The sequence below is a fragment of the Ostrea edulis genome, chromosome 6 (genome assembly GCF_947568905.1).
Source record: "Ostrea edulis chromosome 6, xbOstEdul1.1, whole genome shotgun sequence".
NCBI lineage: Eukaryota > Metazoa > Mollusca > Bivalvia > Ostreida > Ostreidae > Ostrea > Ostrea edulis.
The window spans coordinates 12,343,127-12,415,215 of NC_079169.1; the positions used below are offsets into that span (position 1 = coordinate 12,343,127).

The following is a 72,089-nucleotide window of genomic DNA, read 5'->3' on the forward strand; positions in this document are numbered from 1 at the left end:
AAGAACTAGTGTAACCGAGTTCCATATTTTGGGCTGTGTCAACAATGAATCTGACTTAAACACAGTTTTGGAGGCACACAAACGGTCATCACTATGTTCCTTTGTTACCTGGTAAAACTTGATTTAATGTTGGAATAGCATATTTCATTGATGAATTTTACTATTATTTTATGATATGATAATTTCATTTTATTGAGTAAATCAAGGTAAATTTTGTCTCTTCTTGAAAGCTTGTTTTCTCTATGAAAATGAATACCCAGTTGTTGTTTGAAGGTCAGATGATAAGAAGAAAAAGGAGAGGAAGACAAGAAGAATAGTCTGGCAGCACGAAGATGTAAACACAGGAGATAGTATATGTCCATTTACTGCTGACAGAAGTGTTGTTCTCACATGTCAATTTGGAAAAGGAAGGAAATCAAATGCAACTCTTCCTAGGGTAGATTCGCAGGTGAATATTATACAATTATTGCTGTTTGTGAGGTCAGTACAGTGATTCAGCCACCTGAGGAGTGCAATATTCACCAAGCCTGAAGGACGACGTGCATATATTGCACTTTGAAGATGGCTACAATTGTCGTACTGACTGTAAAAACAGCAATGATTGTTTTATTGTATTGATAATATAATATCTCATTTTTTATCTGTGTTCTTTGGCTATTTATTTCATTTATTATCAGTATAAAACAGCTAATTGAAATTTTTTCATAGGTAAAATTTTGAAATGTATATAAGGTTTTCATATTGTAGAATTCAGACCATGTCTATCAAAGAAGAAAAAAAGATTCTTAATACAGAACTAAAAAAAAGTTTGCTGTGATGCAAAACTTCATATCAGATACATAACCAGGTAAAATTTATCATGGACATTTCATATTAATTAATTCAGATGTCCAAAACTATACATCTTTTCATAAGGAATCTCATGCACAATGCATGGAATTTCATGTCAACTTATTTAGAAGGAACACGCAGTATTGCTTGAAATAGGATTCCTGACACAATGCATGGAATCTCATGTCAACTTATCCAGGAGGAGCATGCTGTATTGACTGATATGAGATTCCTTACACAATGCAAGAAATTTAATAGGATGATGTTATTTTCCTTTGCCCACTCAGTAAGTCTTATGGATATGTGACCCATGTGTCCATCATAAAGAACAAACACTGGAGACTTTTCATCATGATGAGGTAAGTATTTGAATAAATGATCCTTGATATAGGACGTAAAGATATACGTGTTGGACCATCCAGAATCACTCATGGTACCTGTTGTGCCCGGACTTGCACCATCAAGAAGACCATCTACAAATCGTTTTCCTGGAAAAAGAAAGTATGGTGGGACTTGTTGCCCAAGAGCATTCCCAGCACCAATGATGGTAATGGTCTGAGACTTCCCAGATGTAACAGCTTGTGTTTTGTATGATGACCCAGACACTATTTTAGGGGGTTTGTGGTCTGTAGACAAGCCTTTCTCATCAATGTTATAAATCACATGTGGTCTCTCTTTAAAGTTATGTTGTGACATGATGTTATCCAGTTCTTTGAAGTAATTATCTATAACATATCTTGTTGCACACTTTGCCCTGGTTGCTTCTAAACTCCTTGGTTTCCTAATCTTCAAATCTGGTCATCTCTGAAGAAAATTATATAACCATTTCAAGCTAAATGGCTTTTCTCTTTGGCGCAATCCAAGATGAATAGCATAATATGAAGCAAGATGTATGGTCTCCACTCTAGAGTAGCCATATCCCAGATCTGTCATTGCATTAAAGAAAAAGGCAACCATAACCACATAGTTGCTTTTATGAATAAAGTATTACTTACTGATATCGTAATTGACAATCTTTAACAACAAAAATCCTTGCTTAACAATTAAATCAATATTAATCTATCATGTATTTTAAATTACCCGCCGCTAAGAAAGTGGTCATTGAAGTTTAATTTATGACGTCACACCGTCTATTCCGATTTATATCAGCAGCAGCACTGTAAAAATGACAAGTCACGAACAGTTAAGTTTGGAGCCGTATATATTTGTGCCCGTTCTTTCGCAAGAAGAAATTGAGAAAAGAAGACGTTCAGTCGAGTCGCAGACAAGGCAGACGGTAAACGTTCTTTATACAAAGGTCTTGAACCTGAACTTGTCATTACGCAAATGATGGATCCACAGTCTTTTCAAATGTCTTGGATGAGTCTGGAATTTCGAAATAAAAAAAACAACCTTCTTTTCACATCTACCCTTCGCATTAGTGTAATTAACTGCTTGCCAGGAAGACATCAACCTATTTATTCAAAAGACCTACCACATGCACATCTTTGCTGATCTCACAGGTGTTTCGGTTCAGGACCCCCCCCCCTTCCGAATAAGCTACATGAGTTGAATTAATTAATTTTTTTGTTGAAAATATTTCTCATGCATGTCAGCAACGTCTTGCATACCCATAATTAAAGTCCAAAATACATGTAATTCAAAATAAGCCCTTTAACACAAATGCCCTCACTGGTTATTATAAGTTCTGTTATAATAACCAGTGAGGGTATTTTTTTTAAAAGGGCTTATTTTGAATTATTTTGGACTTTATGGGTATGCAAGACGTTGTTGACATGCATTAGAAATATTTTCAAGAAAAAAATAATCAAATCACCTCATGTAGCTTATTCGGAGGGGGGATCCTGAACCCAAGCACCTGTGGATGATCTTAGAATCTCATCAAAACCGGAGCAGACGGTGTGACGTCAAAATTATTGATTTTTGTGGTCTTGAATACAAAAGAGTTACACATCATGGCAGCCTCTATAGATCGCGGGAATTTCAATTTTTGATGTTTTCAAATTAGTACTGAAGCTTATCTAGGCGATATATCAACAGAATTGTACGACAAATCTTTATCATATGATTAATCCTATCATTTATCATGTAAAAATATTTTGAGTTGCCTTTCCCTTTAATATGCTGTGAAAGTAAAGCCTCTTGTTCCTGGGAATATAACGGAGAAGGTCCAGATTTCACGGTGTCGACATCAATGCGCCCTTTAATTCTGTCTTTAAGAGTAGTGATTGGAGCTCCATAGGATGTTGCTGCTCTTTGGACAGGTATCCCTTGTTCCAAAACTGCATTAAAAGCCTCATTTAAAACTTCTGGGTCATAATGAGACCGATAAGGCCCTTTCTTCTTTATTTGTGTCTATAATAAGCAAAAAAAAAAAAAAAAAAAAACATTTGGTTGCATAATACACAAAAATATTGTTATGGTAAAAACAGATAAAATCTGCAATATTTGTTTTAGAAGTCCCTTATCGACTTCCGTACCTTTTTTCTCGGGAAGCGTCATTGGAGACTCTTGTCACGTGATGTTTATAGCTTTTCGTAGTAAGATGTACAGACGGTAGTAAAACAATATTTTATTTAAATTTTTATATGCATTGCACATGCATGAAAATTAGGGAATGGTGGAAAGAGGAAATTTTTAACTAAAAAAAGACATGCAGATAATAAATCGAAGGTACTTACCGCACGGATCATCATTTTCACCCAAAACTCGATGTGACAACTCGAAACGTGTGTCTGCGTCAACACAAAACCTCGTGACCTCTGAACTCACGTGCACACCCGATTAAACTCGGAAATACTTAGACCGTCGAAATTAGGTAAGCGTCGAAAACTGGTGACGTCGGGATATGTAAAATTCGCATTTATTGAAATCCCTGTAACATCAATTATTTCTAAGTAGACCGTCTCAGTTTAAAAAATTGACCATATATGAAATTCATACTTTAGATATTAAACCCAGTTGTTTTATATTTTGATCATTAGTGGGAACGCATAACTTTGTGAGAAATCAAAATCTTTCAACAGTACTGAGATAAAAAGAAAATTATATAAAATATTAATATTGCCATATTAAATGCAATCCTTTCCTTTTCATCTAACTACAATAACAAAAATGATAGCGATATAAAGTTTGCCAATTATCAAATTGCTGGTCCAACTTTCAAGCGCTGATAATCAAAGTTAATCTTCATCTACGAGGTATATTGATGCACAGGTTTATATGTTGCTTCACGGTTAGGGAAAGTTTTGCAAATTTTGATCTATAGATGGAGCTTTCGGTCGTAGCAGTGCGAGTTCGTCACCATACATGTGCCAACACCTGCTGTGACGCAGGGCCTCCGTGTCCAAATAACCGTGACGTTCGCCTCCAATGCCAGGCGCTTGGCGAAGGAACAGTCTATACTTACATATATATGCTACCATTTTAGGTTTGACACGAACGGGACCTCCCGATCATTTGTATTTTTGAAACGGGAATTTGATATACATCATTAGATTTGTTTTTAACATGACGGTTCAACTATCGAATCGCAGTGTGAGGAAATAAATGTTCTGAAATTAACGTAAACGTTTACCAAAATGTACATGACTTAGTAGGATTTCCCCTGTAATTGAATCAAACTAATGACTGTTGTAAACGTCGTAAACTCATCGTAAATTTAAACAGAGACGTGCGTGTATTCCATTTAGTCGCGTACCTGCCCCAGAAACGTGTATGGGTTAGTTATTTCAAAGGCATTTGATTTTTGTTTTAAAAAATGGTCATATGAGAAAGAAAAATATTGAAAAAGAGTTCCCATATAGACATTTTATTTCGAACCTGTTATTGATCGGGTATTTTATGACCGCGTCTTTTAGGGGCAAGCTCAGATAATATAAATTTTAAGATTTGGATGGAACATGCTTGATTTTTATATGTTGTTAATCTTGTCGATAAAGATTTATGTTGATATTGCACCAGGTTATCAGCGCATTCTCACCGCTTCCTGGTGTGTGTTCTTACCTGCTGACTTCTTAACGCCATTAAATATTACCTCAAACTTAGTTCTGAAATGACAAATGTATTCTATCATCAAAATTATAAACGTATTGATTTGTTAGTACTTAGTACTAAAATACGTAATGTATTATACAATGTATGTAATCTAATCCACGTGTTTTACATTGCGACTCGGATGTGAGACAAATATTGAAACAAAGCTGGAATTTTGAATATATGTATAATGTGCATAATGTGCCTGTTAGTTTGTATAAAAAATGAAAGCGTTATTAGACAGTTAAACAAAATCTACAAAATAAAACGACTTTTGTTATTAACATAAAAAAGAATGAATTATGAGAAATTAAAAATCAAAACTGGCAATATATTAGTACATAGTTTGAGGTGGGCTATTTATTGGTACTTTGATGAACGATGTGGGGTACACAATGGTGAATAGTCCTAAAACAAGAGACCTATGAGTGTGAAAGGTCACCTGAATGTCACTCAACAAAACGTCAAGATATACATGTTTTGATACAAAGGGTGTATGTTTTTATTTTTCAAACTCCCCGCATGCGGAAGGCCGAGGTGCGACAGACATAAGTCATTTAAACATGTAGTGACAGTTTCATCGTCAAACGCTCGGCATCAGGTGTGAATTTCACGGGTCCTCGGAGATGACCTTAAAAACGGATGTTTCGTGTCACAGTAGGTGTGGCACTCTAAAGAACCCTCACTGCTCAATGACCGTAAGCGCCGAGTAAAGGTCTAAATTTGAAGCTCTTCACCGGTCTTGGTGACGTCTCCATATGAGTGAAAAAATTCTCGAGAGAGACGTTAAACAAGATACAATCAATCATTTAAACTCCGGGACACTAAGAGCCTCAGTGTGTACATCTAAATGACGTGAAAGGAAGTGATGTTAATTTCCTGTCTTCTCTTTTGAAACTCGTGCAAAGATATTCCATTTGTTTCAGTACATCGTGCATCGACATTGCGCACCCATGCAGAACTCCCGGTACTTTCCCTAACGTGAAGAGATAGCTATCGTTTTACCCGACAGTGCACGAATGCGTTTTTATGTATAAAATAATAATAATAAAAAAAAACCAACAACTGAAAACGAGAAATGCTACAAAAGAAGAAATATTTGAGAAATATAGTTTTAATTGGTATGAAAAAAAAATCGTTAAGCCTTTGACTATCTTCATGTTTACTTTGGTATGATTCCATAATTCTTCGGAACTGAAATACTTATCTCAATAATGACATAAGATATTTCTTATCTACTTTGACTTTATTGGTCGGGTGTTTTCTCAAGATCTCAGTATAGTTGATAAATAGCAGGTATCCTAGGACTGGCGCAATCAATCTGAAAGCTTCGATCAGTGAGGAAAGGTAATTTTACTAGTCACTTTTTAAAATTATAATTTTTTACGTTCACGATAATATACGCTATTTATTTATCTAGTTTATAAAACTCGTATTTAGAAATTGAATCTAATCATCTTACATGTAATTCATTAAAACGTTTGATTAACGATACAACATTACTTCAACCAGACACACCTTTCAGGCCGGCAACTTTTGAACCCCCCCCCCTCTCTCTCTCTCTCTCTCTCTCTCTCTCTCTCTCTCTCTCTCTGTATGTGTGCCTTTGTTATATTGAATACTACTGAAAGTAAAGCATCATGACAGTAAATTCACAACCACTTTATATAAACGATATAAGCTATAATACCACCTTCACACTCACGGATTTTTCTTACGAGTCCTTACGGATCTCCGACTCGTAGTCAATCGCAAACATTCGTAAATCACTCGTCGGTAACCGTTAATAACCCGTTACAACTCGCAAGGATCCGTGAAAGTAGGGGAACATTTTCACGATTGTCCACGGATTTCATTTTCCATAAATAACCCGTAAACAACTTGTAACAATCCGTAAGTATCGTAAACTGGTCGCAAGAACACGTAAACTGTTCGTAAGAATCCGTAAAACACTCGTAAAAAGTTTTTTTTTTGTTTTTGTTTTTGTTTTTTTGTTTTTTGTTTTGTTTTTTTTTATACGAATTTTTGTTATCAAGACATCAAAGAAGTTACACATCTTGCATACAATATACATACATGCTGTTACAAGTAATGTCAGTTGTCGAATGATGATACAAAGCCAATTGCGAACACTTTTGAGTCAAAAACGTAAACAATCGTAACTAACTCTTAACTATTCGTAACAGCACGTTATCAACACGGTAGCAGGTTGTGAATTACACGTAAAGCTAAATCGTACATTTCCGTAATATACTCGTAACAATCCCTAAAAAGCTCGTAAAATATCGTAAATTGCTCGTATTTATCCGTGTTCACTCGGAACAAATCGTAAATGTGTGCCGTAAATGCATCGCAAGAACTCGTAATAAACCGTAAATGGCTCGTAAATACTCTTAAAACGTTCTTTAAAGTGTCTAAATCGTAACAATCCGTGTACTTTTACGGATTTGTGGAATGCATAAGGATCCGTAAAAAATCCGTGAATGTGAAGGTACCATTACTGTATTTACATATGTAGTATACGGAAAGTAAAGCGTCTTAGAACATCTACATGTATATATGATAATCAACGAATTTTGAGGAATATCATTTCATTTGGACGCGGGGCTGAATTTGGCTCCACATTTACCATTATCATCGAGCCGATGCTTTATTTGACATAATCATGACTTAGCACATATTTTGTATTGAAAATCAATGAGAATAATTATGATTTGTTTTATTAACTAAAAGAATATCTGTTAACCAATAACTTATATTGAATACGGATAACTCCGTTTACCTGATCAAGATATTGGGCTCACGGCGAGTGTGACCGGTCGACAGGGGATGCTTACTCTTCCTAGGCACCTGACCCCCACGTCTGGTATATCCAGGGGTCTGTGTTTGCCCAACTCTCTATTTTGTATTGCTTATAGGAGTTATGAGATTGGTCACTGTTCCTTATCTTCGCCTTTCATGTGGTGATGTATTCTGTACAATTAGCAATTTATCGGATCAGTTGAATGTTCATAAAATGAATCTGAGAATCTAATGATTCACAAAATTTTAAAACAAAATGAAAAGCATTTTGACCAAAACTAAAATGTAGACATGTTGATTGTATGTAATTTGGACTTAACATTCTCATCCATCCAAAAAAACAAAAACAAAACAAAACAAAAAAAACACCACAACAAAAAAAAACCCAAAACAAAACACGCAGTTTCAAGCGAACTCTATATTTGCAATATTTTTTTCCGAACTTTTCAGCAGTTCTTTATGATAAACCCATGACTATTTCGGATACCTGTAAAATGCGAAACGAAATTGAAACGAAACTTAAACGAAATATACCTAAACGAAAGGAAATATACCGAAACGAAACCCACCGAAACCTTCCGAAACGAAATGAAATAGAAACGAAACGAAATCTAACGAAAGAAAAGGAAAAATATTATATAACCGTACTCATTTTGATAATTATGATAATTTTAGATAAAATGGTAGTCTGGGCTCTTGTGAAAGTTACCACTTATAAATGAAATTCGCCCCCCCCCCCCTTTTGATGTAGTCTATAGGATTAACGGATGTGCTCCATCGGTTAGCATTAATGTTTAAAGAAGCCGATGTTTGAGGGAAAGTAGAAAGCATGAGCACGTGCAAAGTATAAGTTTTAAACGTTGGAAGAAAAACAGGAACACAAAGTCAATATCCGAATTTGATTAAATTATACCATGTTCAATTAGTTTCGGATCCAGAAATTTCAGGGGTTTACAGGTCGGAAGTCTGCGGGAATGCACCAAACGAGGGGAGGGGGTGGGGTTCGCCGGCGTTAGATCCACCTTTGGACAAACATGCATGTTTCAACTTTACTTAATTATTACAAATCAATTTTGTATGCCTAGATATCTTGCAATATAGATTTTAAAGTAATTTATTTCAGATGTAATCGGTTTGAGATGGAACGATGAAAATGACGTCTGTAAAAGCAAATGTGCCTTTTGGTGAGAAGATGGCGGTGTCTACGGTCTTGCTTTTGTTGCTGTATGTTTGGACACTTGGGGTACAGAAAGTAAATGGTCAACGACTCTATTCAACTCCTACATCTATATCAACAGCAAATGTTGCCCGTAAGTTATATACTAGTGTAACGTGCCCGCTTAGTCACATAATTTTGCTTGGGTCTTGAGCCCCCGCAGCTACCTTTCTGAGGTATTTAATTGAAATTGAACTTAATATTAATTCAAAATATTCAAATATTCTTCAATATTAATCTTAATAATAAACGATCCCCATTCAAGCCTCGACCTCAACCATGGTCACTTCGAAGCATCCTCATAGAGTCCCGATGCATACCAAAGCTTGAAGTGACCAACACAAGCAGGCGCTGTCCTGTCACTGATCAGTGACAAGCGACCAGTTACTTCTATTTTACAGAACAACAATTATCTTTTAATGCACTATTCAGTAAACCACAGATCAATAGTGACTTAATATGAAAAGTGCTTGTCCTCATATTTTATATGTTGTATTCTTAATCTCAGCCTCTTGTCGTCGACTCGTCAACTCAATTGCTTTACTACCGGCGGCTGTTTATCTAGTATTTGAGTCACGTGATACACGTTCAACATTCACGGGAGTTTGCAACTTCGAATGTCTTGAAAGAACTCCTCAATATTTTCCATTAATTAACCATTGCCGTTACACTTGTTTCAAAATTATTCTATTTAACCTATGCTGTTGCAGAGTACTTTTTCATTTGAGATCGTATATTAGTGTCTGCTTTTGTCACATTTTGTTCAATATTCGTATAAAACATTGAAATGTTATTTTTAAGATACCGGTATCATCATATTCATGCAATTCTGTAATGCTGACAAAGAATGGCTTACTTGATGTACAGTTTTGTGATAAGAGGAAGTTTGAGAGAAACTTATATGCATCTTATATAAATATTTGTGTGTATTTTTATTTTAGGTTGTCCCGAAATGATACTTTCACCGAGCCTAATTGAAACAGATTTTGGGAAGAGAGCTGTGTTTACTGCGTTTTTAGAACCAAAACTGGATCCTCCCCTTGACGCTCGATGGCAAAGAATTAAGAATGACCGCAATGAAGATATTAATAGATATGATGTAAAATATGAGGAGACTCAACATCTTCCTTCTCCAAAACTTGCCATTAATGACGTCACCTTTGATGACGTTGGATATTATCAACTGCAAGTCAGGATTTCTGGAGGCTGGTGTACTAGTAGTAGTAGAGTTCACTTACGTAAAGTATGGGGAAGTAAGTCTCTCTCTTTCATTTTTCTCTCTCCCCTCTCTCTCTATCTTGATCAGTTTATTCTTTTAAACAGTTTAGTTTAGCTGTTGACAAACTTTAATGATGTATTTATTTCTAAACAATGGAAGTTCATCAAATGAATAGTAATTACTTTTAGTGCAGCATTTTACGTATTTCTTTCTTATTTTCAGTTTTACAGTATGGTGTGAAATGTAATTTTGATGGCGAATGTGATGAAAAACGAAAGAATTTACAATGCTCAAACAGCAAATGCCTGTGTCAGTCTTCCTATTATCACCAGAATCAGATGTGTTTTGCTAGTACGTAATATTCTTCTAACAAAAAGTACATTCTTCAAGTCATTATTCATCCAAGCAGCTATTAATTGCCTTAAAGTAGTACTCTGGAAGTTACAGTAAAAGTATACATAAATATCAAGCGAATTCTTATAAATTGAAAATAATTACTGTAAATGTTTTGCGCAAGTACCTAATATCGCGAATGACTCGTAGATTATGGGAGTGATCTGCTGCTCCAGAGTTTTTACATGAATGTTACATATAGCTATATAAGAATAAAAGCGAGTAATTTTATTTTGCGAATGGTGTTTCTCGCGAAATTACGCGACAATGAATTCCTTGAGTATATTTAGAGATCTAAAGTAATTTTTTACACAATAATTTAATTTATCTTGAACTGTACATGTGTACTTGTTGACAGAAATATTAGACACTGTACCTTCTAAGTTTAACTATTCAAATCACTGTACATGTGAAATGTTACTATATTAAAACACAGTATTCCATAAAAGTTGAAAAATAAGTATGTATATCATCGTTATTCTTAAAAATCATATATGTAATTTCTAACGCACAAATTGTTAATTGTTTTAGGGTGATGATAATGACACTCCGATGATTGCGTTTTTGTTTGTTATTTAAAACGCGTTGTTGAATATACAATTACATATAAAAATGCTTTTAACATCAATAACTGGTCACACATGTATAACTATTCAATGTATTTCCATTGCAGAATCCAACCTCAGAGCCGTCTTTGTAAACTACAACATTACAACATCTGAGATAAATGTGAAGTGGAGACATCCAACCACGCACTCTGACCTGATACAGTCCTACAGAGTCACTGTTAGAGATAATGGCGGATCCACCAGAGTCAACATCTCTGTTGGGAGACAAACCAGCTACAGCTCTGAACTCAAATTTGACCCTGGTCATTTGTACTACTTCAAAGTCACATCTACTGTACAACTAACTGACCCAGTGCAAACGTTTTACACCTCAAGAGAACAAAAGCTAGTTGTAGGTGGGTCGCTATATTTTGTAATTATATTTTGATTCTTCTTTATTATTCTATTACTTGTGTGGATATTTACTGATATTTTGGAATATATATATATATATGTGTGTAAAACATTTACATGAGGTCTTCTTTACTGGTATTGATACTATTTTGAAACTGAATGGATATACACGTACATGTATCGAAAGACCAAGTAGCCCTTTATCAAAATTATACATTTCATGATCCCAAGGATAGGGGTTTTGGTACCAGGATGTAGTCAAAATGATATGCTTGATATATACTTAGGAAAAGCAGAAAGGCGTGTACCAAACTTATTAATTTCGCAACCCAAGGGCTCTGACTCTAGGGTTGGTTCAATATAGTCAATATAGTGTTAATATAGCATATATTATGTGAAGTACTTACAATGTAATCAGAATATATACTTTTGGAGGCATTTGTATGTGAAAAGTGAAGGTGAGGAACAGTGATCAATCTTATCAATCTTATAATCAATACAAAATAGCGAGTTGGCGAACATGGACACCTGAATATACCAAAGGTGGGATCAGGTGCCCCGGAGATGTGAGCACCACCATTTGACAGGTCACATCCGCCATGACTCTATATCTTGATCAGGTAAACGGAGTAATCCGTTGTCAAAATCATTGTGCCAAGAACGGCCTATCAATCGGTATGAAACAAGTCAGACAGCAGTTGACCCAATGATAGGTTATATTGGCAAAGTAGAACATTATAACGACCATAGAATTTGCGAAATGTTAACTTTAAACAAGACTGTTGAAACCCCTGTAACATTACGTTGTTTGTCAATAGCCTGTCTTGATTTCAAAAACGTCATATGCAGGTGATAACGGAATATTGCTACATAAATATGGTAAGGTTACGATCATGGAAAAGCTGCAACACATGATAATCGTTTGACATAATGTTCTATACAGAATACAATACTGCTGCTGAATAGTAGGTGATAGCTTAGATATGCAGAACGGGAAAAGAATTCTATATTTCATAGCCTTTGGAGCTAGTGATACTTTAGGTATTGTTCCTCGCTCACCTTACTTTTGTCCGCTTGTATGTCCGTCTGTAGTCTTTTCACATGTTCGACTTCTTCTCCAGGACCTTCGGACTAATTTCAAGCAAAATTGGCAACAACCATCCTTAGACGAAGGGATTCAAGTTTGTACAAATTATGCCAACATCTTTCTTAAAGGGAGATAACAACGAAATAGCAAAAATACACTGAAATAAAAAAATCTTCTTTACAACAACCAAGGGTCATGTTTCCTTCAAAGGGGAGACAATAACGAAAATGCTAAAATATGGTGGGTCATTTAACAATCATCTTAAGGACCACTTGGCCATAAAAGTTGAAATTTATATGAACACTTTTTGACATAGTGCTAATTTAAGCTACTTAAAATCATGTCCCGCAGGGTTAAGAAAGGGCCATAATAGGAGGTAAAATTTTTACATACGAATACAGTACATGACTCGAGTTTTATATAGCCCTCCGTGGAAATACCACAGTGGAAAATCCACGGAGATCCACCTTACCCTCCGTGTTCCACGGTGTGTGTTATTTTATTCTAGGAGCTTTGTTGTGACCATGGGAGCCTTGCGGAAGGTGTGCAAATATTTTGTAGGCTACATAATCGTGATAAAGATGGAATTTTAAGAAAAGTAAAAATGCCAATACCCCCTCCCCCTGATAATCATATTTATATAATAATTGTTTTTCAGCATTTTGAGACACTTCCAACGATATCCAATACTATATATTGTTTGTGAGGAAAAACTGGTTTTGATTTCTTCCCTCTAGTCTTCCAATCCCTTTCTTCATTAAAATATTCTTAAATTCTATGTTTAATAATAATGCGTACTGCAGGCAATTTCTGTTTTGAATGCGAATTAGCGTCTTCAGTAAATGAAAAAACATACAACATGTAATGGGGATATTCAATAATTACCGATGCTCTCTCTCTCTCTCTCTCTCTCTCTCTCTCTCAAATGCGGTGTTTAAGGTACTGACAAACAAGTTGATGGTACAGGAGTTTCATCAATCTCGCTTGAAGTCAGCATTTCGCAAATTCTATGGTCGTTCTAACGATCTAGTTCATCAATACAACCTATCATTGGGTCAAATGCTGTCTGACGTGTTTGATACCGATTGTTAGACCGTTCTTGACACACTGATTTTGACTACGGATAACTCCGTTTACCTGATCAGGATACAGGGCTCACGGCGGTTGTTAACGGTTGACAGGGGATGCTTACTCCTCCTAGGCAACTGCTCCCACTTCTGGTGTGTCCATGGGACCGTGTTTGTCCAACTATCTATTTTGTATTGCTTATAGGAGTTATGAGATTGATCACTGTTCGTTATCTTCACCTTTCATGAAGCAATATTCCATTATCACCTGCATATGGTGTTCATATTTCTCAACTGATTTGATACGTGCTCTTGTTCTGCGTATGATCGGTATTTAAATCGAGGCAAGCTACTGACAAACATGTTGATAGTACAGGGGTTTCAACAATCTCAATTGAGGTCAGGATTTCGCAAATTCTATGGTTGTTATAACGATCTAGTTCGTCAATAACACCTATTATTGGGTCAGATGCTGTCTGACGTGTTTCCTATCATACCGATTGTTAGGTCGTTCTTGGTACAATGGATAATTCTGTTTACCTGATCAGTATGATCTTGTGACTTTGATCTGGAAGTTTGGCCATCTTTTAATGAAAATCTGACCTATTTAATATATCGTGGACTATCTAAGGTAGAGTTTCATATCTTGCCTAGACCTTTCATTTCACATCATATTCGTTGACTTTAAGACCTTCAACTCACACTTGTATCCACTTTTAATAAATCATAACCTATTAAGTATATCAGGAACTATTTTAGGTAGGATTTTCATAATTGGTATAGACCTCCTTTATGATAAGACCCTTTTGTACTTGGTTGAACAAAGACAGAGTTATGTTGGCTCAGGTGAGCAATATGGCCAATGAAGCTCTGGTATAGTTAGATTATTTCATGCGACACTTAAATGATTATATATGCCGTATCAAACATTATGTTTTAATGTTGGACGAATATGCTAATTTCAACAAATTATTTGTTGGTATTAAAGAAGTACTACATTTACCATTGTTTGTAGAACCATTCCCTCCTGGTGCTATAAATAGAAACGCCAGCAATTTCCATCCTGAAAAAGTTCATTTAAAATGGACAGCCCCAGGAAACAAAACACGTGTCGACCGATACCAAATCACAATTGGTCGTTACACCTACTACACAAGTTCAATTGAAAAGTCCATTTCACAAAGATTGGAACCCGGTTCAAATTATACAGTTACAATTATAGCAGAAAGCTCGTACGGATATTCCTATGGAAGAGAAAGCAAGCCATATGTGGAACAAATCAAAACACTACGTGAGTGTGAATTTTCGAAAAGTCGTGTTACTTATATTATATCAGCTATTTGTTGTATGTTGAAAACAATTAAACTTACATGGTATTTCGTATTTGATAAGCATGTAGTACTTGTACGTCATATCCTGGGATGTTTGTGATGTTATTGTTTTCTTCGTATTCTAAATCAAGGTATTCCAAAAGTCATTATCACCGGGAGCAGTTCCATTTATCCCCCATATCTGTCAACCCTGGAGATTAAAGCTTCTCTACAAAATTATTCCGACTTTCCGCCGACGTTAGAGACAAGATGGCAAAGGAATGGCGTAGACATCAACATAACAGACATGAGATATAGCGGCAGTTCTCTCGATCTGTTTAATCCTAAACTGGTCATCAATAGAGTGGATTTCGAGCATGAAGATAGTGCAAGATATCGATGTACAGCACATAATTCAGAAGGATGGGGAACAAGCGAAGCTTACAAACGGGTGTATGTGAAAGGGAGTACGTAATTTTTTTCCCAACAGATCTTGTAAAATTACCAGTATAAAATGGTATGTAAGTAGTGATCTATATTGAACTTGTACGGTATTGACATTTTAAAAAATCTAAATAGCCAACAGATGAATATTTTAAGTATAAAAGTACTTTTTGTTTGCTTGTATGTTGTTTTATGTTCTTTTTGAGAATTTTTCACTGATGTACTCGTAGTTGTAAAGACGTTACCAGCAATACAAACTGTGATCTATACACAACGCTGGGAACAGGACATGTGGCAGTCAGGGTCCTTTATCATGTACAATGTCTACCGTGACTCGGAACCCTCTTTTTGAGGTCATATCAAAACGGTATATAGGGGTCACGGTGGGTGTTACCGGTCGACAGGGGATGCTTCCTCCTCCGAGGCACCTGACCCCACCTCTGGTGTATCCAGGGGTCCATGTTTGCCCAACTCTTTATTTTGTATTGCTTATAGGAGTTATGAGATTGATCACTGTTCATTATCTTAGCCTTTCATTCATTACTTACGACAAGACCTTTAATGTGAACCAATTTCGTACGGTCTGTAACTTTCACTGCTAATGTCGGGAGCTTTGTGAAGAAAACTCGCCACGTACATGTATGTGAAAACACCTTAGGTTTAAAGCAATACCTGAATCAAGAATCGCGCAATTGTGAAGCCAGCGCTTTTTTAAACTACTAGGTTACTGTGATCGTATTTCATACTTGTATTATTAGGTGTATGGAAGGTGACGATACCACGATAATGATACATTTTGATACATGTATACTGATTTTGCATTTTAAAAAAAATACTGAACATTTCTAATATGTTTAATGAAAATACATAATTATTTGCTCTCTTAGTAATGAATCAGTCGAATTTTTAAGCCAGAACATTATTTTGTATGTACAATGGTCTTATTACAAACCATATCTCAATTTGCTCTCTTATTAATACATTTGTGTAATATTTAAAGAGGTTCGCACCTGGGATTTGGAGTAATGTCATTTTTTGGGAAGTCTATTTTTGATTTCTACATCGAAAGATTAGGAAATTAAAACAGAAAAACTGGGATCGCAATGTTTGTTATTGAGCCACAGTGTTTTAACCATGACCTTTTTGCACTTAAAACTGACTCAAGATTTATTCAATCAAATTTGATTTGTATATTGGGTTCAACACACCATAATCAACACAAACCAATCACTACATAAAATAGATACATGATCATGTCTTCTAACAATATATATATAAAATGTTTAATACAAGTAATGGAAATAAATAATGACCCTTTTGCGCTTGATATATGATACTAATTCATATCAAATTTGAGAATTTAACAAGACATGTTAGGAGTAATGTCAATTTCTAAAATTTCATATAATTGTTAAGGTATTCTTTGAAAATTTTAAATGGAATTATAAAGTGGAGGTTAGAGATTAAATGTTTTAATTATTCTTTAAGTCAGAACGTTTTTGCGCAATTGTCATATTACAAATTATATTCAAATGCTAGATATGTACCCTCTTCAATGAGCCACTCTCGACTGCTACATATACCTTTATGCCTAAACTGAATTATATCTCACGCTGCAACTCAATGTCTTTATATTGATTTATTCATTATTTGTACATCAGGTATTAAATTTCTTGAGCCGTGTAATAAGACCAGGGAATGCCTTGAAAGTAGAAGTTTGACCTGCCGTAACAACAAATGTCTGTGTGATTCCTGGTATTACCACAGAAACAAAGTTTGTTATAGCAGTAAGTATATATTCATCAGGCAGGTAATATTTTATATATTTAAGCGATTCATGATGGTAAGATGTTACTTTAGAATAGAGCTCACATTTTTTGAACGCTATCGTAAAATGATATTTAAAATCAATGTAGATGTTGAGTTTGTAATATTGCAACAGGAAGTGATCTACGGGCACAATCAGTTCGTGTTCAAAGTTCTACATGTGACATGACGATCACATGGCAGCCTCCCTCTAGGGACCAGGATCTGGTGTCAGGGTACCAAGTCATTACGTCAGAGTACCAAGTCATTACACCAGGCAATACGCAGTCAGAGACAGTTTCTGTTGGGAAAGAGACGGAGTACACGACACCTTGTAAACTACAACCTGGACGGCGATATAGAACCCACATCCGATCTAAAATTCAATTAAGCGATCCTAAACAGGAAATAAATGTAGATTCCATTTCCTACCATAGAATTCTAGGTAACTGAATACTAAATTTATATTCTATGTAACTTGTTTCTTACTCTTTTATTTCTTTATACATATATATGTATCGGTAACGTTTCAACTTTCATCTATTAACAATAATCAGTTTCATTCATATGTCGATTCGATATATCCCTGTGAAATCGAGATAGAAGACACCACCACAAAATCCTCCACATCTGCTTCGTACTTAGATATTGTAATGCGTGTTTCGATATACAAACTGACCATACACAGAACATGCTCTAGCATATCGAATCAGTTGAGAGATGAAAACACCATATGCAGGTGATAATGGAATATTGCTACATAAAATTGGAAGTTGACGATGGAGAAGTTGACATTATCCCGTTTGTCACAAAGCTGGGTTTTTAGTTTGCCGTTAATTTCCACTTTTAATAAAATATCTAAGCATGAAGCAGAAGTGAATGACTCTGTGGTGTCTTTTATTTCGAGTTCACCGGGATATATCGAATTGACATGTGAATGAAAATTATTATTGTTAATAGATTATACATCGTCGATATATCTAAAGGAGTTATGAGATTGATCACTGTTCGTTATCTTCACCTTTCTTATTTACCCTGCAAACTCAGACACATATAACAATGGAATATCCATACAATGAGGCGGATAAGCAGAGAGATGAAGGTGAAGATAACTAACAGTGATCAATCTCATAACTCCTATAATGTAAAACTTATGCGGTACCAATTTTGATGCACCAGATGCGCATTTCGACAAATTATGTCTCTTCAGTGATGCTCAACCGAAATGTTTGAAATCCGAAATAACAATGAAGTTTTAGAGCTATCATAGGCAAAAACAGTGTGCCAAAAAAGTGGAATCATATTCGTCTAAGGATAAGAGCTATGCATGAGGGAGATAACCCTTAATTTTGAATTGAAATTCTAAATTTTATAACAGCAATTAAATATACATCCGTATTTTCAAGGTAGTAACGAAGCTGATGGGCTGTATAGACCCTCGGGGACTAACAGTCCACCAGCAAAGGCCTCGACCCGGGGTCATAATGTAAAACTTATACGGTGCCAATTTTGATGCACCAGATGCGCATTTCGTCAAATTATGTCTCTTCAGTGATGCCCAACCGAAATGTTTGAAATCCGAAATAACAATGAAGTTTTAGAGCTATCATAGGCAAAAACAGTGTGCCAAAAAAGTGGAGTCAAATTCGTTTAAGGATAAGAGCTATGCGTGAGGGAGATAATCCTTAATTTTGAAATGAATTTCTAAATTTTATAACAGCAATTAAATATACATCCGTATTTTCAATTATTATTATAATTATATATTATTATTATGTATAAGTAATACAAAATAGATAGTTGGGCAAACACGGATCCCTGGACACACCAGAGGTCGGGCAACACATAGAAATGTACTATATTTATCAATTTACGTCAGCTTTGAAATATTGGAAAGGAGAATATTGTGAGATGATACCTCGTTACAGAATATTGTGAGATGATACCTCGTTGCAGGTGGTGACAGGAATCATACTGTGCTTATACTACCATGTGATTATATATATCAATTAATACAATAAAATCAATTTGTTTTAAGTATTAAAACTAAATACAAATTCACACTATCCATTAAGGTTGTCCTTGATGTATTGTGCATGTAATTGATTTGTTTGTTACATAACAGAGCCATTAAAACCTGGACCAATTTTACGAAGTTTGAGTAATTTTTCCGCTGACAATCTGTATTTGAGATGGGAGGCATCTGGACAGAATAGCTTTGTTAGCCGCTACAGAGTCACGATAGGCGATCGTAGTCAGCAAACCATAGCCAGTGTTCCGGAGATCGACTGGGAAGAACTCCTGCTACCCGTTACTATGTATAACGTCACCATTACAGCAATTAGTTATGGATATATAACTAACTATCCTTCTTATGGAACACGGGAGAGTTTACCATCAAATTACTGGATAGAGACAGCAGATAGTAAGTATTGCGTAATTGTATTTGAAACGAATTCCTAGAAGAGCTTTCTTCTATAAGCCATTTCTACCAGTCTATAAGTATCTTCCTAAGACTTTAAAACTAGAAATTTCACAACATGTGACAAACGTAAGGTTGACGTAGCATATTTAATTCCATTTACTGTTACAAACCTATAGTAAAGGCTGGATTTCATATTGCGTACCTCCATTGTTGTTTTTTGATATCTAAATGTAACTGCAAAAAAAAGCAAAAATATTGTTTGGATAACAGTAGTGCAACAGCAAATTATGATTTGAAACCTTTATGATTACATGTATTGAAAATAATTTTACAATATCATCAAAGTGACTTTCTGATAGTAAGATGTACGATGCACATGATAGCCAGGGCTTCTTTCTTTGGTTGTTTCTGTTTGATGTTTCTGTTTTATATCATCATTCAGTATTCCTTGTTCCAAAGAAAAACACAGTGTGATGTAAACATATCTCATTAGACGCAAATTTTACCTTGCACTGCAGGATATATACTAGTGGTATTTCTGGATGTTAAACCGGATGTGGGGATGTAAAATGATTTGGTTATATCTTGATTTACGCCTCATTCGAGAATTTTGCACGCGTGTACAGACATCATCAATGAAGTAACATAAGTTTTTATCTATGCATTACGCTTACGGTCATACTGACGCCTACTATAGTACTTTTAAGACATCAGAAATACCCGCGTGTTTTCATGCCGGGCAATTAGTGGATAGGAGTAAAATTAAGAACTTTATTGTTTGGTGTGTATGGGAATGATAAGCTCATTAGAGCAAATAAGCCTTACATGGACGGCTTATAATTAGCTGTTTATGCAAATGTCCACCTGCTTTTGTATATGTTTCACCTCATAAATTTCGACACTTCCCTTTGAAACTATATAGTTTTTCTTGAAATAAAACGCCGATGTTTGATGAACACGAATATTGTTTGTACTTCCTGTTTTGTGTATATGCCAGGTCAGTACACTGGAAAAGCCTACATGTCTTATGGAGATGGGGATTACGTCTTACGAGGAGATGACGTCACAACGGGTCCCCTTAGGTCGCCCACAACAGTTTACGTCGGAGATGGATCGGATGGAGGGTTTAATTCAGTTGTTGTATGTTTTATTTCATTTTATGAACGACGAGTAACTTTTTTTATAATTCCATTTTCAAGTTTTTCTTTGAGATAACCTATGAAGCTCCAATATGGCTTCTCTATATCAAAAACTGAATGTTGATTAATTTTCTCACTGGCATGCAAATGAACAACTTGTCATGACGTCATTTGGCGGAGACTATGGATATGTTCACGGTATGCCATATATATTTCGATTTCTATTGGCAATATTTTTATATATCGAATTTATTATTTCTTTTTATTTCAAATATGATTATAAGGAATCAAAGTATAGTTTTTTGGACAAATGATTAAGTGATTACATACGATGAATGGAAGTTATCACATTTTCCAGGGTGCTTAATTACCTTAAATATTAAGTGAAGATAACGAAGTTATAACACTCATAACTCCTAGAAAGAATATACAAAATAGAGAGTTGGGCAAACACGGACCCCTGGATATACCAGAGGTGGCGTCAGGTTCTTAGTAGGAATCTATATTAGATTTAACTAAAAGTACCAAGAAGAGCTGTATTTGACGAGTATATGAAGTCTCAAACCGTTTTATTTGATATAACGGTGGCAGTTTTACAGTTAGTGAATTTGATTAAAATATTATTTTATCTCTATTAAATCGTATCTTATTGTAAGTTGTATTTCAGATGGGTAGCTTAGATGCAGAGTTTTGAAATTCGAATCTCATATTTCGATCCCGTGGGGATCCGGGTTAGAATAGATCCTTAGTACCCCTTGCTTGTCGTAAGAGGCGACTAAATGGGGGCGGTCCTTCGGATTAGACCATAAAAATCGAGGTCCCGTGTCACAGCAGGTGTGGCACGATAAAGATCGCTCCCTGCTCAAAAGCCGTAAGTGCCGAGCATAGGCTTACGTTTTACAGTCCTTCACCGGCAATGGTGACGTCTCCATATGAGTGAAATATTATCGAGAGGGACGTTAAACAATATACAACCAATCAATCATATTTCAAGGAAGCCTCTATGGGTTTCAAGAAAAGAGGTGATTTGGAATGTGCATATTCTATTGCTGAAATTGCTAATTCTTAGAAAAAAGTTCATTTCTTGATTTCGCATGTCACATGTAATGAACTTGGGGAAAACACAATATTAATGTAGGTCTACTGTAAAAGTAATGTTTGCTTCTCAACTGCGATAAATTCATATTGTATTTTTAGAAAATACATGAGTACATTAATTTACACTTTGTTCTCTTTTGTGCAATGGTAAGTGGGCTAATTTATGGTCAACGCTGCAATATGATATACATCTAGTATACTATCAAATAAATGACAAACTTAAATCATTAATGCAACGATTAATCCATTGCCATCAATTGCGACAGATATTTAATACGCGGTGTATACTTTTGCATTTTAGATTGGTTCTAATGGAGTTATTGGACTTGGAGAAATGTTCAACAGCATAAATGTATATGAAATGGATTCCATCAAAATGAAAGAAAAACGGATCATTTGTCCTTTTTGGACAGACCTGTCATCGGGCGACACTGCTGGGAAAGTGTACTATAACACTTATAGAAGGTTCGTAACATAAAAACATTTTTCGCTTCAAAATAAGTATCGGAACAAGTAATTACATATAGTATACAGGGTTAAAGTGAATCACTTCTAATGAAGACAAACAATAAAAATGTATTTTCCTGTGAGTTTTATTTCTTGATTTATGGTATAGACAAAATGAACTATTGTACATTTTCTATGGATTTTATAGAGGAATAAAGGGAGATAATGTAGACTCGGTGTTCATGGAGAAAGCGGACAGTATTGTCAAGCAACATTTCAAGGATCTGCAAGATTTCAAAGCCACGTGGCTCGTGAAAGTTACGTGGGAAAATATGACCCTGTATGGGAACAAACAACAGGTACATGCGTTGTGTTGATCGAACAATTCATTCTCAAGAATCCAGTTATTATTCATTAATGTTGAAATGAGTTTTTTACACCGTGCATCTGGTTTGAAAAAGAACGAAACGTCTAAATCTTGTCTGTCATTTTAGGATATCAGGAAAATATCTACTCTATAATTAAAGTAAAGCTTGGATAATTCGCTGGTTTTGTCCTCGAATATTGTCAACGATTAAATTAATGTACATCACCACATGTACAACGTGCTAATGTTGTACGGATAATGTAGCTTCACAATGTAGGAATGTGATAATTAGAATGAAGATATTTATGAGCAAACTTTAATGTACATGTATATTGAATGCATGGAAACACAAAAATATGTACCAAACCTAGACGTATACTCTATGTAAAACGGATATACTGGAAAGTAACCATCCAATCGCATACCGTGAAATGAAGATATCGAACAGTGATCAATCCCATAAATCTTACAACAAATACAAAATCAAGGGTACATATGGATCCCTGAACACATCAGTGCTTAGTAGTAAGTACCCACTGTTGACCGGTAACATCCGCCGTCAGCCCTAAAGGAAAGGTGAAGATAACGAACAGTTATCAATCTCAAAACTACTACATGTATAAGCAATACAAAATAGAAAGTTAAGCAAACGACGACCCCCGGATATACCAGAGGTGGGATCTGGCCCCAGGATCATGAAACATCTTAAGCTTAAGTCAAAATCTGAATATTGTGATAAAATGATTGAGAAGTTGATCATTCCAAAATAAAATTGCTATTCACTATTGTTTCATTGAATTTCTAGTGTCTGCAAATTAAGAGTTTCAGTTCATAAATAATGAATGTTTTACATGTGATTGAAATTTTGACTTAAGTCTGAGTTTGTTACATGATCCTGGGGCCAGGTGCCCAGGCGGAGTAGACATCCCCTGCTCGGTCCGTCTACGCGCCAAAAAACTCAGTCGTCACATTTTCCCATACAAAGTCTATAACCTATAAATATATCCCGAACATTCATGCAATAAATTGTTTATTATACCGAAACAAAGCAAAAGAAAAATGCATTTGAAATTGGAGTCCGCTCATCTATACAGTGTATATAGCCGAGATCGCCCTAACACCGCGCCGTACAACGTATTGGTACAAGCAACGAAATATAGTGATATGATAACCAGTTGTTGTATTTCCATTCTCTTTGAATGCTGATTTACTTGCTTGTTTTTGTATCAACCAAACCAAGGCGATTTTAAAACTGTATATCAGAGACCCGCATATTTTGTGCCTTACGAATTATGAAAGTAGAATGACTCGGACCTATTGTGACGTCATAATACACTTTGTCTACTTTGACGTTATATTTATGGAAAATGCACGAGACTGCCCAAGGGGCGAAATATTTATAGGTTATAGACTTTGTATGGGAAAATATGACGACCGAGTTTTTTGGCGCGTAGACGGACCGAGCTTGCGAGGTCCGTTCGCGACAAAAAACGAGGTCGTCATATTTCCCATACAAAGTGTATAACCTTTTTATTATATACTTTCAATTTCATTTAGAAACTAACAATAATTTTATTTTTAACAATAACTTTATCGGTTTAACTGAATAAAAGATAAAAAAACACGAAAAATTAAAAAATTAACGGCGTAGAAATTTGATTGTGACGTAATGTTTGCGGGCCGGAATGTTTCCGGGCATATATCGTGTGATATATGCCCGCAAACTTTTAAAGAAAAAAAGGAGAGATGAAATTGAAAGTATATAATAAGATAGGGAGATATGATGTTTGAGAGGGATATATGAAGTTTTGTCATCCCTGGCACGTGACTGTCTAGACCAATCAGATTACGCGTTGCATAGAATTTTCATACTGAGGTATAATGATAAGTTTTATTTGTAAAATAGTTCATTTTAAAGAGCATAGAATTTACGAAACTCTGACTTTAAACCAAACAGCAGAAACCCCTGTAACACCACCTTAAATGTCATTAGCCTGCTTTGATTTAAAAACTTATACCCAGAACATAGTCTTACATTTTGAATCAGTTGAGAGACACAACATCTTATGCAGGTGATATTAGTATTAATTTTGCAACTTTAACGTGAGAAGTTGACGATGGAGAAGCTTAATTTTCCTGCTTGTCATATAGTTGAGTTGTTAGTTTGCGAAAAACGTCTATGTTGACTAAGATATCAAGGTATGAAGCTGATGTGAGAGACTCTGTGTCGTCTTTTATTTGGAGTTGGGATATATTGAATCGACATATGAGTGAAAAAGAATATTATTGAAAGATAAAACGTCGTTGAAATATCTAAATATCCAGTTGAAGGAAACGGAAAGACATATTTTTTCTGATGTGGAAACTTTTGAATAAATTCTTCCTCAACCGAAAAAAGACGTAGGTAATAAGGGATCATAATTCGTGCCCATGGGAATTCCGAAATACTATTTGAAAACCTAATCACCAAAGATTAAGTAAACAATGTTAATGATACCCCAATATCTTTTTATATCAACTTCAAAGTAACTTTGCATAAAATCAGATATGTGTTAAACAAATTAATTTTTTATATGACTGAATACAGGGTATGAATAGTTTGTTTGTTCCATTCTTTGTGTTGAAGAAGCGGATGTATATTATGCCAAAAAAACATAATCCTTATGTTATTTGAAGAAATGGTCGAGTAAAGTGTTAAGAAGTCGTAACATTTGATGGTGTTTGTTTTTTTGAAAATCTTCGAGATTTTTTTTAAATCCACATTTGATTTACGCAACTCCTCGCATATGTTGTAGTCTAATACATGTAAAGTTTTTCCATCACAACAGTTAATGTTTGGTCAGGAGCAAAGATGGAGGCTTTGTAGAACATTTATTCGATCGAGCATTGTATCTCTGTTATTTTCGCCTTTCATCTCTGTCAGGGTTTTGTAAAAATTTAGAATCCATTATAGGAAAGATAACTCTTATTCATTCGTCCCATTGACTATGATGTTTAATGCGTTTTAAACTGTAGTGTGATCTTGAAGAATTTCATCTCTTGAAAGGGAAAATTGAATTTAAGTATTATAGTTAACTTACACTAAATATTTCCACGGTATTATTTTCTACCTCGTCCAACCTAGGAGTAAAATACTCATAGTTACTTTGTAGTGACAACTCCTTCGCCAAACGCTCGGCATTTAGAAATGACAATTGCAGGTATGCCAAAGAGACTTAAAAAACGTAGGTCTCATGTTACGATACGGGTTGACACGATGAAAATATCCCCCGCTAATCCGTAAGCACTAATTATAAATGCATGAAACAAGATTGCGGCACTTCACTTAAGTTTTCAACGTCTAGGTATTAATCAGAAGGGGCGTAAAACAAACGTTTACCCATCTTATAGAATAGTATATGAGAAACGTACATTAATCCGAAGGCATGTGCTTTCCTTACCGTTTTAAATTAGAATCCTGCGTAGGTATATTAAATTGGCTGTCTTATAGGTGTCATTATCCTGTTGAAATCCACATCTATTTGAGACACAAATAACGCATATGTGTCCCTATTAATAAGACTGATCATTGTTCGTTAGCACAGAAATAACATATACGTGCCCAAAAGAAAACCCGTGAAATTTCTCTTGAGAATCATCTTAATTCCATTTTCAGAAAGTCACATTCCAATGTTTCCTCATCACGGACGGGGAAAATACCTTTACAGTCATCAACTACATTGATGTCAATTTAAAACCAATACACAATCGTAAAATTTCCATAGGATATCGTTACAAACAATTTGTTACTAAGAACTCCTTCACGAACCAGAAAGGAGCATTCAGAATGAGTGTAGTCCCAGGAAACAGAGGTATTTATTTCATTTAAAGATAATTGTTAGGAAATGATGAGGACTATTTCTTAGAAATAAAGTGTGGTTTGACACAGATTATGATTGACCATATATATATATTTCCAATCCTGACATAATCCTATTTTTGTCTACCGTTTGAAAGAAATTATTTTTTCATTGTTCAACAGGAGAGCGTGGTTTCTGGATTTACAAAATGACAGAAGGAGTAGAATTGAAGAGAGATGAAAAAGAATGTTTGTTATGGTACTCTTATAATATAGAACATGAAATACATGATACATTGTCACCCATCTTAAATGACATTGAATGTCCTTGTGATCCTCGTCTACTGAGATTTGATCCACGTTACGTCATCAACAGATTTGACCGTGTGCACAGAGTGTTGTGTTATGCTTCAATGACCCTAGGAACAAATGTGGTAAGGCTTTATTTATTTCTTTCCTTTGAAGTTATGTTAAACTAAGCATTGGAATGATATATGACAATCTCTACAAATTAATTCTGTTATATACCCAATCAAGTGGAAGTTTCTATTCCAAGAATAGCAATGAAGGATCCTCGAATTTACATTTTCAGGACATTTAATTTTTGGTTTAGAGAAGTCTATAATTTTACTAATTAGTTTAAAAATGAATTGCAGTGATTATTGTTCGTATTTGTCAGGAATGTTGCTTCAAGATGTACGCCAATACGGAAGACTTAGGCCCTCTAGAGACTTCTCTACCACTAGCGGGAACAGTAATACGGTATAACCCGTTCTTTGAAAGATACCAATACAATAACTATGACTTAAAGCCCAGGGATCAATGTTGTAGTACAGGTCATTGTGACTGGTATTACGAAGTCCGCCCAACTCCACGTTGTTACTGGAGATCGCCTTTCCAACCTGGTAAAATGATATATTACTAGTATGTTTTAAAGCAAATCCTATTATATGTTCTCCATTGTTATTCTAAACTATAGATATATAATGTACAGAAGGTAAAGACAATTTTGGCATGTCAAACGTTGCAATATTTGCTCTTCACAATTTGTATTGTATAATTTGAATAGTAATAAAACCATTTGTATTGTATATTGTCCATTTGTATAACATATTTTTGCATTTGTTCTATACATGTACAGTATATATATATATATATATATATATATATATATATATATATATATATATATACCTTTTTATATCAATTTGAAATTATTCTATTGTCATATATTTTAATCTTTAAATTTTTGTTTCCTTCATTTTCATTTATATTGTATAATTTTTCAATTGGATTGTATCTGAGGGAATATTTATTTGGGTTTGTTAGAAGGGATTGTAATGTCTTAAATACTGTCTGATGCATTTCCTTCTTCGGTTGTTCTTTACATACTGATATCGATTACGGATTACTCCATTTACCTAATCAAGTTATTGGACTCTCGGCGGGTGTAACTGGTTGATAGGGGTATATACCCCCATAAGTATCTGATCCCACCTCTTGTATTCAGTGGTTCATGTTAGTTCAGCTCTTGATTTTCTATTCCTTGTGGGAGTTAGAAGATTGATCACTTCGTTATCTTCATATTTACATCTATTGACACACTGGCACACGTGGAACAATGATTTTGAATACGGATAACTTTGTTTACCTGATAAGGATATAAGGTTCACGGCGGGTGTGACCGGTCAACAGGGGGTGCGTACACCTCCTAGGTACCTGGTCCCACCTCTGGTGTGTCCGGGGGTCCGTGTTTGCCCAACTATTATCATTTATTGCTTATGGAGTTATGAGATTTGTCACTGTTTGTTATCTTCACCTTTCATTATCAGAAATTCTATTTCGAGTATAAAATATTGATGAATTGTCACATATATTGACGCTAAATTATCATCTCAGAATTGCAAATTAACGTTTTAAAACTTAATTGAAATATTAAAACTTAATTGAAATATGCTGACAACCTTTGCAAACTACATCAAGTGCATTTGGATAAAGTGTTAGGGGTCTAAAAGGACTTTCAATTCTTTTATCTTGATGAATGAGTTGTGAATGAATCCTACGATATGAAATCGTTTATATACGACAGTATGCAATATAAGGATTGATGCAATGTTTTACTTTCATTACATTGATTGTTTATATGCTTAAGGGGCAATTATAGTCAAAATCAAATCAACGATGACCAATTCATAAACGTCATGTTCACTCTCTCTTTATTTGTAACAGTCATTTGAAGTCATTGAAATTATCATGATAATTATCTTTTTACAGGAATTAATTTCGGAGATCCTCATATAACTACACTGGATGGTCTGGACTACACATTTAATGGATACGGAGAATACACCATGATCAGGATGAATACCAGTACAACGACCTTTGAACTCCAGGCTCGGACAGACTTGGCTACCACAGAAAATGGAACTACCATTAATGCTACTATATTTAGTGCCTTTGTGGCGAAAGACCAAACGGGCTCCAAAGTACAGGTCGAGATGTCACGAAACAAAACGGGTATAAAACAGTGTAACTGCTAACGGACAGCCAAATCAATTGTAGACATGTAAAACCACTAAGTATCTATCTGCAAATCGGGAAAGGGGTAGACAGAAAACTCCTAACGGACAGCCAGATAAAATGTACACAAATAAAGCCACAACGCATTATTTCTGTAAATGTGAAATAAAATATTTCAATCAACTTTTAGTATATTTGTGATTACAAAACTTCCAAAACCAGCAACATAAAAACGTGCGACTTTTCAAAATTTCACACTGTCATCCCTCACGATAAATTACACACTAGGTGTCATACTAGATATATATGCATTTCCAATAAAACAGAACTCAGAAATACCCATACATTGTGATTTGTTTTCTTTTGAGGCAGAATTCATTCGTAACATTTACTTCAGAAGAATCAATTTCTTTGTGGCTCATGATTCCTTGGCTGATTATTTGAAGGAAATCCATGACGTTTAAGTATCTCTTTCAGTAAGGAAATAGATAGTACGAGTTAATGAATTTCGTTCATCGATCCGATTCCAAAATTAAGAAATATTAGATTAGCGGAAAAAATCTCGCCTCATTCACCATAAAACATGTAACTAACTGAACTTAATGATATAAACAAATGATAATGATGGCTTTAGAGACATACACTGTGTGATTCAGTTTATTATCTTATCATATACGCCCGATGTTAATGACAGTCGTCTATCAGTTACCATAACATATGATCACGCTTCTCCCGGCGGCGGGTGATGATGAAGCGTATGGATATGCTACGTTATTTACGGATATTGTTCACCCTACTTTATTTTCACTACTTTATTTCAAACATATATGGATCCCCATATCTAAGATTCAGTTACTGTAACGTGGTTGCATTTGTGAATTTCAATGTGATCTCTTTGTAAAAAAAAATATTGAAACATTCTAAGCATAATGCAGAAATATATGATTTTTCAGGAATGATAATTCGAGTTAATGGAGTGGACCTGACAACTAAATTTAAAAATACTAACTATACATTCCGAACACCGAACGTGTCATTGCAGTGGGAAAATCGCACAATATCAGCAACGTTTCTCAAACCCTGTAAGTTCTTAGTGCATTTGAATTACACAGCATGTATAATACTGAAATAATTCGCTTTCGCTTTCTCATATTAGTCAGCAAGAAACTTGAAACATTGATTTTATTTTCCAGATATAACTATGAAAATCAGTCTCGGAAAACGATTCCTGATTTGTGAGACACTAGTCAACAAAAAATATAAAGGTCTAGTGTTAGGTTTGATGGGAAACTTTGATGGAAACAAAACGAACGACTTCATTCTCCCAAATGGCACGGTTTTAACGGATAATGCAACTAAAACTGAGAGGGACATCTTTTACAAATTTGGACATCTTTGTAAGTATATTTATTTCCACATGACATCAAATTTTTTGTTTGTTATTATTAATTGTGTATCAGATGTGTGTTGTTGTTTATATCAAGGGTCTGTCAGTGAAAAATCTACTCTATTCCACTATGATGACGGATTAACATACAAGAATTTTTCACACCCTGAATTTGTGCCACTGTTCACTGACGAAGTGGATAAAAACCGCATCAAGGAAGCAAAGGAGAAATGTGGGCCCAACCCCTCTAAAGCTTGTATCTCAGATTATCTTGCAACAGGAGACATTAAGTTGGCCGAATCTTCTGGACATAAAGAGCAGGATTCAAAGTCAGATGTCGCAGTCATCGGTATACATGCATGGAAAAATATTTCTTCTTGGAAAAAAATGCCACATTTATGTACCCATCTTAGTATATCACATTTTAATTTCGTGTTTTCAGATATTTGGATACTTAGTCTATTTTCACACAATAGCCAGAATGGTTATTAAATTTCAAATCATCATGAAATTGATGTTAACGGTTTTCACATAAAACATATTCCTTAAAGGAACGCATATTATGTTTTCAAATTCTTGATAAGCATTATCTATCTTCTTGATAATTTTGAATTTCATAAATAGTATGTAATCAGGTATCAATCATAACATTCTCATTTAACTCTACATCTATGTTAAGTCTGTTATTATGTCTCTTTTCCCATCAATTTCTACAGTTGTGTTAGGTATGTTATTATTTTGTTCCTTCCTACACCTGCTCTGTAGGTCTCATTATACATTAACTATCCTTAAACTTTCTTCGTAACAGAAAATGAAAGTCCTCAGATATATGGAAATACCACAGTATATGTTGTTGTCAACAAAGAAGTGGAAATGAGGTTCAATGCTTCAGATGATGGTAAAGAAAACCCAGTGTATAGAGTTTTAAAACAACCAGACAATTTCATTTTTGATAATGAAGCAGGAATAGCAAGATGGACACCTAAAAATGCTAGCCTTTCTGAAATCAGGTAAAACTATCTTAGAATTCGGAAACATTGTTTGTGTGTCATGTTCCTTCTCTTGTCCAGTCTATTTACATCATCATTACACCTACATTTCTTCTTTAGTATTATTGCTGTAGACAATCAGGGCGCACAGTCCCCCTCTCTCGATATTTCCATCAAATTGTGTACTGGTTGTAGTGACCACGGGATTTGTGATTACGTCAATGTTATTCCTACCAATGATGACCGATTTCACCTGGCAGCCTGCACCTGTAACATCGGATATTCCGGTATGCCTGTCAATAAGTTCACTTATCTAATATATGACGTACACGTAGACTAGTCATATAAAAAAGGTTGACTTGTATGTTTAGTGGATAGTCAGACGGAATAATCCATCTCTATATACAAAATTAAAATATTTCAAATGGGGAAATAAGCAACATATTAATGTTTTTATTCTGTTCTATAGGAGATGATTGCGAGATTGAGACAGACGCCTGTCAACAGAGTCCCTGTCCTCTGGGTAGGGACTGTACTGACCTGTCCCCTGAGGAAGAGGTCAGACTGGGCCGCGGATACAACTGTTCCGAATGCCCCAATGGATATAAAGATGTCGACAATAAATGTGAAGGTTTGTATTATGAAAACATATCTGCAAGGAGAATGTGTAGAGAAAATATTTTTGTCTTTTGTAAAGGTTTATTAAGATTTAGAAGTAGTTGATTATAAAAAAAATATAGATATTGGAGGAACGGTGTTATATTTACATCTGCTTTATCTGATTAAGATGTAGGGCTCACGATGGGTGGAACCGGTCGACAGGGGGTACTTACTCCTCCTAGGCACTTGATTTCAGCTATGGTATATCCATAAGGGGACAATTCTCAAGAAAGACGTTAAATAATATACAATCATTTAATTCAAGAGTCTGTGTTTTTCCAACTCTTAATTTTGCATTCCTTATAGGAGTTATGAGATTGATCACTGTTCGATATCTTTACTTTTTCAAGCATATTGAATTGTATATGAAAAATACCGAGAAATATTTTTGAATTCTTCATTCTCTTCAAAAGATTTTTACGTTTCGCAAGAATAGCCATGTACGTATATTATACTTGTACTAAACAAATGATATTGATGGATCAAAATAATTTTGAATTAGATATTGATGAGTGTATATCGACTAGAAGTAATCCTTGTGATGCTACCAAAGAAACTTGTGAAAACACAGACGGCAGTTACATTTGCAACTGTTTAAAAGGATACAGAAAACTGGATGATACTTGCAATGGTATGTGTACTGCATGTGTAAGAAAGTGCTTGGTTTCTTATATATAATATACAAACAGACCAATGTATAGATTGGTAAATACGAATTAGCTTCAGTTTCAAAATGAAAATGATGAAATGAAACAATAATTAATACGAAGATATCTTTAATGGAAATGAGAGGAACTTTTTTCACAATTTCTATTAACTTTCTGACTTATTGGTTTTGTTGTTTTTTTATCTTGAAATTTTGATTTTGCTTGTTTATGAACACACTTGATTTTACAGATATAAATGAGTGCATAGAAGGAACCTCAGGATGTCAACAAATTTGTAAAAATACTCCGGGGTCATTTAGTTGTTTGTGTCATCCAGGATTCAGTCTAAATGAAGATAAATCTACTTGTGATAAAACAGGTAATATGTTCATATTATGTTCTGTTATAGTAATGTGTCATTTTCACAGCAGGTATCTTGTCAAAATAATAGGTCATCTATGAAACCATGAATTTCAGGTGATGATCTCTGTAGAGATTTTGAGAAGGAATGTGAGTATGCTTGCAGCACTATAGACGGAACCACCCAGTGTATATGTCCATCTGGATACCAGCTCACAAATAATGAGATAAACTGCACATGTTTGAATATAGTCTACAATATACCTCTTCACTTTATCTTCTTTCAATATATATCTTCACAATGAATTAAAGACTGGACGTTATGACATCATACACATTTGCCTCATTAATAAAAATAAGGAAAGGAAATATCAGTCATTAAAAAAACTACTTTGTTAAACACTACTCAGATTCTACACACATGATTTCAAAGTTGATATCATATGTTGATTAATGGTTAGTGGTTGGTAGTAAGGTTTTCCTACAGTCTGTTGTCTTGAATTTTGCTCCTTATTATATGATTTGTTCAAAAGCTTCTACATGAGGGGAAATCACTTGCTTTGGCCTTCAACACGACATTTAGATATTATATTGACGTTTTATGTTATCACTGTTCGTTATCTTCACCTTGCATCAAGAATGCTAATTTTAAATCAAATGAAGATACGATATATCTCAGTGAACTCAAAATGAAATATCTTATTCATACTTGAATATTCATTGAACATTGACGTTAACAGCAAACTAACAACTCAAATTTAAGACAAACGTATTTACTTCAGCTCTCCATCGTCAAATTCCCATATTTATGTAGCAATATTCTAGTATCACCTACATAAGGTGTTTATGTCTCTCTGTTGATTTGATACATCAAAATTTACTCTGTGTATGATCAATGTTTTAATCGAGACAGGTTTCTGACAAATAAGTTGATATCATGGAGTTTTAACAGTTTCGTTTAACGTCAGCGGTTCTCATATTTTATGGTTGTTACAAAGATCAACTTTACCAATAGTGTCCAATACAACATGTCATTTAGTAAAATTCTGTCTGACAATATTCCATGTCAGACTGGTTTTTTTTTGACATTGCTTTTGACTACGGATCACTCCGTTAATCTGATCCAAGATATGTGGTTTACGACGGATGTAATTAGATTAAATTAAGATCCTATTATTAAATTAAGATCCTATTCTTAATTTTGTATCTTTTGTGGCAGTTATAAGTTCGTTATATTCACTTTGTCATATTCTATGCGTTTAAAAGAAGTGGATTTTTAACTTTCGCATTGTGTTTGTTTATTACAAGATACTTGTGAATGAATTTTATTCAGATATTGATGAATGTGCACTAGATACTTCTCCTTGCGATCAAGAATGCCTGAACATGAACGGGTCATTTCAATGTGCCTGCCGTCCTGGTTATAATCTAGGCGCTGATAAAACTTCCTGCTCGGGTATGTTACATTGTAGTCTAAACATCTTCAATGCACTTCATTAGACCGTAAAACCATTTTCTCATTTCTCAAAACTCCAGCTCATCGTAATTTTCAATAAATGTTATAAGATAATATTCCCAAACATACATGTTTACACAAATGTTTGTAGCGGTTGCAATGATTTGATCGTTTACATCGTAATTGAGATATCCTAGATTCAAGATTGAAGCTCCGCTCGTTCCTTAATCGCATCTATGTGAAAAATAGGTAGTGTTTGCTCCTTCGACAAATATTTTGAATGGAGATTTGTGGGTCTTCCAGATATGATATCGAAAAGCGAGGCCCCTGGTCACACACAGTAGACATTGACACGATAAAAAACGCGGAATGTTACCGCACTGTTCACCATTTATAAATCCATATATGTGGTACTTGTACCGCTGGTGAGGTCCTAACATCAGTGAAATATTTTCGAAAAAATGTAAAGAAAATATACGTCAAATGATTTCTAGCTACTATCTTCGACACTCACTCGTAAATTACCTTTTAAGCCAAGGATTTAAATTATTGCATAGGTAATGAGGCAGCCCACTGAAAAACAAGTTGATGGTGCAGGGGTTTTAATAGTCTCATTTAAAATCAGCATTTCGCAAATTCTATGGTCGTTATAACAATCTACTTTTCCAATACAAACTACCATTGGGTCACCACAGAGTCGTCCATTTCTGCTTCATACTTAAATATTTTATTGAAAATAGATATCAACGGCAAACTTACAACTCAACTTTGTGACAAAGGGGGTGTTTTCAGCTTCTCTATCGTGGACTTCCCATATTTATGTAGCAATGTTCCATTATCACCTTAATGTGGTGTTTATATCTCTCAACTGATTCGGTACACAAGATCTTGTTCTGCGTATAATCATTTTTAAATTAAGACATGCTACGGACAAACAAAATGGTGGTATAGGGAATTCAACAGTCTCGGTTAAACTCAGCATTTCACAAATTCTATGGTCGTTATAACGATCTAGTTTGCCAATAATATATATCATTGGATGAAATGCTATCTGACGTGTTTCATACTCATTGTTAGACATTCTTGGCACACTCATTTTGATTACCTGGTCAAGACATAAGGCGAACGGTGGATGTGATCGGTTGATAGGGGTTGCTTATTTCTCCTAGGCACCTGATCCCACCTTTGGTATATCCAAGGGTCCGTGTTTGCCTAATTTTCTATTTTGTATTGCTTATAGGAGTTATGAGATTTATCACTATTCGTCATCTTCACCTTTTATGAGATCGGTCACTGATCGTTATCTTCACCTTTCATAACAACAGTTTACGCGGGTACGTTAAGGCAAATTATGAAAATATTTGCTTTGAAAGAATCTGCGAAACAATGGCACGGCATAATGGAGATAAGTATATGTATCACTAAGTATATATATATTCAATCCGATTTTTCTAAATGTAAGTATTATTCTTGCATAAAATAAACCATGGAGCTAGTACGTCCCAAAGAAATACGAAAAGTTATACTGCTGTCGTTTAATTTGTGTCTGATCAATATGAAAGTAAACTGATGACGTCATAACTATACAGCAAGTGACGATGATACGTATAACGGATTTGTTACTATGCTATGTAAATATCGACGAAATATGTAGTATTTGAAATATATGCCATGTGATATATGGAATATATATATGAAACTATTAGATTTTATGGATATATTCTGAAGGTATGTTGATTTGATTCATTAACGAATTTGTTTAAAAACGGGGGGGGGGGGGGGGTCATTAAATCTAGCATATCGATCCGATTTTCCTCTGTCTCACACTGAAATAAAAATGCAAAAGTAACACTCTACCCCGCATACTTTTAGAGTCTTTTCATATACCGTGTTAATGGTAATAAACTAACGGCATTAATTGCCAGAATCGTCTATTATGAAAATTTTCAAAGAAAAATTTATAACATCAGTGTAAAATGTGAAACATGATTTAGACAGTTTCGTGTTTAGATGTTTCTTGCTGAAAGGAGTGGGATTCTAAAAACATTTTTGATAAATTATGGGTCTTTTAAACATTGATCTAATTGGTAATGATGACGGTAAAACATGGGTTAGTGTGATACTTTTTCATTTTCTATTAAGGTACATTCGTGATCTATTTATAACAGCCATGTAACGACGTCATACGGAAATGCATATTTGTCATGTTGCTATGATACAAAATCTTCTCATGTAAACACCCAAAAGTGTTTTAAAAAGCAAGTAGCCCTCTCCCTCTGTGTATGACATATTTCGAAGATTGCATTTTACGTGCTTAAATGGAGTATGACCTGTCTTGACATACTCGCGTAGGAACAATGATTCGGGTTGTTAATATTCGTCTTCTATAAACAGTGTGTGAGCTACCAAACTTCGGTGACAATTGTAACCAGGTGTGTGAGTGCGGTCCAGGTGTAGACAGATGTGACCCTGTTAAAGGATGTGTCTGTCTCCCGGGATGGACCGGGAAAAACTGCAGTGTGGACATTGATGAATGCCAACTAAAACCAACTATATGTGGTAGCAATAAACTCTGCAAGAACACTGATGGTTCTTACCGATGTGATTGTGATAAGGGTTTCCAGGTGAATGATGATATGTGTAAAGGTTCGTTCGTTTTAATTTAATTTAAATTCATTTTTGTATATTTAAAATGAGTTTATTATACGTGATTTCAATAATTCATATCCTTTCGTGTCAAACAGATATTAATGAGTGTGACGATGCATCACTGAACGACTGTCCGGTGGACACTACACAGTGTACGAACACGTTCGGTAACTATACCTGTGAATGTAAGGAAGGATATCAAAGAGGGAAATCTGTCTGTGAAGGTAGTTATATTTCTTTATGTTATGAATCTTTATAGGCTATGAAAATTTCCTCCAAATCAAGAAATTATAATTTCTTTCATAACATTTCTTGTTATTATACCTTTCGCAACGAAGTTGCGGAAGGTATAATGTTTTTTACCTATCCGTCAGTCTGTCAGTCCCTTTCTTGTTAGCGCAACTCCTCTGAGACCGCTCAACAGGAATTCATGAAACTTTGTAGTTAATAAGGACATAATGTGTAAATGTATATTGTCCCAGGAATTTTGATTCAATATTTTTATTGCCCCTTTTGAACCATCTGTCCAGTTCTTGCAGTAATGCATAGTTTTACCAATCATTATGTGAGGCATTGTCAAGCAATGGTGAAGTGTAGGGTATGTCAGCTTGCTCACTTTTGCTTTCTTTCATTTTGAAATAAAAGTAACACAATTTACATAAAAGGTGTATAAACGAATTTGTCAAAAATGGCATTCATGTAAATATCATTACTTTTCCAGATAATACTTTTCATCAAAATTCTTTTCTCAACAGACATTGATGAATGCAAGACTCCTATTCACGGATGCTCCCAGAAATGTGAAAACGCCGATGGTGGATACAGTTGCCTGTGCTTCTTCGGATTTACACTTAAGGATGACCGAAAAACGTGTGAAAAGAGTATGAACATATCTTTTAAAATTCTTATATCTCTTTGATTTTTCGGTGTTTTGTAACAAGGCATTGAAACAGAAAATTAGTCCTTGGTATAAGACAATATGGAAAAAAAAAGAATCATAGAAAATGACACTAAGCGAGGCTCTGTATTTCCAAAGAACTTTCGCCATATTGGGTCTTCAGTATAATCATAAACAGTGTTATATATCCTAGTGATATTTAAATGAATTGATGAACATCTTTCCTTTGATTGAAATTCAACTACTCTATTTTGTAGTGCCAGCTCGAGATTCTTGTTCCTTGTTTCCGGAATTAAACTGTTCCTACGGTTGTAAACAAGTCGCACATGACGATCAGGGTGGGATTTGTTTTTGTGAGACAGGATACAAACTTGCAGAGGACGGCAAAACATGCAAAGGTATATGGTGTTTACATCTCTCAACTGATTCGATACGAAAGAGTTTGTTCTGCATATGGTCAGTTTTTAAATCGAAACAGGCAAGTTGATGGTGCAGGAATTCCAAAAGTCTCGTTTAAAATCAGCATTTCGCAAATTTTATCGAATCAGCGATATAAACATAATATGCAGGTGATAATGGAATATGGGAAGATGACTATGGAGAAGCTGAAATCATCCCGTTTATGATATCACGTCTGTCTTTTCCTTATTTGTAAAACTCTAGTTTGACTCGTGACTATTTGAATGCTATTATGACAAGGGAAAACTTTTTCTGTCTTGCTGAAAAAAAAATGGTAGACATGTATAGCTGCAAAGATGGAACAACCACGGTTTCAACATACGTTGAATGACTCAATTTCTCTCGATGACCACAAAGAATTTTCCTTTATTTGTAAATGGCGTCCATATCGCAATGCCACACCACCATCGACGAAGCTATCACGTTCAATAATGATTCCAAATTATATAGAACGGTTTAAAGGCAGTCCAACTTCTACCTGGATCGGCCTTATTTCAGATTGGCATGATACTATCCATTGTTTTATTATGGATTATTCGTGCTGTTCTAAGTCTGTGTTTCAGTTTAAACAGTGCAATTGCTCCACTCTAGCAATATATACTAACTTTTTGTCTCTCGGTGTGGGTACAGTCGTAAGTAGAACCTGTAACTTGTAATCGTTTGTGCAGCCTTGAAATTGTGTTCCTATAGATATGCAGCGTTCTTGCAACTTAGTTTTAAGAACTTTCAGTTTGCAGTAATTTGTTTTCCGGAAGACGTGGTATCACCCAAGGACCTCAATCATAATGTTATTTGCGAAAATCACAAGATAGTATGCTCTTAATTTTACCACGTGTAATTTAGTGTTTGACAAAATGGTCAGAATTTTGATTTGCGTAGCTCGGAGAGCCAATCATCTATGGAAATATAGGTTGTGTGGTGGCTGAAATCATGGTACAATTTACGTTCAAAATCACAAAAACAAAATGTTACGTTTCTTGTGCGTATTGACTTGTAACCACTTTAGCAAAGTAAGGCATTGCTTCATTTTATACTTTGTTACTTGGACAATCTCTTATTATTCTATTATCATCATTATCATTTTTGTATATTCATATGTCCTTTATCTAATCAATACAATTGTCCTAAAACGCTTTAGATGTAAAACAATGAAAAGAAACAAGAACAAAGAACAATAAATGCGTAAAAAAGAGCATAAGGCAAAGCTGCACAAGTTTTTTTTTAACTGTATACATATGAGTAAATACCCAATTAAAGACTAAATGCAAGCTTAAAAAGATGGGCTTAAGTTTGTTTTTAAAAACAGCTAATGAACCCTCGAGACGAAGACCCATTTGGAGGCAGTTCAACAGAATGCACACATGATACCAAGCTAACTTAATTCGTTTGTATTTACTTCAACACTGATGGCATTTTTATTTAGACATTGACGAATGTGGTGAAGACAGTGGCACTTGCGAACATAATTGTACAAATGAAAATGGGTCCTTTACCTGTGGTTGCGCCATTGGTTACTCATTACAAAATGACGGGAGATCCTGTAAAGGTATCACATATTTCATTGTTGTTATTGCTTTGTCATGTTAATGTTTAGTTCAGAAGCATATTTCATTGTTGTTATTGCTTTGTCATGTTAATGTTTAGTTCAGAAGCATATTTCATTGTTGTTATTGCTTTGTCATGTTAATGTTTAGTTCAGAAGCATATTTCATTGTTGTTATTGCTTTGTCATGTTAATGTTTAGTTCAGAAGCATATTTCATTGTTGTTATTGCTTTGTCATGTTAATGTTTAGTTCAGAAGCATATTTCATTGTTGTTATTGCTTTGTCATGTTAATGTTTAGTTCAGAAGCATATTTCATTGCAATATAATTTACGATGGGACCGAGGTACGAGGTTTAAAATATATGATGGCCCTCTTTGCTCGCTCAAAATATATCATAGAATAAAAATTAAAAAAAAATACACAATGTTGAATATGTCTTATGTCTCGGCATTTTGTATGGGAAGTGTTGACTGCAATAAACAGATACAATGCATTTTATATCGTCAATGGATATTTGTTGTTTAATCTGTATCATAAAATGAAACTATTTTAGAGTGTAGTCAGTATTTCTACGGTGAGAACTGTGAGATACCGTGTAAATGTGGACGAGGTGCCAGTGGTTGTCATCATGTGAATGGTTGTGTCTGTAAGCCCGGATGGAGAGGTGAAACATGTGAAGTGGATATCGACGATTGTAAAAGTAACCCGTGTGATGGGGATCACTTGATCTGTCTAAACACCCCCGGATCATTCCGGTGTCAATGCATCACAGGGTTCCAGAATTCCACTGGCATCTGCCAAGGTAATTGAATTGAAGGGCAAATAAATATTCCATAGCTGATTAATTTATTGTCTGTAAAACATTTGATGCACCAGATGCGCATTTCAACAAATAATGTCTCTTCAGTGATGCTCAACCAAAATGTTTGAAATCCGAAATCACAATAAACTTGTAAGAGCTATTTTAGGGGAAAACAGAGTGACAAAAAGTGGAGTCAAATTCGTCTAAGGATAAGAGCAATGCATGAGGGAAATAATCCTTAATTTTGAACTGAATTTCTAAATTTTATCACAGCATTTCAACAAATAATGTCTCTTCAGTGATGCTCAACCAAAATGTTTGAAATCCGAAATCACAATAAACTTGTAAGAGCTATTTTAGGGGGAAACAGAGTGACAAAAAGTGGAGTCAAATTCGTCTAAGGATAAGAGCAATGCATGAGGGAAATAATCCTTAATTTTGAAATGAATTTCTAAATTTTATCACAGCAATTAAATATACATCCGTATTGAGCAATGGGGGTTCTTTAGCGCGCCACACCTACTGTGACACGGAACATCCGTTTTTAAGGTCATCTCAGGGGAACTGTGATATTCAAACCTGATGCCAAGTGTCTGGCTATGGACCTGGCACTACCTGTTAAAAGAAGTTAGGTCTGTCGCGACCGGGATTCAAACTCCGACCTTCCGCATGCGGGGCGCACGCTCTACCGGTAGACCACCAAGGCGGTTTCCATCGTTTAACTTGGATGTATAATTTTGATATTCAATATAGTGAGCAAATTCACAATGATATGCTATTGATTCATTAGTTCACATGTTCCAGAGTTTCTGTGAATAGTGTCTCAATATCGAAATTGACACAGGATTCGCTATCCTCATTTCCATTAAAGCAAATCAACTGGCTAATTTTAGCGACTCTGCTATTGCATGTAACTAATCGCAACATTCGAGGCAGATGTTAAGATAATGAATTTGACAACGAACTTTATCATGTAGGCCTTACGACGTGTTTAACAGGGATGTTTACTCATCCTCGCCACCCGCCCTTACCTCTTGTGCTTACAGGGGATCCTTGCTTGCCATACCCTCAATTTTGCATTATTCAAAGGATTTATTAGACAACAACTGCTCATTATCGTACCTTTTTAACGGAGTATAGGTGTAGTGAAACACGTTTAAACGAACTCATCAAACACCCCACTTTCTATATGTAATACAGACAAACAATATTCATAACATAAATACACTAAAGATGATATTCTCGATCTTGATTTGATGAAATATACATATGTAAAACTTATACGATGCACCAGATGCGCATTTCGACAAATAATGTCTCTTCAGTGATGCTTAACCGAAATCTTTGAAATCCGAAATAACTATGAAGTTTTAGAGCTAAATATAGCCAAAAACAGCGTGCCAAAAAGGTGGAGCCAAATTCGTCCAAGGATAAGAGCTATGCATGAGGGAGATACTCCTTAATTTTGAAATGAATTTCTAAATTTTGTAACAACAATTAAATATACATCCGTATTTTTAAGCTAAATATAGCCAAAAAAAGCGTGCCAAAAAGGTGGAGCCAAATTCGTCCAAGGATAAGAGCTATGCATGAGGGAGATACTCCTTAATTTTGAAATGAATTTCTAAATTTTGTAACAGCAATTAAATATACATCCGTATTTTTAAACTAGTAACGAAGTACTTAGCTACTGGGCTGTAGAGACCCTTGGGGACTAACAGTCCACCAGCAGAGGCCTCGACCCAGGGGTCATAATGTAAAACTTATACCGTACCAATTTTGATGCGCCAGATGCGCATTTCGACAAATAATGTATCTTCTCTCCTTAGATTTACAAAATGAGTGCCTATGTTTCATCAATTCTTTATATATTTTTCTACAGATATCGACGAATGTCAGGATCCTCTAGCTTGTCACCAGAAATGTACAAACTTCGACGGAAATTACACCTGCAGCTGTAAAGATGGATATGAACTTATAAATACGAAGGATTGTAGAGATATAGATGAATGTAAAACTGCAGAGTGTCACCAATGTTCCAATCGACCGGGAGGCTTTACATGTTCATGTTACGAAGGCTATCGACTGAACTCAACGACACAAGACAAGTGTTATAGTTAGTAACAGTTATAAGTAAGATGGAATTGATGTGAACTCATGATGTTAATCTCACCTATTACTAAGTATCTCATCTATGAAAATGAGATTTGGAAGTACACTTATCTCAGTTTTCTGATGTCTGATTGGTATAATTGTCCATTTTGAGTTTTCCTACTGATTGTAAATCTGTCTAAGATGGCTTTTAACACCAACATTTATCTCACTTATTTACTTTAAAAAGAAAAGTAGCGATATTCCTTAAATCCCCCCTTCGATTCCATTACTTTCTAAAAGATATTTGTCTAATATATCTTTTTATAAATGACATGTTTCTTGCAGGCTGTAGACGTAAATTTGAAAAATAACAATTCAGGATTATAATTTTCAAAGTCTTTATATTTTAAAAAGTCGAATGTCTACACGACTTGTCTTTGCTTGCTTTAATAAATATTTATATCAAATATATATTATATATAAATTTGGATTTTACAATCTCTTTTTGCAAACAAAGCGCCTTTTTGTTCTTTCAGAAAACAAGAAAGAAAAAAACACACACCATAAAACAGCTAGTATTATCCTTCTTATGGCAATATCATATTTTATAAATGGCACTATAATGAACTATAAAATAATATTCTTATGCAAAACCCACCATCAATTAATAATTCATATTTTTCATTTGTCCGGAAGCACAAACAAGCTATTTCATTATAACAAAGGAAACTTATTTAAGATTTTTCCGATATTTATGAAATCAGGGTTTCAGTACCATTAGATACTCAAATTTAAAAGATTTTGGAATGGGATGCAATACTACGGAAGCCGGTTGGTGCTACGGTATATAATTGATATCAATTTAACTAGCGGGTGCCACTTAATCTATATGACCGTCAGTTATTCAACTGCTCTCTCTCTCTCTCTTCCAAATTAAAAGGCTGCAACTCCTGTAATGCGCCTCTCCAATGGGTATTTAATAATATGTATTTGTTATACAATACACCGGTTTCGAAATACGTCCGAATTAATCCCCAATTGAAGAACCCTCGTATATAGTAAGGCACGAAAGAATTTGTTAACATGCAGGAGTGGAGCAAATATTCATAACTGCGATAGTGAATGTACTAAATAAGTTTCTCATACGCTGTTTGATCACCTGAATTCAACTGATATACAAAGTAAATAACTGATAAGTATTTAGGGAGTACTTAAAAATACATGGAATTCTTATTATATCACGTTATATCGTTGGTCGTAAGTACCATATCTAGGGTATTACTTGCAAATATGACATTGTTTTCATGTTTCCACTTTAGTAAAACATTTCTTTCGATAGTATTTTGTATTTACCACATTTACATATTTATAGAGAAGCCACTTTTAATACATTTTATCGTCTTCCTCAATGACTGTAGGCCCACTCTGTCCCACATAGGCATTCAATGTTTAACTAAATCCACCTCCTACACAGAAGAACTCGTATATCAAAGCTGGCGTGTCAAAAGCATTGTTGTTTGTCGATTGTGCTGTTAATTTACACAGTAATGTAAATGTCCATGATATCAATTGTCGACAGATTAAAGCGCAAGAAAATATTAATGCATACCTTTGAAAGGATATACCAACGTATTAGACACGTAGAAACAAGGAGTTGCTCCCCGTTTTAGACAACGTTTATTTTCCGTAAATTTTCATTTCATATTCAAATTAATAATACATTGGCGGATTGGTTACCATCCCATTCTTTTGGTAGAAGTAATGAATGGTAATGATGTAATCGTAAATGAAGTGATGAATTGAAGGACAAACTGAGCCCATGCCTCCAATTTAAGAGTATGAAGTTTGGGTAAAAGAGACATTATCCTGTCAACAACTCACCAGTACAAAGTAAATTGTTTTGAAATCCGTAGCTGACATGTATAAATTCAGTGGCAACCAACAGATAAATGAAGCGATGGACGGTCACCAGTTAATTTATACAGCTGCTGCCGGATAAGAATTGGTTCCCGCCGGATAATAAGTGTCGGATGCCAGTCAGATGAATACTAATCATAAAACCTAGAACCTACCAGCTTCCGCACAAAACAACGAACAGAGAAAGTTATTTTCGAAAAAAACACACCACAAAAACAAAATGGTTTCCCCTTCCCGTTAATTCGTGATTTGCTGTTGTAACCAATTATAGCTTTTGTTTTTAAGATTTCTTAAGCTAATCATATCATCAAATGTTATAGAGCAGAAGTGAAATAGCGCCGAAATTACTAATACTCACATTAACTTCGTGATAAAAATTCGTTTTATCAATATCACTTCACTGCGGTTTTGATTATTTTTATTAGATATTGATGAATGCGTGGAAAATATTGACAACTGTTCCCAAAATGCCAACTGCACTGATACTGTTGGAAGTTTTAATTGCAACTGTTTCAGGGGATTTAAGGGCGATGGATACGACTGTACAGGTATATGACCATTATTGATTTCATGATTATATATTTGCAGATCAAATATTGTTTTATAATACATGTAAATAGTGAAGGAATAACCAGTGAAGATAGACAATTAGATGTTTACCGTCAAGTTGATTTTGTATTTTTCTGTAATTCATTACATAAATTCTAACGACAAACTAACAACTCAACTTCATGACAAACGGGACGACTTCAACTTTTCGGTCTATAGTGTTGATGTCTCTCAAATGATTCTATACGCACTAGCATGTTTATGTATAATAAGTTTTCAAATCAAGGTAGGGTAATGGGAAATACGTTGATGTTATAGGGATTTCAACAGTCTCGTTTAAAGGTGACATTTCGCAAATTCGATGGTCGTTATAACAATGTACTTTACAAATAAAACCTGTATGCTGTATAGCGTGTTGTATACCAACTGTTAAGTTCGTCGTTACATACTGAGTTTAACTACGGATTACTCTGTTTGCCTGATCAAGATAAAGGACTCCAGGCAACAAGGGATGTTCATTTCTCCTTCGTACTTAATTCCACATCAGATGTCTCCAGAGGTCTGGAATCGCTCTACCCTTAGATTGTTATTATTTATCAGAATCATGGGATTGATCACTGTTTGTTATCATTTTTTAATTGATCAATATTCGTAATTTTAAATCATTCACAGTATAGAAGATATTCAGTGATCTGCTAAGGCAAATAAAATGAATATCAGGTTGTAACCTGTAGCGGTAAGTCATTCTTACCCTTGACATTAACGTTCTCTTCGTGACCGTAAAATCGCGCATCTGAATGATTTCTTATGTCCACTTTTTCAGATTTTAAATTCATTGCCCCGTAGTCAATGTCGGGCTGTATGGCAAAGTAATACAATATGAATTAATAGCAGATTCTGTTACACCAATATAATTAGAATAAAACTTTTGCATTCTACTCATTTACGATTCTCGCATAAAACTGTATCGAAGAGGGGTGCAATTTACAAGCCTTAATTTTGATTAGATTGATTTGGCACACAATATGGTGATATTAAGAGTTCATTTAATTTGAAGGAACTGTTCAGATTGCTAAGGTAAACAAGCTGTACGTCTGTCCGTCCGTCAGCAATTTCTATATCACGCGATGACGTAACTTGCCTTGGAAAGCTTTTCATATATTTTATATGCAATACTTGGATTAAGCAGAGGAAGACACCTTTCCCGAATGTCCGGTTTATCGCGGAGTTATTTCTGACTATTCAGTTTTCTGATGAGATGGGAATTATTCTTGATATTGAAAAGTAAGGATGATTCAATGCTTTTCTTTCCAGCTTGTAAAGACTTTACCTTTGGGGAACAGTGTTCTGACAGATGCACGTGTGATGTCAACAACACCGAAGAATGCGATGCTGTATCCGGTAAATGTCGATGTAAGATCGGATGGAGGGGGACTAATTGTTCGGAGGATGTGGATGAGTGCAAGAACACAACCAAGTGTAACACTAACTTACATCAGATATGTGTCAATACACCAGGTTCCTCCAATTGTGAATGTCGTTATGGCGGGCTAAACCTTTCTAACTGTGTTCGTAAGTATAACACCAATAATAGATAATCAAATGATTCGTCTTTAAATAATGATGGCTTTAGATAAATTAACATTGCTGTGTTGTAGGTCCAACGTCGCCACACAAACCAAGTAAGATTATACATGCTCTCCGCTTCTTCTATATTTACTTATACAAACCCGGCTAATGTATAAAATATATCATTTTCCTTCAGAAATGAAAACACTAACTTATTAACCATCTCAAAAGTAATATATTAATATATTGTTCTAAATGGTTAAGCAATTTGAATTCGTGATTCCTAGATAAAACTGACGTTAAAGTACGGATCGAAATCAGATTCGATTTTAACATACCTAAGAAGGAATTTCTACAAGACAGTGAAAAATGGCGTGCAGAATTCGAAAATTCGGTATGAACGTTTTCTTGAAGACATGAATAATTAAGAATATTGCTATGTTTACCAGATTTCAATATTTGAGAACGACATTTGTAATTGGAATTCTTCTTTCATACTATTAGCTGGCAAAATTCTACAAAAAGAGTGTTGGAAGATTTTCCGCAGTATTTGTCCTGTCTATTCGGTAAGTAAAAATGAATTTGGTGTGTGATGTATCACAACTTTTGACTTGTTTGGCGCTGAAGGTCGTATATGTTTTATGGCCGGTGACATAGTGTGGAAACAGTTTGAAGCCGCGTTCCCCGAATCTCCGTTTTGTAAAGCGAGCGCCAAAATTATTGAATTGTTTTTTCATTTGTTTTATTGCACTGTATAAAAGATATGTGATTGTAATATTTACAAAATCTGCATTGAAACTACAAAGATATTCCATTATCTTTTCTCAGCTTTGGGAGTATTATTACTGATGTAGAAATTCATGGAACCAAAACCGATACGAACGATCTACAAAAAGGTGTGGCTCTCAGTGGAACGAAAATGGTTATAGGTAAAACAAAACTTTCTGTTGGTGACCGCAACGTAAATGTACTAGAAATTGTACGAAAGCACGACAATGGAACATATGGGACACGTAAGTCACATTACATTACAAATTTTCTGACTCATTTAGTATTATTTTATATGAAGATAAATATCACCCAAATATTTACTCTCTGGTGGGGGTATTGAAATAAAAGAAGCTTTTCTTCTAGCGAAGAAGATAGCAGTAACAAATTATATATGGGGATATGAATACGATTGCTAAATAATTCATATATAATGCTAATTAAGATTTCTTTACATATCTAGCTGTAACAACTGAGTCCTCACCATGTGCTTTGTTTGAAATTTTAAATGCTTGTATGTCTGGGGAGAAATGCCACTCTTCTGCGGGCATACCAAAATGTGTGTAAGTAGATTCTGTTAATATAGATTGTTTGTGGAAGTTATAAGTTATCCTCGTTTATTCTTATTTATTCATATTACTTTGTGTTGATTTTGTTTCAGAAAAGAGAAATCCGAATTGTCAGGTATCCAGTTATATTTTATAAATCAATGTCTATTTAAAGTCTTTCAACATAGAAAGTCTAAAGTAGCAAATTAGTTATCAAATGTAGTTAAACTCGGGTTTATTTCTGTTTCAGATTGGTGGACATTAATTGTCGTCCTGGGAGTGAGCATACCTTTATTGATAACAGCCATCGTTCTGATCATTATATGCAGATGCTACCAACAGAGTCCCAAGAGGAAAGAAATTAAAAAGGAGTAAGTAACAGGTCTTAATATACATTTTAAGTAATATATTGGTATATCACTTTCATAATATGACTTCTATTAAGTCAACTAAATGTCCATCCTTACATTTCTGTATCATGATTAATAATCCCAATTGTGGTGAATAAGTCGACAAACTAAATATACTTATTGTATTGGGTAATAGCTCAGTGGTAGAACTTATGCTTCGTACATGTAACTGTGATGTCGTGATTCGACGCCCGCTCGTGTCATGGCCGCGGCAAATTTAAGGTGCAAACATAGATAGTAACTGCTCCTTTATATTAAGACATCACAAACTGTAGGTAAAGTGCCACAAATTTACATTAAACGTTTGGCATGGTATTATTGCAACAATAAACACAGTTTTACACAGATAAACAACCGATGATCTGAAATTAAAGTCTTAATTGGACACGTGACAGTCACTTGAAGTGGTCGATTGACGGTCGTTTGTAAACATAGATATAAAATCAAACAATTCTGGCTGACGCAGGTGAAATAATGTATGAGATTTCATACAACCGCAAAAATACAAACATGCAATGATTTAACGGCGTTTTTCAAGTTGGAAAAATTGTCAAAGTTGGGACGACACCACTGTAAACAATCATCACACGTTTTCCGACTTAGTAATGAGGTAGTTAATAAATTCTAAGTAATGTTAAAAATAATATAACTGACCTCTTTATGCAAGGGTGAATATAACGAACAATAATCAATCTCATAGCTCCTTTTAAAGAATGCATATATAGGGTAGAGAAATATCATTCAGTATGAATACAGAAAACCGTTCAAAGATCTGAATTCTTAAATTAGAATAACAGATCTAGAGCCAGGATTGAAATTGAAAATGGGAACGCTTTCGCAAAATAAAAGATTGCTTTCTTGGTGATTTTCATTAGACTAGACAACGCTGACATTAGACAGCGAATGGCTGGAGAGTTTAAGGGAAAGGACTCGTATTCACAGCACACTACGAAATATAACCAAAGAGAATACCAAGAATTGCGTGATGTTTCCTTTCCAAAGAAATCAGTAAATGGGAAAAGGGAGGAAGGTAATAAAGAATTGTATTTAAAATGGATAAAGATTGGCGACCAAATGAAGTGTCGATATATCATTCCAGGCTTTTCTTTTATCCTTATATATCATGCAATTGTCATTACATAGCATCAGAATGTTGCATATCTGTAGAACCTAGAAACATCGTCTATGATTAAGCAATGAATTCTTATGTTTTGAAAGATGTATTCTCATAACTGCAATAGTGTGTACATACAAACACACACCGTTGCAGTTATGAGACTACATCTTTCAAAAAATGATTTCTTACATTTTCAAAACCTTTTTATGCGTGCATTTTCCATATATATCTCAAATTGCCCGCGTAATTATTTGGGTAAGAAGTGATTAACGGAACAGCCGTGGAAAGCAAACTGTGATGTCATAACGTAAAAGCAAGAGTGCGCAATTCCGAAAAAAAAAATTGATAGTCCGATACTTGAATTGATTTTCAATAGATATCATGAAAATGAATTATCAACAAAGTTAGCAATCTGAATTGGATGTAAGCAGTTCAAATCTATCTAATTGTAAACAGCGTAGATATTGTTGCCACTTCTAAAAATTGAAACCGCCGCGGTGGCCTAGAGGTTAGAGCGTTCACCCCACATGCGGAAGGCCGGGGTTCGAATCCCGGTCGCGACAGACCAAAGTCGTTAAAACAGGTAGTGACAGTTCCATCACTAAACGCTCGGCATCAGGTGTGAATGTCATGGGTCATGGGTCTTCGGAGGTGACCTTAAAACGGATGACCCGTGTCACAGTAGGTGTGACACGCTAAAGAAACCTCACTGTTCAATGGCCATAAGCGCCGAGCATAGACCTAAATTTTAAGCCCTTGGTGACCTCTCCATATGAGCGAAAAAATCTCGAATGATACGTTAAGCAAGATACAATCAATCAATCGAGAAATTAAAAGTACAATTATTGAAAGAAGTATTGTTGAATTAATTTCTTGTGTTTGTTCGGTGATATTAACCACATTTGAGAAGTAAGATTAACTTATCTAGCATCGAAAGAGACGGAAATGGACAACAAAGCTTTGTTTTCATTTAGCACATGTGTTGCCGAGCATAGGAACTAAATGGTGATTTTTTCTGTAATAATAATAGCAGGGGTCTTATACTATACTATCCCCTAGTGAGGGATAATTAGTAAGTTGTATGATATAAAATCCTTAATATTATTTTTACAAAATCACCGGTTGACGCGTTCCTGTGGGCTCAGATACATATGACAATTGTCATGCTCGACAGTGTCCATACGCCTAACAGATTTATAGCGGATTGATCTTTACAGCTATCGGGCAAATATCATTCAAAATTTTCTACTGCATTTCATCACCGGATTAAAAAATAAACGTAAACATATGAATCTAAAAATTACACGATACGAAAACTTCCAAACGAAGTACACACTGTATAGCCATTACTACTGACAGTGTTTTAGTAATGGTTGTGTCTTCATTTGTAGGTTGTAGTAATCCGAATTACACATGGGATTCCCTCCACGAGAAACTTCAACAAAACGAACAGGTAATTGTCAATTTGTCTTTTTAAAACGATTTACCTACTTAAATCGTAATCAATTATTTATGCTCTCATCATTAAGTTTATTCTAAGTGATTATTTTTATTTTGCAACTTCATTTCTAGTTTAACATCAAACGCCCCACATTCAACCCCAACACAAAACACGTAAGTTGAACCAGAATCTTTTTAAAAATCGCTCTGGTGAGAAGTAGTTACGCATTCTATATCATTAATTTATTCATGTGTTTGAACAATGTTTAAGATAAATGATTGTGGTCTTCTATTGTGTAATGAAGAAAATATCTAGAATTTTTGAAATTTAACATAATTAATTTCTTTATTGCAGCAATATTGATTGGACAGAAGATCAAATGTGAAGATGTCGGATACTGAGTGACGAAAAATGACATTTATAACATGTATGATTTGCCTTTGTTGTTTAACTTTTATAGATGCAGGTATGTTTTATTCAGCATGTAAGCAAGATGCATAATGTCTTGCATTGCCTGTTAAAAAAATTGCAAAATAATAATAATATTAATTAATGATATATTTAACATTGCTGATGAATGCTTTTAGTTGCTTGAGAAATGAACATTCATTATGTCAATCAAAATTCAGTGGCATATATAGATTGCTGATAAGTTTATAAGTCAATTTAAGTAATGAAATTTTTTAAAAAATAACCGAGGTGTTTTTGTTTTATATTTCATCGTAATTCATTTACACAGACATGTATCTAGAGGGTTTTCTATAATCATTATAGTAGCATATCATATGCAATATTGGTTACATTTTTCTCATTTATTATCAAAATATTCATAATTTTCTTTTGATTTATTAGAACGAATCTTTATTTAAATGACGAAGCGATATAATTTGCTCATTAAAAGTCTTTTGAAATCAAAAAAGAGTTTGAATTTGTATTTACTTAAAAAGATGATGTCACAAAAGTGTCTCTAGTTTTCCCCAACATTTGAATTGATAACGTTGTGTCCTTAAAGGACACATCTCATGTTTTCAAACTATACAAAATTACATGCATTTTGTCTTCCTTATGCTTATAGTAATTAATTCTAATAGTTCGTTCGCCGAAATTTTGCGACAATTAACCACAATACAGACTTAAATCTAAGCCCCGATTTCAAAAAGTCAAGTTAATTAGGTGGGTAGTCACGTGGTACAGTGACGTCACAAGTGCCCTTCGGATTGTGAAAGTACTTGGAGATATTATTAAAAACTCAACTTTTAGGGGCCTAACCTATTTACCATGGGCAACATTTAAATCGATGTTGACAAATTGTCCGAGTTTAATATGTGTTCGCCACCAGTATACACATATAACGATGTAAATACCCAAATATAGCGAGTAAAGCGTGTATGAAATCGGCAATATTGTGAGTAAATAATGTTTATATGGGTCACTGTCTACAAACTGTTTGGGGATGTTATTCCTTTATACATCTGTAATTGGCGCCGTTTTTCTAAAATAAACAGTGCAATCATTATTTATTTTTGGATTAGACAAATTATGATACGTTAAATTGTTGACAACTAGGCGCTATGCCAAGCTATTGTCACGCGTGCATTTCGGAAAGAAAGAAAAAGACAACACACACACACACACATCAATAAAAATATTCAAATTTAAAGTGGTAATCACATTATTTTATTTTGATAAAGCAATCTTATTACTATTTTTGAATTGTAATCTGCACGTCTTTAGGAAATACTAAGTGGGAGCACGGCGTTATAGCCTACTGACGCACTCAAGATGCTACAAGTTCAATAAGGAAATAATTTTATAATTCAATTTAATGTTAGGAAATACAATATTCTATTATTTGTATAATTAAAAGTTCAATTATTTTGTATCTTTAATTTTTTGTTGTTGTTATAAATCTACCAGTTGGTAGAAGTTACATTGTATCGTCTATATATGTTGCTACAAGGTGAAGGTCAGTTGATCCGAGTGTGTATTTGAAGAGCAAAACAGAATGTATGCTTTAGGCCTACCAGTGCTTATAACTTCGATATATCCATTTTCTCGCAGTTTATCAGGGTCTCTGTCCAAGCGGTGTTTGAAAAGGTGACTGGGTGTGTTTTTTAAGGTAAAGTTCTTGCTCCAACAAAGAAATTATCAAAGTCTTTTTTCTCGTACCTTCCTTCGAAAAATACTGTCTAAATTCTTTCTACCGACAACTAGTACATCCGAACACGACACAAAACATATTAATGCATTATTATTTACATGCCGTTAACGTGACAATTGGTTTTTTGTCGATTAAATCTAATATGTTTATGAAATGGCTAATAGATGTTTTCAAACCCGAGGGCGCATATGACGTCACACATAATGGCGCGTAAACTAGCAAAAGAAAATATGCATATCGCAAGATTTGAATTTCATCGCTTTCAAACTCGAAAACTACGCAAAATATTTTATTTAAAACATATTTAAAGTAGTTTTAGGCATAAAAAGAGTTAATTTTGCTGAAAAAATGAAAAAGTTTAGAAACATGTGTTGTCCTTTAAGTATACGATGACGCACAATATATTGCTAATAAAGAGTGAAGATAACGAACAGTTATCAATCTTTTAAAATATAAGCTAATACAGAATACGAAATTAAGTGTAGGGCAAACACGGAACCCTGGACACGCCAGAGGTGGGATCAGGTGGCTAGGAGGAGTAAGAATCCCGTGATCATCGTTTACATCCACCGTGAGTCCTATAACTTGATCAGGTAAACGGAGGAATCCGTAGACAATATCAGTTCACTATAACGACCACAGAATGGGAGAAATTCTTCACAATGCTGCATCATTCAATCACCAGAGGGCGTGTTACGCAAGCTTCACTTACACCTCTGTCAACGCTTGGAATCACGTGACAATATAATATCATGATATAAACAATCATTCTCGTTTTCTTTCCCTTTAAAAGTTCTAGAAACAGGTGATACACCAGGCTCTTTTCATAGTCCACTGGCACTTTGTTAAGTACAGTTTTACCATTCAGCAGCTTGTCTCTTATTTCACAAGTTTTATCGTATTTTTCTTTACAGTCTTTCTTGTTTTTGATTCCATGTTTACATTTAAATCTCCACCACGTGAATGTCCTGCATTCATAGGCATTTACAAAGTAGTCCAAATTTAGGATCAATTTCATTCCACAAAAAGCATTTCGTAATATGACTGAATATTTAGTTCAAAACATAAATGTTGGATATTAGAAATGTTCAGAAGATTTCTGTAAAAATCCGTTGACAGAGGTGTAGTGGTGCGAGTAAGGACTCTGCGTAGAGAATGAATGTTACAAGAGTTATGCTCCTGAATAAGGGTGTGCAGTCCATTGCTCTTCTCCATTGATAATGTCATGTAAGGAATATATATATATATATATATATATATATATATATATAAAGCACTAAATAATCACAACTAGGTACTGAAAATTTTCGCCCCAACCCGGGGTCGAACCAGCGACGTACGGCACCCACCGCCTAGCAAGATTGTAAAACCAGTGCGTAATTCCACTCGGCCACAACTACTTCCTTTAGTCGACTTCTTTTAGTCGTTGTGGCCGAGTGGACTTACTGATTGCATCAATGTTTATAAGTAGCCCACTCTCCTTATAAAATATCTTAAACACTGAATGACACAGCGACTGTGTGAGATTGCATCAGCGTGTATAAGTAGCGCTTTAGGAGCATAACAAAACTTCCTTTTTTTAGGGAAGTCGTTGTGGCCGAGTGGACTTACGCACTGGTTTTACAATCTTGCTAGGCGGTGAGTGCCGTACGTCGCTGGTTCGACCCCGGGCTTGGGCGAAAATTTTCAGTACCTAGTTGTGATTATTTAGTGCTTTATATATTACATGTAATATATATATATATATATATATATATATATTAATTAATTGATTATCACATGTATCGTTTAGATCCTAGGGGTAAACGTAAGGTTGGGTGTTATAATTGTTTGTTTGTGCTTTATATATATTATATATATATATATATATATATATTGCACAAAATTTCCATGGTATAGGTAATAAGTAGAAAAAATATATCCAACGATGACAGTACACATGATCCACATTTGATTAATTACACATAAGGCAACAAGATAAACAACTGTCTTTTCAACTTTTGTATTCACCTGAGGATGGATGTTAAAATCCAGAAAGCGCTAGTGATTTAAATATATTTTGGAACTCAATATTTTCCTGCTTTTTTATTGAATCATATATATATATATATATATATATATATATAACAGGGGATGCTTACTCCTCCTAGGCACCTGATCCCGCCTCTGGTGTGTCCAGGGGTCCGTGTTTGCCCAACTATCTATTTTGTATTGCTTGTAGGAGTTATGAGATTGATCACTGTTCGTTATCTTCACCTTGCATATATACATACACACATGCATATATATATATATATATATATATATATATATATAGGGTGAGAAAATATGACGTCATATCTGTGTTGACGTACGTCATAATAGCTTCTGTGACAGAGGCTAGGAGTTCGTTTTATGCAAAAAATTGAAGCAATGTAAACAAACGGTGTTTTAGTAAATGAATAAAAATATAAGAAATGAACATCACTTTTGCGTTTTGATGTTTTTGAAAGGTTTTGTGATTTCTAATTTATAATTGGAGATTCTTACAATTTACGTTTGATTTACACCACTTCCCGCATCTATTGTGGTACAATACATCAATGTTTTTCAGTCAAAACAGTTAACATTTTTAAGTGGAGCAAAGATAGGGTTTTTGCAGAACATTCACTGAATCCAGCAATGTATCGTTCTTTTGTTGGTAAGAAGTTCTGTGAAATTTTGGAATTCAGTAAAAGTACATATGTATTATAGCTGGTAATAATCAAATTTCAAGAGAGAGAGAGAGAGAGAGAGAGAGAGAGAGAGAGAGAGAGAGAGAGAGAGAGAGAGAGAGATGAATTTACTCTCGGTGCTATCTATCTTAAGTATAAACAGACAACGGTTTTGCCGAGAGTTTTAAATATCTAACATTTTCTCATCGGCAATATATAGAAATTATCGCTTCCAGAAGACAATTATCAAGCAGGGTTGTATTTTAAATCCATGCTGCTGTGTCACGCCTTTGCATATGCCCTTGTGCGCGGTCGTGTGCACTGAAAATAACACCCGTCACCGCATGATAAAGTCACGGTCAGTCGTTTCTTGTTTAAATATAATAGCCGGCTGACTACATAGGATAGAGTCGGCGTCGCAAACTACTTACGTGTGGTTGATAACTAGCAGATATTCTGGTAATATCAGGAAGTTTCAATTAGCGAGGAAAGGTAATTATTCTCCTGTAAATTTTTCTTTTTCTATCTTTATTTTTTTTTATGTTTTAATTTCTTTCTTTTTTCCCTTCATTTTTTATTTTAAAACAGAAATTTTTATTGATTTTCAAATTGCATGATTTGGTTTGCACTGTTATTCGAGTTTTGTGTTTCTTGACTTATACAATGTGTATATATAAATGATGGTACGATTAATGCTTTTTTTAACGTTAGTTAATTTAGTTTCCATTTCTAAATAAAATATTTCGTATTACAGTTTCTGTGTGTTTCTTTGGAAACGGTTTTACAAAATTAGAATTTTGTAGTGTGGTTTGATGCTTTCATTTGGAGTTTTTTAAATATATATTTTACACACGTACAGGATTTCATAGGTCGCAGGTCGTAGGGAAAATAAAAACTTCTAAAACATTTGTTTAAGCATGCAAGTTGATGAAATTCAAAAGTCGTAAAATACATATTTTTAACAACAAGGACCGCAGGTAATAATGTAACATTCATGATTATTTAATTTGAGCTTGAGAAATAGGTTTGTACATATTTATAAACTGTTTCTCTTACTTGCGATATTTTCTATCGACTACAGACACTCGTCTGACACTACCCCTATGAAATAATACACTGCAAGGAGAAGTGAGAATTAAACATTATATTAAGTCAGCTATTGAAGAATACCCCCTCCAAAGATTCAATATAAGTGAAAGTCTCTACGGGACGTAAAACAATTACCCCACCCCCCCACCCCTCTCCGAATTAGGATTTTGAGGTTTGGGCTGAAGTACGATTAACGTTTGTTTTGTAATAGTTCTATCATTTTCATATATTTTTGCATGTCAAGATCCTTACAACCCCCGTCCCAGTTTTCAAAAGGATGCTATGACATGCATGGACGAAAATGTTATTGCTGTTTTAATCTAGTGATCTATTCTTTCTGTTTTCGATTTTGCATTCTTTACAGGATTTATTACATTGATAACTAGTTTTTATCTTCACCTCCGGTTTAAGGGGAGAACTACCTCAAATTCCAAACTGTAAACTAATAAGGGATCCGCAGGCCTAATCGATCGCCTATGTACTAGTTAAAACTATCACTAGTACCAAGGGTTATGACTCCTCCTAGGCACCTGATCCCACCTCTGGTGTGTCCAGGGGTCCGTGTTTGTCCAACTATCTATTTTGTATTGCTTGTAGGAGTTATGAGATTGATCACTGTTCGTTATCTTCACCTTGCATCTAATAAAAAGTATTGTTCTGAATATCTAAACTAAATTCAAAACTTCAACAGAAGTATAAAACAAGATGTGTTCTTAAAACTTAAAGCTATATACAAATGTATGCCGTATTCTTTGGATAAAATCATGTATTGTATATCAAGTTATGTAAGTTATACACTTTCTGCAAATTATACAATTTAACTCAACTGGATTCAAAAGTAATCAGGCTAATTTCGTATTTAATTATGTATTTTCCGAATCGGATAATGAACGCCCCATTTCGAAATATTTATGACGTTGCACGCGGAATTTTGAAAGTAAACAACTACAAGGCACTGTAAAAGCGTGTAGGGCCTGCAGGCTGTTGACGGGCCACATTTAGCGATACTATGAAGGCATATTTCTGCCTCCTGTATGTAAGTTATGTTTCTATAATTTATATCTACATGCAAGATAAATATGTCGACATGTAGGGTAATTATCTCAACATGCAATATAACTATGTTGACATGCAAGAAAGTGCAATCGGATACGAATTTGTAAAATATTACAAAATTATCACATACGCCCACATGTGATTTCCAACATGTTAGATAAAACCTAATTATGCTGACATACAACTTGATTATGTTGACATGCGAGATAATTGTGCAGGCATGCAACGTATTTATGTCGACATGCAACTTATTTATGTCAACATGCAGCTTATCCATGTCTACATGCAACTTATTTATGTTGACAGGGAAATGAAATTGCCTTTCAGTACGACTATATATACCGTAGCTCCCATTATGTCTCTAATAATATTTTTCTCGTGCGCTTGCGTCACTTCTTCATAAATATAAACCAGAAAATCACCATTTTCTCCATACATTCAGTTAACCAGTACTCCTTTAATACCCCTATATAATTTGTCGAAATTGTCAAATCGTATTAGTCCCGTGGGGATCCGGGTTAGAATAGGTCCTCAATACTCCCTTGCTTGTCGTAAGAGGCGACGAAATGGGGCGGTCCTTCGGATGAGACCTCAAAACCGAGGTCCCATGTCGCAGCAGGTGTGGTACGATAAAGATCCATACCTGTTCAATGGCCGTATGCGCCGAGCATAGGCCCAAATTTTGCAGCCCTTCACCGGCAGTGGTGACGTCTCCATATGAGTGAAATATTCTCGAGAGGGACGTTAAACACTATTTAATCAATCAATCAAATCGTATTATTTTTCATTTGGCCTAGTTTTTAACGTAAAACAAAATACCGTTTAATACGGCACATATACCTTTAAATGTCCTCAAAAGTGCCTATACTGATGAAAGGCTTTTCATGATACAATACTGTATATGTAACTTTAACACTGAATTTGAACCCGTCCTACAGTCAAAACCAGGGCTTGCGAAATTCACAATTGGGGCAGCTCCTTTTCCTATGTAATGGTGTATCAAAAACCTTAAAGAAGTCTTAAAATCATTATTATAATTTTAGCTCACTCTGGAACCACCCCCTTACTACAAAGTGTCAGGGAACTTACAATTTGGTTAAGGGCTAACTGCTCCTTCTAAATATTCATTTAGTTTCAATTTATCTTCAGTAGCATTAAATAATTTTTTGAAATTTTTTACACATATATATTGTATACCAAGTTTGGCACAGCCCTGGAGTCAGAAGCTCTTCCTCGGGGATTATGAAATTTATGATTTTGATAGAAGTCTTCCTGCTCTACATAACTAAGCATTTGGGTTTTCTTACACTTGGGTGGTTGTATAGAAGAATCGAGTTTTGGTAGTTTTTCCCCGCCCATTAGGCCCAAGTGGTGAGGGAGTACTCAAGCCCCCCCCCCCCCCCCCCCCCCCCCCCCCCTCAAGATGCTGCATACGAAATTTGAAAATAATTGGAATTGTAGTTATCACGAAGTTAAAAATGTTCATTTTTTTATGTACAGCGGACAGCGCACAACACAGACTACTTACAATAGGTCACATGAGTTTACTTGCGTAATCTAGAGCAGACACGTGTACAAATACGTACTCTGATTTAAAATGTGTTTCTTTTTTAAAAACCTCATAACAAGTATTATCTGCCATCAGCTACATTTGTGGTGAATCAACAAGTCACAGATGCATAATGGCAATTCAAATTCTTCTTAAGAACAAGACAAAAACTGGATCATGCAAATTTTTAAACTATTTAAAAATTGCACTGTTTTACATACCATAAAGCTTGCTTAGATATGTGACAAAGATAAAAAATGCGATTTTTCTCTATTAGGAACATGCATTGTGTGTATGTACATATATAATCATTTTATACAAAATGGGTCCTTGAACAAACTTTACATCTCGGATGAAAAATTATTTCTATGCTCATATGAAAATTTCCCAAAGCGTTCTAGCGTTGAATAACAAGTGGCCCATGGGCCACATCGCTCATCAGAGCAGCAGTTTCTAACTATATATAAGCTTGAGCAAAACTATCATCCTACAAGCAGCTTGGTTCAGAAAAAAAAAAAAAACACTTCAAAGATAATGACTAAAAAGTCACTAATTATCATATACCTTGTAGATGGATATGACTTTGTATATCAACAGATTTCACCGAAGGATGCCTCGTGTCATGTTTCGCTCCCTATACATTCACATGTAAAGATTTCATCCCCTTCTGTGGTCCTACCCTAACCCAAGGGTACATGATTTCTACAAACATGATTCTCCATTTTCTATGTCTGATTGAAAATGGCCCATTGGTTCAGATCATGGTCCCAGAGGGCAGGGTTGGGTCACATGATGGAATCAAAGTTTTACTTGAAAATTTTCCCACATACCAGCATGTTAAACTTTGATCCCATTTTCCCCATATATCAGCATGCACAACTTTGATCCCATAATGTGGCCCAACCCTACCATCTGGGACCGTAATCTGAACAAACTTGAATCTATTCTATATCAGGATGCTTTCACTTAAATCTCCACTCTTATGATCCAGTGGTTCTTTACAAGAAATTGTTTAATGAATTCATCTATATATTCGCATGTACAATTTTGAACCCCTAATGTGATCCATCCCTAAACCCAGGGGTCATGGTTTTAACAAAATTGAATCTCCACTACATATATGTCAGGAAGCGTTCATGTAAATTCCAGCTTCCCTGGATCAGTGATTCTTGAGAAGATTTTTAAATGACCCCACCATACTATTGCCTTTTTGTGATTATCTCCCCTTTGAATAGGTTGTGGCCCTTCATTTGAACAAACTTGAATCCCCTTCACCAAGAATTAATTGTTCTGAGTTTGGTCCAGTGGTTCTGGAGAAGACAATTTTCTTTATATTTGCATGTATTTGATCCCCTAATATGGCCCTACCCTACCCCGGGGTACTAATCTGAATCTACTCTATATCAGAACGCCATCAGGTAAATACCCACTCTTCTGGCCCAATGGTTCTTGAGAAGAATATTTTAAAAGATTTCGTTTTTTATATTTGAATGTATAATTTGATCCCCTACTGTGGCCCTAACATACCTCGGCGGTCATCATTTTAACACTCTTTAAACTCCAATGTCAGGAAGCGTCCATGTAAATTTTAGCTTTTCTGACCCAGTGGTTCTTGAGAAGACTATTTTTAAATGGTCCCAACCTATATCTTGCATTTTTCTGATTATCTCCACTTTGAAGGGGCCATGGTCCTTCATGTGGACAAACTTGAATCCCCTTCACCTAAGAATACTCGGTGCTGAGTTTGAAATTGGCCTAGTAGTTCTGGAGAAGATGAAAATGTGAAAACGTTTACGTCGACGACACCGACAGAAAACGGACAAATTTTAATCAGCCTTTGCCTTGGGTGAGCTAAAATGGCTGGTATGTTTGTATCAAGTTAGAAATTCACAATGGATTACTGAAACAAGTATGGCTTTTTTAAACACTTCCCATCTTCACGACTTATCTTTTAAAGAAATGTTCAAGATTTGAAATAGATGCACGCATACAGGAGAAGTTAATCCAGATGTAGCGCAATGTACTTTTCTGTTACACACATCCATACAATTTGCATTACCTTCCAGTATATGTGCGTGAATGAATTGTTTTTAGGTAGCGAGTTTTTCATGTGTGGAAATTATCACCCAGAGTATGAGACATGTTGTTCAAAGGACAAGGTTTAATTTATGAACATTTAGTACGAAAGATCATTTTGACCTTAACATTCATACAACCGAGCTATAAATTGGAAAGGAGGTGATATACTAGTTTTAATTTTACATGGACATGCCAAAATTTGTAAATAAATGTTTGAAATTTAGAAATACTCTCAAAATTTTAAAGATCTTTTAATGTGATTAAATAAGCGCACTTATCCGGTATTTCCTGCAAGCTCGGGAAATGCGCCTCGAGATTTTCAGCCTGCGGGAAAATACAAGAATGCAATTCTACACGAGATTGCTTTACGTTTCCTCATTCTTTTGAAGATTTGAAAGCTTGTAAACTTGTGAAGTTTTACGTAAATCAAATCAGCACTATATTATACCCCTTGCAAAGAACAGCATTTCAACCAATAAAAATAATGTAAATTTTCACATTATGTGTATCACTATTGAGATGAAATACAGAGCCCGGAGACAGAAGGAAATTTTAGCTATATGTACATACAAATGTATAGTCTTCCTCGGAAGGCGGTTATTATTGTAAGGTTATATGGCTTTTTCGCAATGCCTTCCATTTCCGATGTTATTTTTGGAAAAACCACGTTATAGTCTCGGAGCAGCGTGAGAAGAATACGATCCGAATTTGTTACTAAGGTTTTCACACATGCCGCAGTGTGTACGATAGAAGAATTCGGTAAAAAAAAGTTACTTGTTGTATTTCATATTTCATGTTCATCTCAGATATAGTGGTTGGTCTGTTGGGTGTTTTGATATATTTATTTAGCAATTTCAACACTGAGCGTAATAAGGGCCCCAAATCACACGGCCTTTCACCTCTGGTCGGCGCGGGTTCGAATCCCGCTCGCGGCGGTAAGTGAGAAAGTTTCCCAGTTTACTTTCGGAAGGTCCGTTCTCGGTGGTCTCTTCCAAGGTACATTGATTGCATTTGGATTTTCTCTTCTAGAAACCAATAAAAACTGGTCGCCACCAGATAACTGAACAATTGGAAAACATATTCAAATCATTCAACTTGGCATGGAGGGGCCACTAATAGTGGATGGAAACTCAAGTATTCAAAGGAAACCCCGGTGTTTGAGCGGGCGACAACCATACCCTCTAACATACAACCACCGCCGATTGCTCTCGCTTTTTGATTAAGCGCTGCTCCGACATTAGGCTCCTCCGCTATTATTAGTTTTCCGGACTTTTTCTCCCTGCTTGTAATTTTCTTAACATCAACTGGTGACTTACAACATCGAGTTCCATGTCATTTAAGCTATTTCAATCTTATACAGTTACTGTAATTTGAAATTTCGTTTACTGGACTTTTTAGACGGTGGCTATTCATAGCTGCCACTGCAGTGGGCATGGGGATCCTATCGGCGGGAATCTACAGGCAGAAAAACAAGAAATTTGAGTTGGTTTTATTATCTAAATTAAATGTCTATGATTGTAAACAGTTTTTGAATCCTTTTTAATAACATTTTGTGCTACTGTAAGAGTGAAGTATGACGATTTCTTAATGTAATCAAGAAAGGTCTCTAGAGCTGAGGATACATGTCTCTGCAGGTACACTTGAGTACTTATTCATATTTAGATAAATATGGGTCACATGCATTTCCCTAATACACGGGACACCGTGGACCAAACGTCCAAGCGGAGGCCTGCATAATAGTCGGCGCATTTGAAGTTACCGATCCTGCGTCGGCCTTTGAAAGCCCTCCGTGTTACGCAGAGTATAAAAATGTATTTTCTGCATATAACGTACTGTACATTTTCTTGCAAAATACTATTAAAATATTGATTATCTAAGTTATAAAGATCTATTTTTCATGGGCAATTTTAAATTGTTTGAATGAAGTGATTTCGTGTTCAACTTAATTTTCAAGTTCTTGGTAATAGGAGTAATTCATGTTGATATTAATGTCCGTTCGTTTTTGTACGATAGTTATAATTTGTTTATTTATCAAAGTGAGAGTATCTATGATGCATGTAGCTCAAATCTATGTGGCATATTCTATCAATTATCCCCTCATCTCGCGAATTTCGGTATCTTTGAATTTAACATTGTAAACATTACACAAAGCGATGAGTTTCCTTCAGCAAAAGATAAAGCATGAACTGTTCAAATCAAAAGGGAATCAATCGGTCAACGATGTTAAGGTCGCTACTGATAGCTAGCCCTAGCAAAACACGCATGGAATTTTTCAATTTTATTGATCATAATATTTGGATTTTATCACAAAACATACAAAAAAGCAACATAAGTAATCAGGTTAATTTTCGAGGAAAGTGAAATCTCCCATCTTTTGCAGCTCCCTAAGACAAAAAAAAAAAAAAAAAAAAAAAAAAAAACTAATAAAAAAAAATAAATTCTAACACATTGATTAAAGTTATAAAATTGGTATCCTATCACGTGCCTATTTTTACTAATATATCTAAGAAGGAATAATGAAAGTGAAATTTCTTTAACATTTAAGTAATGTTATCTTCTTTCAAAAGGCACGTACATATAATACAAGAGTACATGTACATCCTTTCCTTTAAATTCACAATTTAGTTTAAAGTATGTTGTACAATATCCACTGCCCTAGGTTCATAAGTACATTAATAAAATTTTATGTCTCATAAAATGTTTTATATGCAAGCTTTTACATTGTAATTCCATGATAATTTAAAAATTTGCAATTATCATTATTTGTTGTATTAAGATCGGGTTCAACTCAGATCAAGATCGAATTCGAAATAATGAAAATCCGGTGTAACACGAAGTATTGCTTAATTTAATTTGCTATAAAGTTGTAAGCTTTGTTTAATGAAAAGTTGTGAATATAAATGTTTCTCACCTTAGTCCAAAATTTTGCAGTAGCTCTTTAATCAAACATTTTAAAATTTGTAAAGTAAAATATCAAATATTCCTCTTTTTCTCAATATATATTCATTTAACAAGTATTTCATTTATGATGACACATCCCGAAGACCTTAAGATATTTGACATACTCAGAACTGTGTTTACAAATGCAAGGTGAAGATAACGAACAGTGATCAATCTCATAACTCCTATAAGCAATACAAAATAGTTAGTTGGGCAAACACGGACCCCTGGACACACTAGAGGTGGGCCCAGGTGCCTAGAAGGAGTAAGCATCCCCTGTTGACCGGTCACACCCGCCGTGAGCCCTATATCCTGATTAGGTAAACGGAGTTATCCGCAGTCAAAATCAGAGTGCCAAGAACGGCTTAACAATCGGTATGAAACACGTCAGACAGCATTTGACCCAATGCGAGGTTGTACTCACGAACTAGATCGTTATAACGACCATAGAATTTGCGAAATGCTGACTTCAGTCGAGACTGTTGAAACCCCTGCACCATTAACTTGTTTGTCAGTAGCTTACCTCCATTTAAAAACTGACTATACGCAGAACAAGGTCTTGCATATCGAATCAGTTGAGATATATAAACACCAAATGCAGGTGTTATCTGGTGTTAAAATGAAAAACATTATCTTAAGGAAATATTGTACCTTTTTACTAATTGCTGTTGAACTTGTTGACTCGAAACCCATTCCAACTTGCACTGGTCCTATCCAACCTGCACCGGCCCAAAGGCTGTTACTTAGAAAAAAAGATCATTATAATTACAGGTAGGCCTATTATTACCATCTTCCTTGGAAGACGGTATACAGAGTTGAAGTGTTTTACAGTCTTCGGACTTTGCACTTCCTCTCTTTTTTCATTGGTAGAAAATGCATGAAGTGAACATTTTCAATTATTTCATTGGTTGAAATGCTCTTCAAGGCAAGGGAGATAATTTTCTGGTGTTCTAATTTTCGTACGACTTAACAATTTTTCAAGATTTTCAATCTTTAAAAAATCGACAAAACGAACAAATGAAAAATGCAATTCATGAAATTGACACATTACTTTTTTAAAAGCAACGAATACAAAGCATTTCTATGGTTACTTCATATACAGCAATGTTTTCATTTTTGCATACAAACAGAAAAACTCGCCGTTTGGGAATTGTCTATTCGGTAGGGCTAATCCTTACAAAACAGTTTTAATGATACCTTAAGCTAAGAATTACATAAGAATAAGGCTTGACTTCAAAACGAGGATCACTGGTTTTTTTAAAGCATGCAAAAGAATAATCCACCCACCTGTTATTACAATTTAGGTAAACGAGTCTAATTTATGCATTTTCAGGGACTTACAGAAGTATAGTTAATTATGTGTGATTGTTTCATATTTTTTCTTACATATCATAGAGTGACGTTTTTACATGATTTAAATCAGAGACACAATGGTATTTATGTCTGTGAAGTAACGTTGAATCACAAGAATTTTTATTCAATTTAACTTAGAATTTTGATGAATTCACTCTTGATTGCTGATATTAGCCTCGTACAAGTTTCGCGCCTTTTGTCACCCACGTTTTAGGACACAGCTTTGTAGGCATGATGTCCGTGAGATTATTTATTTTAGCTCAATTCAATAATGAAGACAAGGGACATAATTCAACTCCGCTCTATAGAGTTGCTGTTAAAGACGGCAAGCTTTTTTAAAAAGCTTCACTTGTATCATCGAGTAATCAGACTGTGTCAGACAATGTCAATTTTAAAATTGTGACTCTCAACACATACTCAGTGAAAAGTTAGATACTAATGTTTTGAATTATATATTGCATTATATCATGACATTTACAGTATAGGTTTTCATAAACTGCCATAGACTCATCATATCTGATTTCGTTACAAAATGTATTATACATGTACATATCTTACTTATGTAAAACTTATACGGTACCAATTTTGATGCACCAGATTCGCATTTCGATAAATAATGTCTCTTCAGTGATGCTCACCCGAAACGTCTGAAATCCGAAATGCATACAATACAAGTCATACATTTCTTATGAGGGAGCACATCCAGACTTGTGATTAATTTAAATCATTTAAAAAAAAACTTTTTGTCAGTCTACATGCTTGTGTGAAATACGGAACCCACGGTTTGATATTTTTCTTAGGTCGCTGAAATTTCCAGACCTTATAAGTAATAGTGTGTATACTATAGATAATTTTAGTGCAACAGATCCCCCATTCCACTTTCTATCCGGTTCCTCTATACCCCTTCATAGTACAGAGATATTTGTGTTTTTTTTTATTACTTTGATACATGTAGTTTAAAGTATGTTATTTTCATAATGACATTTTCATAATAAAAGAGAAAATTTGTGAGAACCCATGTTTACAATTGTGGTCTACATTTTCACGACATCTGTTTACAATCACCAGATGGGAGTTATAGGAATACATAAAAAATAATACATGTCGTGTGCTCAAACTTACAGATGTTCTTATAAAAAATAATACATGTACTGTATGTCGTGTACTCAAACTTACAGATGTTCTTATAAAAAATAATACATGTACTGTATGTCGTGTGCTCAAACTTACAGATGTTCTTATAAAAAATAATACATGTACTGTATGTCGTGTGCTCAAACTTACAGATGTTCTTATAAAAAATAATACATGTACTGTATGTCGTGTGCTCAAACTTACAGATGTTCTTATAAAAAATAATACATGTACTGTATGTCGTGTGCTCAAACTTACAGATGTTCTTATAAATCGCCCTGTGAAATAGGAGAGGAAATGTGAGTTGAACTGTTGAATACAAAATTATGGTATTTTTTCACTAACCAAACGAAACTATAATTTCGTTGTCCATGTTGAATGCATTAACCAAATTCCTTCTCGGATGAAACTTTGCTTAGCCTCTCAATGACTGCATAAACGGAGTTTAATCTCGTAGTACTCGCTTGGCTCGGACGATACGATGCATCAATCAACAACTTTGTTTACGTAGCGCAGTTATGCATGGGTGGTTTACACTTCATTTGACAAAAAGTACCACACGGACGAAACACATGATCTACCATTATTACGTATAATATTCCTAATGAAAAGTGAAGACAACGAACAACGATCAATATCGTAACTCCTACAAGCAATACAAAATAGAGAGTTGGGCAAACAAGGACCCCTGGACACACCAGAGGTGGAATCAGGTGCCTAGAAGGAGTACGCATCCCCTGTCGACCGGTCACACCCGTTGTGAGCCCTAATCTAATCTATGGCTGGTTTTCTCTAGCTACCGTCGTCGAGTCAGTCACAGCCACAATATGATACTTTCAGAACCCCCTATTAGTTTTTCAACTATTCTATGACGGAGTAAGGGATTCCGGAAAATAAATTCACGTGAAAACACACAATTTCTATTGATCATGTGGTTGCTATCCACCGTTACCTTGATACATTTGCTTTGTGCTAGCATCAAATTACAGGTGGTTGCCACATATGAAGTTTCTTTTTCTTAAATCTATTCATAGAAATCCCCAAAGATTCACTTTATTTGATTTCAACGGGAGGGGAATTCCACTCATTTATAAGAGCTGGTATACACACGAATGTTTATAGTTTTGACGTTTACATATATGTATTTTGTATTCAATGCGTTTCTTGTGTTCTACTTTTACCAGAAACAATGTCTTAAAGATAGTTTGGAATCTAATTCTTGTTAACTTAATTCAGTGTTTTTATTCGTGTTGTTTTTCGCCTAATATCTTGTTTCCAAATAAATATATTCTCTTGATGCTAAAATGTTCATTATGTATCTATTCTTCTTGCAATTAGGAAATTTTCCGTTCTAATTTTGATTTTGACATCTTCCTTGATCGAGGCAACTAACTTCGACATTCTATTAGTTTGAGAAATAGTGATTGAGAAATCCAAGACTTCGGAAAATTATTGCATAACGCAGTATATGAAAGTAGTTTAAACACAGGTTTAAAATTTTGATTAAAAAAATTTAAAATCACATAACTGTATACTATTTAAAGAGTCATGTAAGAATAACAAATGATTTAGAAATGAATGAAAACAAGATAAAAAAAGCAAGATTGATTGATTGATTGATGTTTTCCGCCACACTCAACAATATTTTCAGTTTATGGTGGCGCCCAGTTTTTATTGGTGGAAGAGAGAACCCAGATACAATGTACCTGGGAAGAGACCACCGACCTTCCGAAAGTAAAAATGCAAAAGTCAGTCCTCTTGAACATACACAACTAAAATATACAATATACTTTGAGACGCAATATCTTGAGCACGTAAACATTCCATTACCTTTATATTCAAAATTGTTTATTTTTTAGCAGGTTTAAGAGAATTTAACAATAAACGTTATTGAAAACAACTAAAAACATGAAAAACAGTCGAACACATGCGAACTATTTACAAATTTATGGGCATGAGAAACATTTTAAGATTAGAATAGAAAGAAATCATTTTAAATTTTGAGAGTTTAATAAATCTTTATTGAGATTACATGACTGAAATGTTAGATGACTGAGACGTTGACATGTAAGATTTTATGACTAGGAATTGTGATACATGTACCTCAGCAATTAAAGAATAGAAAAGTTTTTTTTTATTATATGAGATTCATAATCGAGAACGATTTCAAACATATGAGGCATATTTGAGATAGCTTTTGAGAACTTCACCAATCTATTATACATACAATTCATATTGAAAGATGACAGAGAACAATTTCAAGATTAAAAATTCATATGTGAATATTCTAAGCACATGCTGAAAACTCATTTCAAATGTTTTTAGAAAAACGGTTTATAAATGTGATATTCCTTTGTCCAATTTATACATATCGGTACACAATAATATCCTACTTATCAGGTAATCATACCATGCATTAATAAAGTGCACCGCCACGGCACATGATACGCCCGTCACATATTGTTAACAGTATAGATTGTACCCATTAAACATTTTTTTTTATATCACCTTAATTAAATGTCACAGTGACCTTAAAGTAGGATGCGACACACCTTCTACCTAAGATGCATTAGTTGACCAATTTTGGTAATTCTAGGTCTAATAGTTTTCAAGTTATGAGCCGGACAAGTTTTTGCCATATATGGCCATATCTTCTTAATGAAAAGTCACAGTGACTTGGTTTTAATGTGCGACACACCTTCTACCCAAGATGTATCTACAGACAAAGTTTGATGATTCTAGGCCTTGTAGTATTTAAGTTACGGGTCGGACACGAAAAAGCTAACAGACGGACGGACAGACGGATATCTTCTTAATGAAATGTCACAGTGACCTGGTTTTAATGTGAGACACACTTTCTACCCAAGATGTATCTACAGACAAAGTTTGATGATTCTAAGCCTTGTAGTATTCAAGTTACGGGTCGGACACGAAAAAGCTAACAGACGGACGGACAGACAGACAGACGGACGGACATGAACTCCATACCATAATACGTCCCGTCTTAAGACGGGCGTATAAAAAGTTCATTATCTTGAGCTGTAATAAGAAAAATAACATCCATGTATCTTCTAAGTTTAATATTCATCCTTTATTTCATTGACACAGCATGTTAGAATTATATGGGTATTTCAACACAGATAGGTCATATACTTTAATGAAAAGGTGAAGATAACACACATTGATCAATCTCCTAACTCCTATAAGATATACAAATTAAGAGTTGGACAAATACACACCCCTGGATATACCAGATGTTGGACCAGATGCCCTGGATGAGTAAGCAATGTCGACCGGTCACAACTCCCATGGGCCCTATATCTTGGTCAGATAAACAAGAGTTATCCGTAGTCAAAACCAGTGTGATTTGAACGTTCTAACTATTCTCAGTCCAAAATCAATGTGCAAAGAACAATTGGTATAAATTACATCAGACACCATTTGTCCCATTGACAGGTTGTATAATATACCATTCTCCATTTTGTTATAATATCGTGGGAATTAGAATAGATCCCCAGTACCCTTTACTTGTCGTAGGGGGACCTAAATAGGTCGGTCCTTAGGGTGAGGCTGATAAAAACAAGGCCCCGAGTCACAGCAGATGTGGCACGATAAAGATATCTCCCTGCTCAATGGCTGTAAACGACGAACATAGACCAAACATAATGTGCAGCCTTTCGCCGGCAATGAAGACTTGATATGAGTGAAAATATATACATCTAACTACAACCATTTTACAAGGTGGTCGTTCTCAAAGTTTTGAAATATATTCCTATAAGATGAAGAGGAAAACAGTGTATGGATATGGGTGTCATGTTGCTTGTATTCTCTCATGAGAGAAACCAATTGCTCATTTGGAATGCTTGGTCTGAATTCAATTTTGGGAACTGCATTTTTAAACTATATGTACCGGTGCATGCTTCTTCATAATGGATTTAATAAACTCTCTATGAGCTCGTGAATATAGTTTTACTTAATTATTTTTACGGAATGAACCACCATTAATGATTATTCATTCAGACAGTTACTGTTTTAAGATCACCTTAGCTAAGCTTTCACCGTCTATCAGTACTACCCGTACTTTGTTTCGCTGCGTCTGTAGAATGACTGATTGAATATTATTTTACGCCCCTCTCGAGAATATTTCACTCATATGGAAACGTCACCGTTACCGGTGAAGGGCTGCAAAAGGTAGGCCTATGCTCGGCACTTATGGCCATTGAGCAGGGAGGGATCTTTATCGTACCACACCTGCTGTGACACGGTATCTCAGCTTTTGGGGTCTCACCCGCAGGACCGCACCATTTAGTCGCCTCTTATGACAAGGGGTACTGAGGACCTATTCTAACCCGGATCTCCACGGGATCTGCGTCTGCAAATAATTGGCTGATTTCATGGAGCGCAAAATAAACATGAACGCAAAGAAATGCAGACATTAGTAATTAGTTTAAACTATATTCACTTCGAAAATAAGAATTCATATGACTTTACATCTATTATTTGAATTGTTGAGATTAGAACACAAGTGCATACGCACGTATATTAGTTGGTAATTACGTTTTGACAAGAAAGAAAATTGAGCCAAAAAGTTTTTGTTTAACTGGAATAATTAGGATTGTGGGTTGTAATTTGGACCACAAAGTTCAAACAGTAAAGCAAAATGTTAGGTAATGAAATATGAAACTGCTTGAATCATTTTTAAAAGTAGAATGCGCACGTAGACAAACAGCAGATGGAAAGATATAAACACAAAGCAAATATCA

At 34.9% G+C, this 72,089-nt stretch overlaps 1 protein-coding gene across 1 annotated transcript; it reads left to right on the forward strand.

The window, feature by feature from the left end:
* Nucleotides 1-6,195: 6,195 nt before the first annotated feature.
* Nucleotides 6,196-52,183, forward strand: LOC125648183 (uncharacterized). Its single transcript, XM_056141548.1, has 47 exons — nucleotides 6,196-6,213; nucleotides 8,792-8,978; nucleotides 9,826-10,137; nucleotides 10,326-10,454; nucleotides 11,170-11,460; nucleotides 14,628-14,903; nucleotides 15,075-15,389; nucleotides 17,028-17,153; nucleotides 17,309-17,617; nucleotides 19,298-19,597; nucleotides 20,595-20,737; nucleotides 22,136-22,299; nucleotides 22,490-22,640; nucleotides 26,304-26,499; nucleotides 26,670-26,920; nucleotides 27,166-27,391; nucleotides 28,761-29,003; nucleotides 29,960-30,088; nucleotides 30,200-30,403; nucleotides 30,491-30,742; nucleotides 31,202-31,403; nucleotides 31,503-31,669; nucleotides 31,852-32,013; nucleotides 32,545-32,673; nucleotides 32,940-33,068; nucleotides 33,167-33,289; nucleotides 34,383-34,505; nucleotides 36,900-37,151; nucleotides 37,250-37,378; nucleotides 37,910-38,035; nucleotides 38,316-38,450; nucleotides 39,935-40,057; nucleotides 40,611-40,859; nucleotides 42,742-42,975; nucleotides 45,296-45,418; nucleotides 46,734-46,991; nucleotides 47,078-47,101; nucleotides 47,276-47,382; nucleotides 47,493-47,554; nucleotides 47,817-48,001; nucleotides 48,220-48,319; nucleotides 48,418-48,440; nucleotides 48,555-48,675; nucleotides 49,590-49,744; nucleotides 51,223-51,284; nucleotides 51,404-51,445; nucleotides 51,627-52,183. Exons 2-47 carry the CDS (start codon nucleotides 8,816-8,818, stop codon nucleotides 51,633-51,635), a joined length of 7,734 nt encoding a protein of 2,577 aa, XP_055997523.1. The 5' UTR covers nucleotides 6,196-6,213; nucleotides 8,792-8,815; the 3' UTR covers nucleotides 51,636-52,183.
* Nucleotides 52,184-72,089: the final 19,906 nt, after the last annotated feature.

Bases quoted from the DNA above. Each gene is read 5' to 3' on its own strand.
- LOC125648183 (XM_056141548.1), top strand. From the start codon at position 8,816: ATGAAAATGACGTCTGTAAAAGCAAATGTGCCTTTTGGTGAGAAGATG. The intron at 11,461-14,627 runs GTGGGTCGCTAT...CATTGTTTGTAG, and splicing joins AGAACAAAAGCTAGTTGTAG to AACCATTCCCTCCTGGTGCT. The intron at 15,390-17,027 runs GTACGTAATTTT...TTTGTACATCAG, and splicing joins ACGGGTGTATGTGAAAGGGA to GTATTAAATTTCTTGAGCCG.